Raw genomic sequence first — 67831 nt, forward strand, 5'->3', positions numbered from 1 at the left:
TGTGGTACTCCTATGGATTATTATTATTATTATTATTATTATTATTATTATTATTATTATTACAGTGGTTGTTGTTTTTGTTTTATGAAAAATGAACGACAAGTTTCAAGTGAAGAATGTGCATGAATTTTGTTGTTATTAGAAATAGCTATAAATTGCTATAAACTGAAAGTGAAAAAAATCAAAAATAGACTACATGCCCTTCAAATACTATTAAAAATCTTTGCACAACTGTGTATTAACGACAAACAGATTTATTAAAAAAACAACATTATCACAGTCCTTTGCTTATGAATCTTTCAATATCAATTACCAGTCTCTGAACTCAAGCAATAAGTGATGTCAATGGTAGGCTATTTAATGAGGCCAAATTTAATTATTAAAGATCAAGTTTATTATTTATTGCCATCCAAATGTTCCCACAGTACACTACTTTAAAAATCAAAGGAACAAGTTGCCTGTTGAGCATAAAAGAAGGCTTAAGAGTGCCAGGGCACAACTGCCGCCATGTTAAATGGGTGTCCAAAAGTAAAGCTGAGCCTGATTCCAGAGGTAATTCTGGGGTTTCACCAAAAGTAACCCCAGAAGGGACTTAAAAAAACATCTCATGCCCAAAGTCTTGAGTTGGGAATAGAGTGTGGGCCAAAATGTCAACAGAGGAGATGAAGCAGTCAGGATCAAGAGAGACAGAGTAAGGGGCAAAATGTGAGAAGGGGATGTACTTGGGATGTAGGCAAGAGAAGGACACAGGATCCTTATAAGAAAGCTCAGATTTGCTGCAAGGTTCCTTTCCCTCACTTTATTTTTTAATAAGGAGATTTTTGTTTACTGTTTTGTCTACTTTTATGTTGCACTGTATTTCCAACTACTACAACAACATTTATTTATATAGCACATTTTCAAGTAAGCAATGTAGCTCAAAGTACTTTAGAAGACATTAAAAAAAGCAATTAAAATTAAGCAAAATATTAAAAAATAAACAACAAGAATCAAAAGGTAAGGTCAGATGGCCAGGAGGACAGAAAAAAACAAAAAAAACTCCAGTTAGGCTCCAGAAAAAAAGAAAATCTGCAGGGTTTCCAAGGCCACCCAGCTCCCACTGGCCAAGGAAAGAATCTATCATATGAAAGATTAAATGTGAAAAAATTAAATGCAATCCAATGGGTTAACTAGATTGAAATGTAATGTACATGCACATGGTGCCTTTAATTTTGGGACAGTGTTCTCGTGTCATAATTAAAAACATATCAACCAAATGATTGATTGTTTTTCGCTACATCACAAAATGTTTGTGTCAGTTTAAAATGTGAAACATAAGCATATTGCATTTTCATTCATGTTCATAGATTGCGTGTCGTAACTAAAAACAAAGCAAACATATCGCAATTTGCTCAGCAGTCTATTGCATTTCTACTCAAGACCACACTTTAATTGTGCCAAAAATAATGCAATCAAATAATAACTCAGAGTCAAAAGGTGCGGCAAGGGGTGTCAGCTGTTAGGGTAAGAGATGTTCTAATCACCAGGGTGACAGTAAGAGCGTGTAATGGGTGTATGGATAGTAGAGAGCAGCATAAATTACAGAAACGACATCTGAGATTATGAAGTACAGGTAGTCATCACCTTACAATCATGTTCTTTTCGAATGGACCAGTCGTAAGTCGATCAAGATGTAAGATCCATCCATCCATCCATCATCCAACCCACTATATCCTAACTACAGGGTCACGGGGGTCTGCTGGACCCAATCCCAGCCAACACAGAGCGAAAGGCAGGAAACAAACCCCAGGCAGGGCGCCAGCCCACCGCAGTAGACGTAAGATAGACCAGTATATGTATTCAAAACTGACCAGTTAAATAGTATTGTATAATAAGTCCCTTAAGTCATATTGTTTGTTTTATATTGTTTTTTATCATCATTCCTAGCACATTGTGTAGAATTTCTATCTTTTGTCTGTGTGAATTTTGTTTTTATTTTATTCTTTTGTTTTGTTATTACAGTTGCTTGCATGGGTGCTGAACTTTAAACTGCTTCACAAATCCTTTCTTCATCTTTGTTATGTGACATCTTCAGTATTAGCCTTTGCCAGTGTTCATTGTGTTTACTATGAAAGCAGGAATTGTACTGGAAGAGTTCAAGCATTCATATTTTCTGTTGTAACATTTCAGCCTGTTAATAAATATAGCGATTTGTACAAATCACATCGCAGAAGCTTCAGAGGTTAACTGGATTCAATTCCATACCACAGCAGCACAGTATGTGCGGTGAACACCACTTAGAGTGGGATAACTTAAAGTCACAGTTGATCGCATTCACTTTCTTTCCTCCCTCATACTGCTTGATCACCTTCATTTTTGTGTCAAGATCAATTGCCTTTTTTCTTGTAATTATAAAAAAAATGTAACTATTAATAAGGAATATAGAAGAATAAAAATAATTTCAGAAATGAAGAGGCTTTAATATGTATCATTATTGAATAGACTGGCATTATATTCCAAGTCCTGGCTTAACAAGCTGCTGCAAGACTCTCTTAAGACTCTCTTAAGCTCTTATCAGCTTCTTTGTCAGTGGCCCTCTCTTTGGTAAGATAAAATGGTAAATGGCCTGTATTTGATATAGCGCCTAACTAGAGTTCAAGAACCCCCCTAGGCGCTTTACAACACAACAGTCATTCACCCATACATTCATACGCTGGTGATGATAAGCTACAATGTAGCCACAGCTGCCCTGGGGCACACTGACAGAAGTGAGGCTGCCGAACACTGGCGCCACCAATCCTTCCGACCACCACCAGCAGGCAAGGTAGGTTAAGTGTCTTGCCCAAGGACACAACAGCTGCATTCTCATGCCAGGAGCCAGGATCGAACCTGCGACCCTCCGATTGCTGGACCACCCGCTCTACCGACTGAGCTACTGCTGCCCTTACTGATGATTGATACCAGACAATGCAACATAGCAGAGACATCTCTCAGAGGCAAAAACTAGGCACCCAAGTTCGAACAATGAACCATAACTCAAAGATAAGTAACATTGATGGACAGAACTTTGCACCAATGGTCAACCAAAAGGTTGGGCTTATGTGCACCCAAGAAACAGATGGAAAGACCTCTATTCCTTCCTTAACTTCAAACATAAATTCATTGCTTTCCTCTATCAGCTCACTGCTCAACATGGTTGCAAGTTCTGCTGTATAGGAGAGAGCCCAGTGCTTATAAGGTGTGGCCATACTGTAGTTTTATCAGTCCTTAACTGGGCTACTGGGGGTGGACTGGAAAAATGGAAGAACATGGTGTATTTCATCCTCAAAGAGAGCCTGCTGTACCACCATGGGTTTGTGTCCCAGGTCCTCCTTGCATGGAGAGCTCTTTGAGTATTAAGAAAAGTGCTATTTAAATGTAAAGAATTATTATTATTATTATTAGTAGTAGTAGTAGTAGTAGTATTATTATTATCTTAAGGTGATTTCCTGAATGATTACCTACTCTATGGCACATCGTCTGTAGGATCATTGAGCTTCAGTGTTTAGTTGTGATTTAAAATAGGCTGTAGCCTGTAACAAAGCAAATACACAGCTAGTAGTAGTGAGTTACAGATATGTTGTTAGCTAAACAATAAAACTATAGTCAGTAGAAATAGTAAATCATTATCAGCAATACATACAGTCTATATAATGAAGGTGGTGCATTTTCTAAAAGCTGAAGCTCATGCTGAACAATGTGAATGACATTTTGGGAAGCACAGGCTACGTGAAACAGGTATTGCGTAAGAAGGTGGTCTACACTAATCTGAACAACTACAGCAATTTTGCTAATAATCCAGCTGTTCTGACTTTTGAAACAATAACAGCATGGTATTCCAAGCATTTGTTACTTGTGTGCGTTGAACTCAAAAATAAGAATATGCAATAATTAAATAAAAAGGAGGTGGCTTCCAAACCCCACCAAATTTAAGTTGCCTGGCCCAGTGTTTCTCTGGCTCAGTTTGGGAGGCCTAGGTTTAGCCACAGGTTTTCTTCTTCTCCAGCCTCTGCTTTTCATTCATCCCCTACCTTAATTAATAAAGCTTGTATGTCCCAGGTTCTAGTTTGGTGGTCAATCTGGAAATTGCCTAAGTTATCTTCATCCTCATTTCCATTCTACTTTTTGCCACTGGGTATGACAGTGCAGTAGTTTCAGGTTTTCGGTATTCAGCATCATTTACCTGTTTGTTTTTCCTGCTTGTTTTTCATTGTGATTAGGATACAATTAAGAGGACAAGCTCCACAGAAAAAAGTGAATTAATAATGTAATTTTAGCATTTAAAGCATTTATGAAAAAATACTCATGTTTCTACATGTAAATCTCACACTAGTACACTTTTCTCAATGCAGAATAATAGAAGAAAAAAGACCAGCAAATTAAACAATCAAGGCAGTCAGATGTAAAATGACTGAAATAAATGCCAGTATAGCAGCCTCCGACACTGAGCCTGAAAAATACCACCTTACAGGTAGCTGCTCCTCCTGGGCCCAACTATTTAATCCAGATAAAAATGATCTGGATTTTGAAATCCCTTGTTTTGCTATCCAGGATCTGGTAATTCATTTTACTTTCATGCTGGTTTTTCAAAGCAACACTAGATTGGATCGCTGTTATCAAGATATAGAATACAGTATTCAGGATTACCAAATCCGGTTTACTAGTGCTTTAAATGGAGCCCACAGTGTAGCCTACTGGTTATGTAAAGAACAACAGGCAGACCAAAAATACCAGTAGCCATATAGCCATCATGTGTGTTACTTGGAAGAAACAGAAAACACCACAATAAACAAATATTTTTCCATTTCATTTATAAACAGCCAGATTCCATTTCAATCTCACAAGAATAAATGAATAAATGACTGAAAGAATAAAATATTTCCCCACATATGCACTGTGGTTATTTTTATATCATTGTAAAACAAAAAAGTCCAATAGCCAACAAAATAAGGAACATTTACAGGTCCTCATTGGTACAGAGACCAGCTCTTTCAATTTCTGCTTTTAGGAGTTGGATTTCCATTCTGGCTTTAGTTTGTTGTAGCTGGGTAAGGAGGAGTTGTTCCTTTGCCAGAAGAATCTGCACTTCTGCTCTTTCAGTTTCTCTTGTAAGAAGCACCTCATATGCATCACCATCCAGGTTTGGAGAATGCTTACGCTTTCTTTTTAAAGGTTCTGTGACAACAGCTGGCTCTATCTGTGAGGATCCACCTTCTTCCTCAACCACTTGACTGAGATTGAGGACAAATATTTCCTCTTCATTAGGAGGACCAGGCCCACCCTCCTCTGTAACTGTGGGCTCACCATCGACTTCAACACCATTAATTCCATGCAGAGCTTCTGATTTGTCACCACCAATAATGTCAAGGACAATGTCAGTATACTCACCCCACTTGAAAGGCTTGTTACCCGTTGTGGGGTTTTAGGCCTCAGCAAGGTCTTTTGTTGCCATGGCTTTAAGGTTCTTCCACCTTAATATGAGTGGTCCTTTTCTGACCAGCCCCTATAGCATTCACATTCTTGGTGATGTCCTCCCAAATGTTCTCTTTGCATATCTTGGTCACTTCTCTCCCCTTTAATGAACTGAAGTGTCCCACTATGGAGGAATAATGGCACCTAACACCCTCCAACAGTGCATGGTTTTCTGCCAATATGAAATTAGGCCCTTTTGAGTCCATGGTTCCATCTCTTTTGTGTAGCTAACACTGATTTTATAGGCCCTGTGCTTGATTGGTGTAATTCAACACATGACAAACCAGTCAGCTCATTGTTGCTTAATTGGTGTGTGACCAAATAAAATCACCAATTTTTTACTCACCTCAGTCATACGTTTACAGAGGCATTGGCATGACAGGTGTTGTTCATCGCTACCACAGGTTGGGAAGGAGAAAATACCGTGAAAGAATGTATGCTGAGCATGACAAACCACTTGCGCAATACACTACAGAGGAACTGTATGCCCGTTTTCGCTTTGGGAGGGATGATATCAAGTACATTGCAGACCTTGTCAGGCCAAAGTTACAGCACAAAACCAATAGGAGTCATGCTCTGTCTGTGGAGAAACAGTGCCTAATTGCACTGCACTTTTATGCCTCTGGGACTTTCTACCAGGTTGTTGGTGACAATATGGGAGTGGACAACTCAACTGTAAGTAATGTGGTGAAAGCTGTCTCAGTTGAATTGGCCAGTCTGGTCAATGAATTTGTTTCATTTCCCAAGGATGACCAGATGGCGTAAACTAAGCAAAGTTTCTTTCTTTTGGGGAACATGCCTAATACTATTGGTGTTATTGATTGTACTCATGTGCACATTCAAGTGCCTCATTAAATGGAGTGACAGTATGTGAACCGAAAAGGGAGGCACAGCTTCAATGTCCAACTTGTGGCCAACGCTGACCTCATCATCGCAAACTGTGTTGTCAAGTGGCCAGGGTCTGTCCATGATGCAAATATCCTGAGGGAGAGCGCACTATACAGAAAGCTCCAGTCCAACCGAGCAAATGGCATATTGGGTGACAGTGCTTATCCACTCCTACCATGGCTGATGACCCCTTTTCCAGTTGCAAACACACCTGAGCAGGCAGGCTTCAACTCTGTATATGGCAAAACAAGAAGCACAATTGAACGCTTAAATTGCGTCCTGAAGAGTTGCTTTGCATGCCTTAACTACTTGTGGGTGGAACCCAAGGTGGCATGCAATCTAATACTAGCCTGTATTGTCCTGCATAACATTGCCACCAGGTGTAATGTTCCTGTTGATGACATATATGATGGACCTGAGCAGGATGAAGTGCAGCCAGAGGAACCTCCAATGTTCTCTCCAAATGAGGGCCAGACTGGACGTGTGATCAGGGATGCAATTGTAAGACATTACTTCTGACTTAATTGTCATTTTCATTAAAATACAATGGACAATAGAGCTTTGTGAGCTGTGAGATTTTGTTTGAGTACTGATCTTTCACAGGGATTTTTTTCCTTTGACTGTACCAAAAGGCTTCATGTCTTATTCCCTACTTTATTTACATTGTCACTGTCCTAGTTCAATAATTGTACAAAATATAAATAGATGGATACATCACCTGCAAACATAGCTTTTTTGATCAATTTTCAAGTTTTATTTTATTGTGTGCCAGAAATCCACACTGAATCCACCTCTGTGTTGGGATCAGGATTATCCTGATTTTTAGGATCAAATGTGTCCCAATTCATACACAAACTTTTGAACAACACAAAAGACTGTTTGATCCTGATTAAAACTGAGATTGGATTAGGTGATCTGATCTGATTCCAGAATCCCTCTTTTCCCTTTGAACAACCCATTTTCAAGATTCAATCCAATCTGTTATCCCAAATCCCATTGGATTGGGCCCTGGAGACCACAATAATCCTTCATAGTCCAATGTGTTTAAAATAATCCTGTAGATGGCAGCAGATCGCTTAAAGTTATCAGCACTTAATTTTTGCCTTATTACTTCAGCCACCAGCAGTTTTTTATGGCTTTATGGATATGGAATACCACTTTTGCCAAAATGAAATAAAAAAGGCAATTATGAAATAAATAATCTCGTGAAAAAGTATAATATTCCATATGTGGACTGCACAATGGACAATTCTATCTGAACAATGCCAAGAAATAATGACCAATGTTGTTAATGATGACGAGGTTTCCAGGACAAGGTAATCATCTTCTTCAATGAATTTCATTTCTTCAATTCAGAAGACAGGATTGAAGCACTAACACAGATCTGCAAAATATAAAATAGTTACATAAAAACACCTAAGCATGCAGCACTTCATGAACTTTTAATAGAAATAATGTGAATGGAAAATTCCACTGGCAGAAGGTTAGCAAATCTGGCAATGGAGTAGACAAAAGCAAAATTTTCTTTAGCAATTATTAAAGAAAATGAACCTCTGGTAGGGGGCCATCTATGACACTTTTGAATAAATGAAGATAATGTGGGTGACCACTACCAACTGGCTGCCTTTCTTCACCTTCTCCTCCTAGGCAGCATATCTGTATGGTCTGGTGCTGGGTCTGGTGCTGTGTCTTCTAGTATTGAAAGGATTCTCTGGTGCATTGCAAAGTAAGGAATCACTTCTGGATCACCCCTGAATAATTGTGAGCTGTAAGCAAAAGACAATGGGTATTGCAAGGAAGACTATTCTCCAAAACCTTGGTACACCTAAACAGTACTACATTGTTTGAAAAAAAATGTACCTTTGGTTGTCTGTGAGCTTAACGCATGGACCAAGGCCCATCTTGCATATTGTCTTCAGGGTTGAATTCAACTCCATACAACCAACACCTCATTAATAAAAATCCCCTTTACAAAATCTTCATCATCTATTAAATGATAATAGGCTACTTGATTCAACTTCCTTCCTATGATGACACCCACTCTATGTGATGACCTGCACAGAGAAGCTAACTATCCATCATAAGATTTCATTTTTAAAAACATTAACAAATGGAAGTGCTTCTGGTGGACTCACCTGACTGAAGCAGGAAGCTTGACTCCTAATAAATTTCAGCTCCTTCATATTGCTTGTATCATCCTCCATGACTAACAGTACTACATAGCTGCCTGATGTTGGAAGTCCATATCTCTATTGTAATAAACATCTTCATTTTATCATCAACAAATCATTGTTCAAGTCTAATCCATCTTAGTAGATTTGATGTTAAAGTACTTTGCAATGTTGTTACCACCACAGATTACACCTAATATAAATATGGCCGTCTGATGCTTGATCCTAATCAAACTTGTAACCAAATTACAACACAGTTTGCTCAATACACTCAATATAAATATCAGATCATTAAAATTTTACTGCTAATTTACAATGTGTTTTGTTCCCACACTCTAGAATATACATCAACATTGTTTAGGCCTCATAAACCTGTTAGAGAGTTAATGCTGGCCTTCATACTGTTCCAAAAGCCACTTAATAAAGTTTTGGTAAATTCTCAATTGGCTTCAGCCTCGTATCTTGGTGGTCAGATCCAGAGTACAAAACCTTTTCTCTTTACCTCCCTGACTTTATTAACTGTCATAATTAAAACACCATAAAAGACCAGTTTGGACATTTCGCTCTACTCAGAATTTAAGAGTTTTTTTTCTGTAGTTTTATTTGGTCTTACTTTTAAACTTGACCATTCTTTGTCCTTTTATATTGTAACTTTTTTTCTGTAACACTCCTTTTGATAGTGAATGGTGGTAATCCTGCCAGATAAATTAAGACTGATTAATTGAATAAGAGTGAGTCCATCCATCCATCCATTATCCAACCTGCTATATCCCAACTACATGGTCACAGGGGTCTCCTGGAGCCAATCCCAGCCAACACAGGGCGCAAGGCAGGAACAAATCCTGGGCAGGGCACCAGCCCACCGCAGGGTCACCCCATAAAATTATGTCAATAAAATTACAGTGAACAAATTCTATCTAGGTGGTCATACCATGTTGTTCAGCTTCCTCTTCCAATGAAGAAATCACTGATCATTATCTAAGAAACTACAAATCAAAATGATGTCCCAGTTCATTAGAGAGGAGTAGCAGAACAGCAGTCTGCAGTAATGCTTTGTAAGGCAGGGTACAATGAATATACATCATGGATCGTTACTCCTGGCATTCAGATTTTGAAAAATAAATAAATGTGCACTTAGGGGCATCTTCAACGCTCTTCTCAGGTAAGCAATTCCACCCTGGAGTGAGCGCTATTACTGAGTGCCACTTCCTTTTCCTCTGCAGTACCAAGAGGCAAGAACCAGAGGATTCCTGGCCCCATTCATTCTGGGACAAGCAACATATATTTAGTGTGCTTTCCAGAAGTGGACATTAATAAAAAGACCTGCTTGAGACAGAGATGAAGCTTCTCTACTCCACCTAAGCTAAATAAGAGAGAGAAAGGTGCCATGGCTGTTAGTTTCTGTTTAGTCCATTTTTACTGTGCCCGTATTAAATATGATTTACTGAGCTTGAGCTTACAAACCTTGAGCCCATGTCCTGGCTATTGTGTTACACTTTATTTTAGAATATAGTGTTATGCATAGCATTCACATTCACAAGACATTTAATGAAGAGCAATACCAGACCATATACTGTAGTGTTTATTTGTTAAAGTTAAAGCAGTTTGTGCCTCTACACACTATACACACTTAAAAGCCATTTCATTGAGTACCCTATAAGTAGATGGAGATCATTTAATGCCAATGTATCCCATAGCTGCTGCAGATCTAACAAACTTAGTGGATTTTTCAAGAAAAAATGGAGACTAGACAGTAGTGCTTTTTATAAACATTGTTTAACAGTATGTTTTCTTGAACTGAAGGAAAAAAGAGAACAAGTCAGTGACAAAAGAGAATGAGTTAAAAAAGTACAATGTGATATATGACATCCATTTCTAGACAGTGAAGGACATCAGGATATCAACAACATAAAGTCTTTACTGTATATAATACTAGCTGAATTTTAATTGTTTAATGAAAATATAATTAAAAAAAGAACACAACTTTAAAAATAAAAATAAATTAACAAACAATGAAGACTCACTAATGTGCTTGTCTTGTGGTCTTATATGTTTGTTATCATCCACATGACGCTCAGAACCGGCCAACTCTAATTTAATTTCAAAAGTAACAGGGGCGCAGTAGTGTGCAAACATAAAGAATGCTGGCAGTCACCTCCAGTTCACCCTCTGGTGGTCGTTCTGACTGTTAACTAGATGATAACATGCAAGACCACAAGATCACTCCCCACCCTGCCCAGAAGTGGGTGGGTTAGGGTTGATTACACCCTACAGTATTTTTAGTCGACCAATAAGAAACATGTGTATCAAGTTTCATGAAAATCACTCCAGCCATTCAGAAGTGATGCTGGAATATTCATTCATACATACACAGAAGAAATGTGTGTGTTTTGGACATTGGTGTCGTGTCTGCTATGTACAGGGGGGCTGCATTACCACAATATATAGATAGACGTTCCATTAGAATTTGCAATTAATTAATATGCATTTCAAACTAAAAATACACCACACAACTGGCGGTGGACCTCTGCTATTCTCTAGCATGGATTTGTGGCCATGCAAAACCCCCATAAAATGGATAAACAGCGGGATGGCTATCGGAACTGCATGCTCCCCCAAGCTGCCAAGTGGCAGCATCCTGGAACTGGAATACCCATGTGTATACTAGCAGAGCAACCTAGGTATTGTAGTCCAGAAGCTCAACCTGGATGAATGACATAGATGGTCGCTGCTCAGAATGAGAGATCCAATCTGGACTGGGGTCTTCCTGACCCAGAGACACATTCTCAGTGGGTGATGGCATCTCTGGAAGTACTCCCCAGTAGAAAAGTCTGATGCTAAGTGAAGTAGAAAAGATTTGCAACAAGAGGAAGAGAAAAAAACAGGCAGATTAAAGAGAAAGAAAGAGTTTTTGTTGTTTTATACAGATACAAGAAAAAGTATATTAAAGAAGAAAGAAACACTTTATTCAAATTAAACATTCATTAAAGTTTGTTTCCTTAAGTTAGATCTCCTCTCTGAAAGCAATTATACTACTTTATTTTCTATATCATCTGTGAGGAATTCTTTTTCCATCCATCCATCCATTTTCCAACCCGCTGAATACAAACACAGGGTCACGGGGGTCTGCTAGAGCCAATCCTAGCCAACAAGGCAGGAACCAATCCTGGGCAGGGTGCCAACCCACCACAGGACACACACTAGGGCCAATTTAGAATCACCAATCCACCTAACCGGCATGTCTTTGGACTGTGGAAGGAAACAGGAGCGCCCGGAGGAAACCCACGCAGACACGGGGAGAACATGCAAACTCCACGCAGGGAGGACCTGGAAAGCGACCCCGGGTCTCCTAACTGTGAGGCAGCAGCGCTACCACTGTGTCACCCAAATTCTTTTTCAATGTTGATTAAAGTCAGGTTGGTCAGACACTATTGTGACATGGAAGATCTCAAATGAGTTTTTATTAATTTCAATTTTGAAAATAATCATCCATAACTTGCGATTGAAAATGCAATGGTATACAGTAATTTGTATGCAATGGGAAAGACATCCCTTCCAAACTGTACTAACCACTGGAGAGCATCCATAGGATCAGGGGGAACTGTATTCCCCCCAGCTCGAAGGTGCATCATAAAGTCAATAATTCCATCTATTCATTATCCAACCCGTTATATCCTAAGTACAGGGTCACGGGGGTCTGTTGGAGCCAATCCCAGCCAACACAGGGCGAAAGGCAGGAAACAAACCCCAGGCAGAGCACCAGCCCACCACAGTAGACGTAAGATAGACCAGATGCAAGGCGGGAAACAAAGCCGGGGCATGGCGCCACCCCACCGCAGGGCTCGCACACACACACCAAGCACACACTAGGGACAATTTAGAATCGCCAATGCACCTAACCTGCATGTCTTTGGACTGTGGGAGGAAACCCACGCAGACACAGGGAGAACATGCAAGCTCCATGCAGGGAGGACCCGGTAAGCGAACCTGGTTCTCCTAACTGCGAGGCAGCAGTGCTACCCACTGCGCCACTGTGCCACCCACAAAGTCAATAATTTCGTCATATAATTGAATTGCTGTCACATCATTATTATAGTAATCTGCAATGGCTGAACATTCCTTTTTTAATCTCTCTCTTTCTTTTTCATCTTCAATTGTGACTGAATGCAAATCCAGAAGAAATGAAAATCAGTTTCATAGGGCTTAAAGATGAACACTACGGTCTTCAATTTCTTTTTTCAGTTGGTTCAGTGTGCTTATAAAGCTTGCATGTGAAAAGTCAAGAACCCCAACTGAACTCCTGAACATGCAAGAATTATAGCATAACTCCAATTTACTATGGCTACACAGACTTGCTGAACTAGCTAGAAAATGAACATGAGAGATGAAATAAGTGAGGTAAACTCAGTCTCAGAAAAACACTTCACTGCACCAAGGTTGGACAAATGACCCATAACACGTTCACTGTGCATACAGGACTGAGGGAGGGAGAGAGAGTGGAGCATCTCTGTCATGCTGAAGCCCCTTTTCAAGGTTGTTTGACTCGTGGGTTCAATTTCCTGTCCCATATGAAATAAACATAGTTTTCATAATGTTTTCAAGGGAACGCCTCTTTTCGCTGCGTAGGACTAGGTCAGGCCCGGTGCAAGCATTTCTAGCACTTGGAGTGCTTCACTAAGAATGAGCTATAATAATTTAAATTTGTTCATATTAAATTAAAATTATTTTTGAAACATTGCTGTCCTAGAGAGTAACACGCTTTGGATTGGATGTAACAGGATATGTATACCCAGGGCCATTGCCACCCTTGCCCCCCCCTTTGTATACCGCTGCTCACAGTAATATATTTCCTGCTCTTTAAGACCACTGATTGTATTGCTTGATTTTTAAAAACAGAAACGTTAAATTAATCAAAATATTCATTTATCCATTTTCAAAGCCAGCTCTTTCAATTACAGGGTTGCAGGAAACTGGAGCCAGTCCAAGCCACACAGATTTCAAGATTGACACCAACACTGGCTAGTATGCAATTTTTTGTTCAAATATGTGGAAATAATAAACAATGAAAATAAATATACATTATATTGTACTGGATTACACTCAATAGAGCCAACACTGAAAGAACCTTTTGAAAATTAAGAAAATAACAGTTTAAGAAGTAAATTTACTTAATAATTATTAAGTGCAATTAAGAATTCTCCTGAATTAGATCAATTATTAAGCGAATAGTTAAAAGAGAATTAACAAAATAGTCTGAGGACAATAAAGAAAAGAAAACTAGCAATTCAAAAATTTATAATTTTTGTAAAGTAGTTAGCCACCCTTCAAAAACTACTTAAATAATAATAGTTTAAAATTAGGCAACACAGTGGTGCAAAGATAGTGCTGCTGGAGCAGCAATAGGAGACGGGGGTTCAATACCCAGTTGTTCCCTGCATGGAGTTTTCCTTTTCTCCCCGTTGTCCATGTGGGTTTCCTTCAGGTGCTTTGGTTTCCTCCCACAGTCTAATAACATGCTGGGTAGGCGAATTGGCAATGCAAAATTGGTCCTAGTTTGTGTGCATATATGTTTGCCTTGTGATGAACTGGCATAATGTCCTGGAATTATTCCTGTCTTTAGCCCAATGCTTTCTGGGATAGGCTTCCTGTGACCCTGCCCTAAATAACCCCAATAGTTTAATTGAAGATCTGAAATTCAAAGCATCAGTGTTCTGAGCCTAAGAACAATACAAAATTTAAAATCCAAACATGACATAAATTTAAAGACTCAGAAAAACAAATCCAAAATGCAAATACTCAAATAGAATACCATGTCTCTAAACAGTCCCAAAAGACAACCCTGGCATAAATCCCTGGCTAAATCAAAAGGAGCAAATTACATGACAGTACACATTTACTAATGTCACAGCAACAAGGTTGTGGCAGCTGCTACCTTTTATAGCCCATTCAGGTGATAGCTGCATCTGAAATACTATTTGTAATGGTGGGATTTAAGAAAAGTACATGAAAGGGAATAGAAAGCTTGTATAGCCTGCAGTCAGTTTTGAAACTGAATTAGTGACACATTTGAAACTGCAACTGTGCCCCAAGGTTTCTCTTCATAATATAAAAAGAAACATTTCTACGGTAGAAGCATTTTAAAATGTGAAGAAGGCAAAAATATATACCCATTGTCTTAACACATACACATATTAAGAATTCTAGCCAAAAAAGACAATATGGCATTATCTTCATAACACTCCTCAGTCTTCCAGGTAAAGTCTATTCCAGGATGCTGGAGGGGAGGCTCCTTCCAACATCTGAGTCTAAGATACAGGAGGAACAATGTGAATTCCATTCCATCCTGGCCATAGAGCAGCAGTCAAGCTCTTCTTCTGGGTGAAGTTGCATTAGGGTGCATGGGAGTATGACATTTATTTTGTAAATTTGGAAAAGGCATATGACCATGTTCCTTGGCATGTGTTGTGTAATGTGCTGCTGGAATATGGGCTAACAAGGCCACTCTTGTGTGCTATTCATTCCCTATATGAACACAGTGAGGGCTCTGTCAGTATACTTGGCTTTGAATTAAATTCATTCAGTGTAAGTGTTGGACTTGGTCACGGCTGTGTCTTGTCACCGCTCCTTTTTGTGGTTTTCCTGGACATCAAGGTGAAGCCAAGGATGCGAGGATGTTTAGTTGCTGTAGCATTATTGCTTTATGCAAATTATGTTGTCCTCTTTGCTTCATTTGACTGAGACCTTTGGCACTTGACTGGCATACATTCAAATGATTCGCTGCCAAGTGTGAAGTGTCTGAAGTTATTTGTTTTGGTAAAGAGTGGATTGCTCTCTTCAGGTGATGGGTTGGGTTGGCACCTGCCCTTAGCAAAGAGTTCAAGTATCTTGGAATATTGTTCGAAAGAAAGGAAAGTGAGATCAACAAGCCGATTGCACAGATAGCAACTGTTCTGTGGGTGTTATACTGGTCTGTAGTGGTGAAACGGGAGCTGAGCCCAAGGACAAAACTCCAAGTTAACCACTTGATCTGCATCCCTGCTCTCATCTATACTCACGAGCTGTGGGTAATGACCAAAAAAATCAGGTCATGAGTACAAGCTGCAGAAATGAGTTTTCTTCACAGGGCCACTGGGCTGACACTCCATTCATTATAAGGTGAGAAGCTCAGCTATTCAGGAGAGCCTCAGAGCAGAATCACTGCTCCTTCAGATTGAGTGGAACTAGTTGAGGTGGTTTGGCCATCTCATAAGGATGCCCCACAGACAGCACCTCCTTGAGCTGCTCTAGGCATGTCCCACTGGGATTAAATCCCTTTGCAGGTTTGTGAATTCCCCAGGAGTAGCTGGAATTTGTAGTTGGGGACAGGGACGTCTGGACTGACCTGCTTGGCCTGCTGCAACTGTGAACAAAAAACAGTTTGAGATGATTACAACTAATGAATAATATGAGCATAGTAGTTAGAAAAATAAAGTACATTTATTCAGAAAACTTCAAACACAAATTGCAAATTAATGTACAAAATGGAAAATTAAATATTACAAAAACTTTAAAAAATAAACCCAGTTCTGCTCCCTTTTGTCCAGCAAAACTATACAAATACTCTCCTTGCCAAGGCTGATTCCACTTTACAAATTGCTGTTTCCTTTTTCTTTTCCAGACTCCTCCAAAGTCAGGCTTTGTTTGTAATACTGGGCAACACAGTTATGTAGTGATTAGCACTGCTGTCTCACAACACCATGGCCCAGGGTTCAATACCCAATTAGATAACTGTCTACATATTATTTGTGTCTTCTCCCTGTGTTGAAGTTCTTATTATATCACAAATATCTGAATAGTGTTAGATCAGTAGCTCTAAATGGGTTCTCACTTGAGTGTCAGTGTGGGTTTTCAGCATGTGTGAGACTGGGGTACTGTACCCTGTATTTAGTGTTGCCAAGATAGGTTCCAGCTAGGTTAAACAATGTATGAGTGTAGGAAGTGGATGGATCTCCCAAATATTTAGGGGCAGCCTAGAGGATTAGTGGTTAAAAGTACTGGGTTCAAATTCCAGACTCTGACTGGGTAGAGTCTGCACATTTTCCCTACTTCTGCATTGGCCTAATCTAGGATGATCTGCTGTCCTATCCTGAATTGCTGCCAGCCTCATGTCCAATGCAGCATGGCTTGGCTCTGGTCTTTTATGACACTGAAATAGGGAAAGAACTTCAGTAAATGGAGATTTTGATGTTTGTAAAACATCTTACCAAAACGGGGGAGTACAGTTGTTTAAAAATTGAAACACATACATGAGGCAGCTGTGTACATTGAATTAAATTTCCCAGGGATCAAATTCAAGCCAGTTATGTGGACTTGTATGCATGGTTAATAGGCTGGTCTCCAAGTAAATGTGATTTTCTTTCTGTTGGCAATTCTACTGTTAGTGAACTGTATGTACAGTTTGTAGCTGCAGAAACTCTAATGCTTTTGGTGCCCAAAGGACTGTGCACTTATATATGGATGAGCCAAATATTAAATCCAAAGCATCTGGTATAACCTATAGACACTGAAGTAGCAAGAATAAATAATGAGCAACAGTATGAGCTATGGACAGCATACTAAATAATGTTAAATCATTTTTGTTTTTTTTTCCCCCAAAACCATGCTTAACCATTAAGCTCGCACTGATGATCATTTACCTGGTTAGATGTGAGGACTCTTACAAAGTCATTTGCTGGTGTACACTTTTCTCCAAACAATACAGCTAGCATCACAAATAAGGACACAGAGAGCAGTGAGATGTAGCCATATGTAGGTTGTCTGACTCTAGTCATATCCATCACTCAAAACACATGTCATTAAGGTGCTGGAGAAGAGAGCTGCAACAATCCCAGATACCCTGTGAAAGCCATCATCTGTCTTTCAATCGCTATTGAGATTTCAACAGTTTAAGAAAAAGCACTTTGCAGGTAACTCCATGCTATACTGTCTTGATAATTATAGGCTTGAAATGGTAACAAAAGTGAAGGAGCAATTCATCATTGAAAATGCTATGAGGAGTTATTCTCTGTAGTGCTTACCTAGCAAAGAAATTACAACATTAGGGGCCAAATGTGAATGTGACACTGAATCACACAAAATCTAACAAAAAGCTGTGAAGATGGATGTCTTCTGCATATTCAGGGACAAGCCAAAATTCATCCTAACATTTGGATGTAAATTTGAAGAAAAATGTCCTCTCAGACATAAACCGCTCAGGACCCTGAACTGATTAAACCACAGGCAAGGGGACAAATCTGACCTAAAATCCAACTTCAGATAAAATAGAGAATGAGTAAGAGAGAGAGAGAGAGAGAGAGAGAGAGAGAGGGATGGTAGATGCCAATTTATCCAGACATATTTAGACTCTTGTTTTCATTATCTAACACTTCCCTACACTTTTTTTACTAGCAGTTGCCCATTACTTGTGATTTCTGATTATTTTTATGCTTATATTTGTATGGAGGAGAAAAATCTTTATGTGCTAGTTAATTCTGAAGCCATCTTGCATATTTTAGTCCTAGAAGACTTCCTAGTGAACTGGGCCTATTCTTTTTTAACTACAGTTCCAGATTTTGTGCTGGGATCTTTTATTTTCACAAAATATTTCTGCACTTGCCTTTACCACTTTATCTATGGCTATAGTTGCATTCTGTTTAAATATCTCACTGAGACAATAGCAGCGTGGGGCATCAGGAGTGGGAAATCACCTGAAACCGACCACACACCCCTGGAGATGATGAGTAAGGCTTTGATCAGAGACATCATATTGTTGGATCCATATTCTGTGAAAAAAGAGGAGTCTCATAGTATCAAATATGACATTTTATAGTGTTTCAATAATACTAATTCACTGTAAACAGAAATGCTTATAAACCAGTTCTAATGGACCCTTACTTAGCTCTTACCACTTTTCACAAGTTAACAGCTTGCTGTTAGCAATGGGCTCAGTGTCTGACTAATCATTATGAGCCATTTGGTTCTTGGTGGAATCTTTCAGAAGACTACAACATTATTATTATTATTATTATTATTATTATTATTATTATTATTATTCAAGCCAACTATGCAGACTTGTATGCATGATTCATGGGCTGGTCTCCAAGTAAATGTGAATGTCTTTCTGTTGGCAATACTACTGTTAGTGAACTGTATGTACAGTTTCAGTTCAGTTCTCCCAGTTTCAGTGTAGATTTGTCTCCATTTTCTCCAGTTGTCTTCATGCATTTCACAGATGTTTTTATATTTCAGCCAGGGTGCCTCCCAGACTTTTGCCAGGAGGGTGCCAAAACAGCCTAGTTGCCTCCAGAAGGTGCCAATGAAGTTTTGGAAGAAGCTGTTGGGTAAAGTTATGCCTGAGCTGGTACCAGCTTCAAAGCTGGAATACACCAAGAAGCTTGAGATTCTACTAGACTTAAACTGTACAAAGGTGAGTACTCTCTAAACTCACCTAACAGTTTATCTGTTTCAGACTGTCTGTCCCAGCTGGGTGATTGTTCTCTTGCTGTTCAGTTCTTGCTCCCAGGAGGTGGACCCCAGCTGCTTTGTCTTTCCAGGTGGGACCACCCTGCCTGATTTGTGAACCCCTATGGGTTCAAGAAGAACTTGATTTGCTGCCTGTGAACCCAGAAGAGGTATATCCAAGTTATAGTCAAATACTTTAGGGACACTGTGGGCAAGTATGAATAGAAAAACTTACCTCTTATCTGTTTGTTTTAGCCCAGTCATCCCTGGCAGGAGGTGCCAATGTGCCTGCTGTGCAGTTGTCCCTGTTGGGAGGTGCCAGACTGTCTGTAGCCCTGCCTGGGCCACCAGAAGCTGGAGTGTTTGTTTTACTTGCCCTGCTGGGAACACCAGGAAGTGATATGCCTGTCTAATTTGTCCTGTGGGGACCACCAGGAGAGAGTCTTCTGGTTTCAACTGTCCTGTGGAGTCCACCAGAAGGTGGCCTGTCTTTTACATCTGCAGTGCTCAAGTTTTCTTGTCTCACATGTCATACCAGGCTCAAGTCTTTCTGTCTCGTCTGCTAGTGCTAGGTTGACGTTTCTTCCTTTTCATGTTCTCATGGGGAAGTTGGAACAATTTTTGGACTTTTTGGAGGATGTTGGGGTATCTGGAAGCCCCCCCTTGAGCAGAAGCTATGTTATATTTCAGCTGGGGATTACTTCTCTGCCTGGGGTTCTTATCCTTATTTTATGTTTTCTTTGTTTACTTTTTATTCTTTTGTTTTTGAATTCATTTCTTAATTTTGTATTGAGACTTGTTGGTTGCTTGGAATGATTTGTGTTTCAGGCAACTCCTTTTTGACTTTGTGTGCTTCCTGGATCTTGCTTTTTATTCAGAACATTCTTGTGAGAAATACATATTTTTATTCTGTTAAGATCCTGTGTTTGCCCTTAATACTAGCTGGGTTTGATGCTAAGTCCCCTCCCTAGTGTGCATTACTTAAAGATTTGGGGACTTATGCACTCAAGTTTCACAACATGTTTCTAATTCATAACAGACATGTGTCTTAGATAGACAGATGACTCTAAATTGTTTGTGTGTTTGTGTGTGCGTGTCTGTGTGTGTGTGTGAATGAGTGGGCATTGCAGTGGAGAGGCAATACATTCAAGATACATTTAGAACAGTACATTAGGTTCTAGCTCTATACTCCCTAAAGCATATGAAGTGATTTTGAAAATGAATGGCTGTAACAATGAAACTAGAATTATATTAACAGTGTAAATAACATTTATTATACAATTGGAGATGCTTAAAGAAAACATTTATCACAAAGTTTTCTTTGAATATATGTTTTTTTGAAGTAATCACATTCACTGAACTGACTCATCTTGCTGCACACAAATCTAGCTAATAATACAATTGCTCTGGGGCTCTTCATTTTCACAATTATAATTTGATACCAGACACCGAGGATAAATGCCACAAATGTACTAGAAAGTACTTATAAACAAAGCATCTAAGATGAATTGCCATTTTCTATAAAACCATCCATCATTCATTCATTGTGCCATACAATATCAAACTAAAAGCTCAAAAAATATATATTATGGATATTACCTTCTTGACAAGCAAAAACAACTATATAAAGAAAGCTTTTGAAATTAAAGGAAAGCACTAACCTTGAGCAAAGCTTTTATCTTGTTTCTTGCTGTGAAATACATCCTCCAACAAGGGATGAATGATAAAATCAATCATAATAGACATTTGAGCCATCTTCTGGGATCTGAAACAAAGATGGCTAGCATGATCTTTTTGGTCTGACTAGAGTGTGTTCCTCACCTTGCAAAAACAGTCCTATAAAATTGCTGCATTATACAGTCAGATTCTAACTCTAGTCAGAGTTCCCATTATCTGTTTATTTTAATAAGGGTGCGGGAAAAAAATGCATGACACAGGCTGCAAAATCTGATAATGACTCATAATTTATTACTAAAAATATTACTGTTGGCAAACACTTTATTGCATTTACAGTGGTGGAGTTCTGTTCCTAAGGCTAAAGATTTTAAGGTTAAATGAATGCTGTTCCGTACAGGTCACATGAAAACACAAGTGATTAGCCTAATGGCACTTCTGTAACCCTTAAAACATTTGTTGATTTCTTTTCTGAAGCTTGCTTCAAAGTCACAAAAAGTCATAATTGTATAAAAATCTGACACTAGGAACACCCTAGAAGGGGAACAAGTCGACAGCATGGTGCCATAAAAAACACACACAGAGACCAAAGCAATCTAGCAGACATTTCTAAAAGGAAATGTACTCTGCAGACAGAAACAACTCGTCAGGGGGAGACTCATGAAAACATGAGGGAAAACCTTCAATCTCGACACCAAGGTTTTATGTGTAACATTAAATGTGCCAATAATGAGAGAAGGCTGATGAATGAAGCCAATGTTGATAATATACATTATTTTTATGAAAGCATAAGAATTTCTATTTTTACCAATGAACACAGCATGTGGTAGAAAAATGAAATACCAGAATAAACAATAAAAATATCGTAAGCCAAAAGCTATTACTTTTGCAATTTAAAGTAGAGTTGGGTAGAGGCTATCCCAGCAACACTTGGTGCCAGACAGGGTTCAGTCCTGGTCAATGCTAGCGCATCACAGGGTCAACTTGAAATTGAGTCATCCTAACCAGCACATCTTTGGGGATGTGGGAGGAAGACCCAATCTTATAATAAGAGAATGTACCGTCTCTTCAAGGACAAGAGCCGGGCACAGGAATCAAATTCAGGACACTGGATCTATGAGCTGGTGGTATGGTGGTAGCCCTACACAATATGCCACTATGCATTTATTTATTTTGCAATATTTTTTCCTGTTTAATTAACTCTCTATTGAATGGGGGAGAGATGGTGTTATGAACAAAATGTCACTATCACAAGAAATGAATTAATTAAGTTTTGGTCATCATTAGTACTTAGGCTATGTCTACATGTTTTTAAAAGTTTCTACTCCAACTTCTTTACATCATTTAAGATGAAGTATCTCCATCCACACTAAAATGAACGAAAACACATATGGCATGCATCTCCTACACATAGGCGTGCGCATATTGGTAGAAACGGGATTAAGAAATGTCCAGCAGGGGATTTATTGCAAAACTGCAGTGCCTGGTCAATTATTTGCCTTTTGTACATGTGTGCAGTACTCAAATAGTACAAAACTCAATTTAGATGGACACAGGTAAGAAGATAACATGCGCCTTGGAAAACAACTCCTTTATGTCTACATTGTTGGAATACAGTTGTCTTCTGTGGAGGGTGACCAATGAGGGAATGAGATGTAGTAATGAGCAGGACCTAATCAGGGAAGGGTCACATAATAAGCACAAACCAATCAGAAAGTAATTAGAGTGTGCGTTTTCAAAACTCTACATTTTCATCCATCCACACTGAAATGATGAGATGGTGTTTTCAGAAGTAAATGACTCTGGAAAGCATTTTTAAAAGTGTTTGTTTTCAGAGGTTAAAAACAGCTGGGGAGTATCAATGAAAGGGGAAAAAGAGAAACTAATGTCTGCATTTTTAAATGAACATATTGTAGTGTAGGTGTAGCAGTAGCCAGTGCCTCAATGCATTATGCAAGAGGTTTTGTTTCTGGTTTAAAGCTAGTGACACTGTGCTGTACTTTTCAATAAATTAGCCATTTTCTGTCTTGACAAACCGATCCACCATGCCCCACAAACTAAGACTCAGGTGAAAGAACCTATTTGCAACAGAAATGGTCTTGTGCAAAAAGTAATCATCACTATATGATTTTTTTTTTGTTGCTTCAGTTAAACAATTTAGAAATCAAGCAAGAGTTTGCTGAGCTGCAAGACTGAGAAATTTCTAGGTGTCAGCCTGGTCATATTAAGCAAAATCACAGGGATACGACCCTATTCTGTAGACTTTAGTTTAAGTGAATTGAGATGTGTCATGATTGGAGCTTTCTGGAAATAAATATTTAATTAAGTAATAAGGTTTGTTTAAGGTTATATGCAAATAATAAGGTTGATATACTTTTCAAAGTAAGCAAATAGTTTGAGACAGACAAGGAAATACTAATCACACAAAGAAATGCACTTTTAAAAGTTAAACTAGCTGTTCTACCCTTCTAAGATGACTTGAAATCTAAGTAATTGATGAAGACCATATGCTTATTTGATACCTGGGCTGTCTATTTGGTCTGGTATAATAATATACACCCAATCCCGTTCCCTTATGGCAGCCTTTACCTCTTTGGACAGAGCCACTTGTTTTTGCTGCTTACGCTCAGGATCACTTGTTGAACTGACCACTCTTATTGCCAAAATGTTTGTAGGGAAAATGCACTAGTGGTCACTACCACTGATTTACCATCTCTAGCCTAGTTGTCTCAGGGCTTTGGTTTCCCAACGTGCATGTTGATTTATCATTATTTTTCATCATTCCATTGCATACCATTCAAAGTTATCAGTCATTAACATCATAAGTATAAAGTTTGTTCACTTGGCCTGTGCCGGAACAAGAGAGTCACTACCATGCTGCTGTTGCATCGGACAACAGAATAGGCTGATAAGACAAATTTTCATATTTGTAGACCCTTATTGGGTACTTGATTTGTTTTACTGTTCTTCTATGTGTTTTGCTGGTTTTCAAATTTTACTTACTAGCCCTAGCAATTGGGCACATGCACACACACATATCATTTTATTAGAGTGGATTAAGGATAAGGAAAAGGGAAGTGTTTAAAATGACTACAGAATTACCCCAAAACAAAATGCACTTTTTAGGCTAAAGTTTGTTAAAAAAAAAAAAGTAATAAAAATTCTAGAAGAGTTGACCATAAGATGGCTACTTAAGGGCTGGGTGATGAAGTAAGCTAAAAATGCCCTTGTTTAAAGGAAGAAGAGAAGGGCAGAATCTCTGTGACGGTACTCTTGGATTGTAACCCTGATCTTTTTTCTTTATTACTTACATTTAAACTGCAGTGTAGAGGCTATAAATTAGCTGGGAAAAAATGTGGATTATAGGATGATATGTCACATTAATTTAGTCTTCTCTTATTGTAATTTATTTTGTTCATAAATAAGATTAAGCCTTTCAGCAGTCATGTGGTCCATATTCTTGAATGTTGCTGGTATCTGAGATTCCTAGGGGTTTAATCAAAAAAGTAAGCAGGGTTAGGGACATAATCAAAAAAATGACCAGGGCATCAGGTCTGCAACAGGTGACCAAACCCTTCACCATGTTCTAGGCCCAGAGATCTGGAACTGTGGGATGAGTCCTAATGTCACCAGTGCTTCTCACCCCCATGCCTCAGAAAGGAATAATAAGCCGGGTGTACCCCCAGACCCAGCTCTAGGCATCCAGTTCTGCCTTTCTCTTCCTACCCAGTTAAGAGCAGGGTTTTCTGCTTATTGCTGCAATGTTATGTTTTCAATTTACTTAGAATATGCTTTGTGAAATGCCATGTTATTGTACTGCAAGGCATAAGTGCCTTTATAGGACACAATATCACTCATGGTATCTGTGTTGCATATAGCATTTATGTATGACAAGCACACCAAGGTTATATCCCTGGACCATAATTCTAACACTTCCATGACATTTTCTTTGTTGTTAATAAATTGAGGCGTGCATCTTTTGAAATGTCATGGAAAAACATATTGGATTGCCAGTGACTGCTTGCCCCTCTAAACACAAGTTCTCTAGAGTCTCATCATGAGAGGAGGTAATAAGTCTTCTGAAAATATGTTGGTCCTTGTCATTCAATTTATTATACCTAATTGCTTGTTTATTGGCTTCAGTGTCAAATATTGAGTTCAGTTTTTCCCCCACATTACTATTTGTCAACCTGGGACAATTTAATTGTTGTGCTTTAGCAGGTAAATGTTTTCAGAAGTGATATCCAGCTATCATTTAGTATTGATTCTCTATTAGTTTTTTCCATGTGCTCATTGTTTAATATGTGTATGAAATGACTATTCAACAAAACTGCTAAATCATTTTGTATACTCATATTTTACCGCTTCTGAAAGTTATTCATCTTGCGTATTGTAAAAGGTGACTCAGATTTTAAACTGACAGAGTGAGAGAAAGTCATTACAAACTGGTAAGAATAAAACATGGATAGCAAACTGTCAAACTAAAAAGGGGTTGTAGTCTACAGTTTTGTTCATCATGTATGTAATTGTGTGTATTTGTACAAAATTGAATATTGTGTCATTTGATACACTTTTATTCAAATTTGAATCAGTTCTGCTGCCTCACAGCTCCAGGAGGCAGTGTTTGAACCCTGGCCAAAGGCACTGACTTTGTGGAGTTTAAATGTTCTTTCTGTGTCTATGTGAGCTCCTCAAAGTTGTGCAAGCTAGATAAATTGGCCCAGTATGAGTGAGTGTGCTCTGTGAGGGACTGGCACCTCAACTAGTGCTCGTTTCTGCCTTACAGCTACATCACAACCCTATATTGGACCAAAAAAAGTGGATGGATGGAGGGATGGATGAATGTTTTGTTTATCATTCCATTTCACTATTCTCATTTCAAACAGGTGTCTGAAAAGACCAAAGCATTCGGTTGTGTTGTGGTATGGGTTATTAGTGCCAGTACACAATTTACCTAGAACTTACCATTTATTTAGGACTCTCAAATTGATCGTAATAGTCTGTTACAATTAACAGTGAGAGTCATGCAATATGGAAGATGAGTAGTGTCATGCACGTGCGAGTAGGAGGACATTGTATGGACCAAGCCAAGGTAATTCCATGCCAGGCCAGGGGTGGCAGGTGGCAGGGTGCTCTTAACCTTCTCCTGTTATCTCTGCAGAGCAGCCGCGGGGAAATCTGTCTGACTCAACGTTGATGATGTCACTTCCTGCCCCGCCCCCTATGATGACGTCACTTTCGTTTCCAGCGCCTAGGATGGTGTCACTTCTGGTTCCGGCACCTCGACTGACATCAGAAGAAGGTCACTTCCAGTCTGACTACTTACCGCTGTCCCGGGACAACAACTAAACCCTGGATTGTCGCACAATCAGAAAACTGCTGGAGCAAAGCAGTTTGATATCGAAAATCTTTCGGGGCAACATGACCAATGCTTGTCCTTTTATTTGACCCCTCAACACATGTCCCAGCTCAGCATTAAACTACAAGCAATACCACAAATAAAGAAGAGGGAAAAAATAGACACATATATATTATACATATAGACAAAAAACAAACAAACTAGTACATAACATAGTATCATAACCACCTTTTGCAGCTTAGGGGCGAGATGTTCTTGTTTAAGAGAAACCGATTTTCCAAATAGATTTACTGTCTTTACTGTTTATGGACAAAGTGAAAGCCTCCTGGAATACGCCGGCTGCTGAGCCAATTACAAGAAAGTTCAGTACTACCGTTCCAAAGAATTGTCAGCAAAACCAAAAAAAAAATCTGTCTTCAGAGACGCATCTCCCTTCTGCCGCGTTTTTCCAGCAGGTATATTTCTCGTCGCTTCCCTTTGCTCCACCACACAATGCCTCTCTCTCTCCGATTCTTTTCCGATTTTAAAGTCTTCAGCACCAACCATCCTGTCCATGTTACCACCTCCCCCTTAAAGGTGTATTTATAGTATCTACTTTTCTTGAAATGCACCCTAAGGAGCAACAAACTGCAAACGGGACAATAACATATGCGGTACCTGCTACATACTTAAAATTACCATCTTTACAAATCCTCATCAGTTCATGTCTGGACTCCAACAGAGACACTTCTGTCTAAAACCAAGCCCATTACAGCCAGGGATAATATATGGGTGGCTGCCCCAAACGTTTTTAAGTGTGTCGACTCTGATCTTTTCACAGTAGATAATTAGGAGCATCCCTCCAGGAGTGCTAGCTGTTTTTTCTGTTTGACATTTTTGGTCCACATGGATGGCTGATACTTTATTACAATTATTTCCTCACCATTTCGAATCAAACATATCTGCTAGTTATGGGACTATAGGCTGTTTGCCTCACTAGAAACAGAGCAATTTGTCCGCACTGTCTCAGCATCAAACAACTCCCCATCATTTTCAGAATCTACTGTAGGTGAAGCGGCCACAAGTGTATCCCCTTATTGAATTTCCAGATGGACATTTAACTAGAAAACAAAACGTGCTTTTGAAAAAGCTAAAACTTCACTGACAAGTCTTTGACACAAATGCATGGTCCATGTAAAGGGGAAATGTGGTATTCTCTGAAACAATAAGAGACAACTGAACTGCAAACAAATGTCACTGGTTCAAGCGAGGCTTTGTTATGATTTCTGGAATTATTCATTTTTAATGCTTGGTTTCACAAATATTCCTTATTTTTCTTGATTTCTTATAGATTTTAACAATTCACATTTCATTTTTGTTAATTTTTGGCTCTGATTTAATTATCATATGCTTTAATGTTTTTCTCGTTAATTAAAATTTTTTTAATTAATTTTAGTGTGCTGTTATTTTGAGAGTTTCTGCTGCTATTCTTCTATTCTGGGGCACTCAAATATGGTCCTGCAGATCCGCATCGGCTGAAGGTTTTTGCTTTAACCAGTTTCCTAATTAGGACAAATCCTACTAAAGCAGGTTATTTTTTTGGGTTTAGTTTTAGTTAACTGATGTGTTACAGTGCAGAACCCTTTATTGCCAGTTTTAGTTTTAAACAGTTTCATTATGGTTTTAATTGTTGCCTGTTTTCTTAACCAGCCACCAGTTAATAATAAGGTGCAAATGACAAAGGAACCACCCGCTCTCCAGCTAACATGCTTCCATTTCAACCTGTGTATATACATCATAAAGTATCTGTGCTAATACAATGTTTCAAAATAAATAAGAGGGAAGGGAAGGACCCCAATACATAAGGATAAAATTTTCAGTAAACAAACAATATACAGTTATTGTCTTGGAAGAAGACATAATTATATAGTAAATATAATAATTAAATAACCAAATTTCATTACCTGTTAGGCCCAGCCTCTAATTAAGATACTGGTAGATACGAAAGCCTCCAGCCACTGCGGCCATCCTGGACTGTAACTGAGTACTTCTGTTCTTTTTTTTTTATTTATTTTTATTAATTTTATTACAATCCATACAAATCAATCAAGTTTTTACAAAAAGAAAAATTGAGTTAAGAACAAATCGATCCCCACACCTTAGAGAAAGAGCAAGCCAAATGGCGTGAAATTTAAGACCTGTAAACATACCTAAATTAATAAATTATCTGTGCTTATTGAGCTTATTTTAAAATATTACTGATTAGATCCTGCCATGTTTTGAAAAAAGTCTGTACGGATCCTCTAACTGAGTATTTGATTTTTTCCAATTTCAAATAATATAACACATCGGTTTCCTACTGACTTAAAAGAGGAGAGTTTGGGTTCTTCCAGTTTATCAGAATAAGTCTGCGTGCCAACAGTGTTGTGAATGCAATCACAATTTGTTTGTCCTTCTCCACTTTAAGCCCCTCTGGAAGAACCCCAAACACAGCTGTTAATGGGTTAGGAGGGATTGTGAGTCCAAGGCTGTCTGAAAGGTAATTAAAAATTTTCGTCCAGAATAATGTTAATTTGGTGCAGGCCCAGAACATGTGACCCAGTGAGGCTGGAACTAGTTTGCAGCGTTCGCAGGTTGGATCATGTCCTGGAAACATTTTGGAGAGTTTTATAATTGTATTGTTGTGTAATTGTATGCTTTGTGTATATGGAGCTTAAATGAATTCTCTGCATTGCTACTTTCCACTCGTTTTCTAATATATTAATTAAAAGATCTTTTTCCCAGTGTCCTCTTGGATCTTTGAAAGGAAGGGATTGTAAAATGATTTTATATATTGTAGAGATGGAGTCTAATTCCTTAAAATTGAGCAATATTTTTTCCAGCGTGGATGAGAGTGCAAGATGAGGAAAATTTGGAAGGTTCTGTTTAACAAAGTTCCTGATTTGAAGATAGTGAAAGAAATGTGTAGCTGGAATTTTAAATTTGGAATGTAATTGTTCATAGGATGCAAAGACGTTGTCTATCTCTAAGCTAGTTAATTCCAAATTTTTTCCAGATATTAAAAACTGCATATGTTTGTGAAGGTTGAAAGAGGTGGTTCTCTTGCAGAGGTGCCACAGATAGAAGCTTCTCCGTCTTAAAATGCTTTCTACATTGGTTCCAGATTCTAAGTGAGTGGAGCACAATTGGGTTATTAGTGTATTGCCGATAACGTGTGTTTATTGGAGCGCAGAGCAGGGAATACAAAGAAGTACTGCAGGATTTTACTTCTATTGCAGACCAAGCTTGTGTATGTTCTTCTATTTGTGTCCAGGTTCTTATCGCCTGTATATTTGCTGCCCAGTAATAAAACTAGAAGTTAGGTAGAGCCATGCCGCCTTCTGCCTTTTGTCTTTGTAGGGTCGCTCTTTGGATGTGTAGATGTTTTGAATTCCAAATAAATGAGGTTATTGTTGAATCTAATTGAGGTATTGTCCTCACAGGTGGCGCAGTGGTAGTGCTGCTGCTTTGCAGTAAGGAGACTGTGGAAGATTGTGGGTTCGCTTCCTGGTTCCTCCCTGTGTGGATAGCGCTTTGAGTACTGAGAAAAGCGCTATATAAATGTAATGAATTATTATTATTATTATTAAAGAATGATTTATTAATGTATATTGGAATGTTCTGAAATAAAAAAGGAGCTTAGGAAGAATATTCATCTTAACAGTGTTAATTCTTCCAGCTAGTGTGAGATGAAGGGTTGACCATCTATGCAAGTCTTGTTTAATTTTTTCCATGCAGACTGCAAAATTTTGTTGATAAAGAGCTTTATGTTTACTTGTGATGTTTACCCCGAGGTATTTAAACTGTTCTGCAATGATAAAAGGTAGGGTGTCTAATCTAATATTATATGCTTGAGAATTCACTGGAAAGAGTACACTTTTATTCAGATTAATTCTGAGACCAGAGATCTTTTGAAATTCTGTGAGTGCTGCTAAGACAGCAGGCACAGAATTTTCTGGGTCCGATATATACAGTACCATGTCATCTGCATATAAGGAGATTTTCTGTTCCAGTCCTTCTCTGCTAATCCCCTTTATCTGATCAGTATTTCAACAATGTATTGCCAGTAGTTCAATGGCAATTGCAAACAGCAGCGGTGACAAGGGGCATCCTTGTCCATTGCCACGTTCTAGTTTAAAGTAGTCTGAGCAAATGTTGTTGATGCAAACTGAAGCTTCTGGGTTAGTATACAGTAATTTAATCCATGCACAAATGTTTGGGCCAAACCCAAACGAATACTTCTGTTCTAGTCTGCAGAAAAGATAGTGACATGCAGTAGTAAGTATTGTACCTAAGTTTGTGGATGAATCCTCTTTAATAAAACCCCTGTGTGCGTCCAGGTGTCCGTGTGTGTGTCTTCTGGTGAATTGCGCATGTGTGGGGACGCACGTGTGCAGTCTCTCCCTGTGCATTCCCTGTGCAGAGAGAGATAGAGAGAGAGAGAGAGAGAGAGAGACACACACAGGCGCGTGCGCGAGAGAGACCCTGTGTGTATCCAGGTGTCCATGTGTGTGTCTTCTGGTGAAGAGGGCATGCGCGGGGATGCACGTGTTCAGTCTCTCCCTGTGCATTCCCTGTGCAGAGAGAGAGAGAAAGAGACAGACACACACACACAGGCGCGCGAGAGACACACACACACACACACACACACAGGCGTGCAAGAGAGACACACACACACAGGCGCGCGAGAGAAAGACACACAGACAGGCGCACGAGAGAGACACACACACACACAGGCGCAGGAGAGACACACACACACACAGGCGCGCGAGAGACACAAACACGTGCGCGAGATAGAGACACACACACAGGCGCCTGCATTGTTGCAATGTTACTTTTCTTGGTTGTTTATTAAATTCCGGATTTTTCAAATGTCCATTTTTTTCCCTGTGCTTAAAACTCATTAAAAAAAAGTGTTTTTAGCGAGTGGTTCTTAGCACTATAGTACAAACTCTTGCAGTGTTAGTTTTCTCTGTTGTTCAAGGTTTTATCAGTGTTATTCAATGTTTTTACATTTAGTTTACTATTACGCTTGGCATTCTATGGTGTAATTAACTATATTTGTGCTTAAAAACTTAAAAAAAAATATATTTACATATTGTTTGTACGGTCTGGAACGGATTAATTGTATTTACATACAATCCTATGGGGGAAATTACTTCGGTTCACTACCAAATTGGGTTTCAACCAGAGTTTTGGAATGAATTATGATCCTGAACCGAGGTTCCACTGTATTACTGTCAGAGAAAATTACAGGCATTTTACGGAAATACAAACCAGTATTACTGTGAGAGAAAATTAAAGGCACATAATACAGTGACACATATTATAGCCACATACAAAGTTCCTTGCCATTTAATATAGACTGTTCCTACTAATGTTTATGCACTACTGTTCTAGCGCCCGTTATTATAACGGGCTTAATGTCTAGTTGTAAATAACAGGGCTCTCAGTAGCTAGTCAACAGATCTTTAGTACTCAGGAATCATTGCTTCCTTCTTGACTTAAATGTCTAGGTTTCATTTCAGGCCTTGTTACTTTTGGTGTGTTCATATTTCCTGGTTTTAACATTTAGATAATAGCTTCATGTACTTCTTTCATCTCCTGATCCATCTCCATGCATTTATTTTAAACCTGTCAATTTCCATATTTTGCATTGCAATGGCCATTACCTCTCCCAGCAGAATCAGCGTCTCGGTGTACTAATGCAATAGATAATAGCAGCTAGCCTCGTCAGATGCATCAAGTGCTATTCAGGCAGCACAGGAATCACAGAGTACAAAGTGTACTTGTTACTCTGACACATGCTTCAGTGTAGCTACTGAAGACCCAGACAGAATAGTCACAACAATGTGGCTGCAAACTGAGCTCTGCCAGGTAGGATTTCACATGCTACAAGCCACCCCATTCATGGACAAGCCTATATGTGGCATCCTAAAGCAAATCATTGTATTAGATAATGCAGGTTGCCACTAGTAGAACTACCACCAAGCCTCAGTCCAGCTTAGTCCACAGTCAGTTTTACTCCAGCTGGATTTTATTTCTGTTCTCTGCACTTAGATGACGTTTTACTCTTTAACATGGCAACCTATGAACAATTCATCTCATTTAAGAGGTTGAAGAGATTTAGCATCCAATCCTAACTTAGTACAAATGTATAAAATACAAAAATTTAGATAATTTGTCTTACATGTTCCATTGTGACATACATTATGGCACAAAGATTTTTTCCAATTTTTCCTTTTGATCATCTGTGAACAAAGTGTTAAATAAGCTGCAATGTAAAGGTATAACTGAGTGAGTGAATACTGTATGTGTCCACAAGTGGTGAATGAATATATGAAAGTATATATAGGAGATCGGAGGTGCTTATGCAAGGATTTCAGAGCTGTCCACAATGTCATTCCTGATCTTTAACTATTATGAAAATGATATAAGTAACCTCTCAATTTCATGGCTCAGAACTCCATCTTTGCAAAGTTTTCTGCCATTTCCTCTGCACAATGATACCAGATATTACTATGGGAGCCGATGGAACAATATTGGTAAAACTTCCTTTAACACAAGATATAACGTCTCAAACACAGCATAGTCTTAGTTGCGCTATTAGTTGTACTTTGGTATTTCTGTGAAGTGTTTTTTTCTATGATTTCCTGTTAATTAAGTCAAGTCATAGAAAGCAATATGATAAGAAGTGGAGAAACCTTGAGGTATTGTTTTATAATGACAATATAATAATGTTACAATAAAAATGAAGTTTCAAGTATTCATTAAATTACCAAATGTGGACTTCTGTGATTATGGATGTTAATATAGTTAGGTCCATAAGAATGTGGACAGTGATGTAATTTTCATAATTTTGGCTCTGTGTGCCACCTCAATGGATTTGAAATGAAGCAAGATGCGATTGAAGTGTAGACTTGCCGTTTTAATTTAAGGCATTTAACAAAAACATTTAGAAAAGACAATTATTTTATATATGGTCATTTTCAGGGGCTCAAAAGTATTTGGACAACTTACAATAATCATAAATATAACCAACATGTTCAATACTTGTTTGAAAATCCTTTGCAGTTAATGACTGTCTGAGGTCTGAAACCCATTCCACCGTACTGACATCTTGCCAGGCCTTTACTGCAGAGGTCTTCCCAGTGTTGCTTATTCGTTGGACTTTCTCCATCAGGTTTGTCTTCAGCAAGTGAAGTGCATCTCCAGTTGTGCTGATGTCCTTAAAAAGCACTTGGTTTGCTGTCACAGTATGTTATGGCTCATTGTCCATCTGTACTGTCATCCTATCAGTTTTGTAGCATGTGTCTGAATCTGAGCAGACAGTATAGCCCTATACAGTTCAGAAATCACTCTGTAACTTTTGTCAGCAGTCATATCATCAAAAACATTAGTGACCAACTTCCATTGGCACTCACACATGCCCATGCCATAATACTGCCTCCACCATGTTTCACAAATGATAGTATGCCAAAGTCTTCTCTTGATTTTTTTTTTATTAACAAGCACAAATAAGCACAATAAAGCGGCACCCAGCAACTCTTTTCTCTTTTTCTCTCTTCTTCCTTCTGCCTCCACTCCTCCTCCAGCAAGTGTTGTCCTCCATCTCCTAACTCTAGCTGTTGGAACACTGACAGCTGACTCATTTTATGTAATACCCATCACATGTAGGCTTGGTCCAGAAGTACTTCCAGGTAATGTGGGAGCCTGATGCAGCAGGACTCTGCCGTTCCTGCAGTACCCCCTGGTGGCACACCCAGAACCCAACAGGGCTGAGCCACCAAACTCCAAGTCCCAGAGTGCCCTGTGGGAATCCAGTGATCCAGGGGAGATAATGCCCTGGGGATGCTCTCTTCCCCAGTTCTTCCATTAAGATGGCATTCTGGCTGGGCAAGGGCACCAGCTATCCACTACACTATAAAACCCAATAATGTGGTTGCCTAAATCAGAGCTGAGTTCTATATTTAGTTCTCCTTGCTAGCAAGTTCCTTTTTTTTTTTTTTTTGTTCTTTTTCTTAATTAAAGATCTTTGCAACAAAGCAAAGAGTCACATCTCTTAGCCATGCAGGGCATCATCTACTATGCATGAATGCCTTTTGTACTTAGGTCAGCACATAACTCTGGTCATAATACTGTTTCCTCCAGAGCTGCTTACTTGGTGTCTATAGTTCAGACATTCTAAAACATGGTAAAAGCCTATAGAAAACATTAATACTGTAATGTCCTTTTGCAGGTGGGAAAAGTAAACCACAGAGGCAAGTGGTTGAAGCAGTCCAAAAACAAAGATTTTATTGATCTTTCACTTTAATAGGATAATACAAACTCAGAGAAAAAAAACAATGGTGGCCAACAAAAACAGACAAAGAACAACCATGGGTCAACATCCAACTCTTTGGCTTTTAACTTTTCAAAAAGCCGCAATGTCCCTATGTTGATTTCAGTGAAGCTGCAGACTTGTACTGGGACTCAATGGGAAGCTTCTCCTTATACAGAGAAGACACAAACTTAAGAACAAAGTTCACTGATAAGAATGCCAGTTTTCTTAGGTTTTCTCTGTTTCTAATAATTATAGAGCTGATGGAGAGTGTGGAGGACAGCCTGATTAAGATCTTCATGAACATGTGGACCAGATGGTTCTCAACTCCTCCAAACGTTGCCTCTGAGATAATATAGGTGTATTGCATGTACATGGACTGAGTGGAGTCTGCTCCTTACACTCTCATTAATACATTTCTGAGATTTTTGGACAGTCAGTTTGTTCTCATGAAGGATTCTTTTACATAGGTGTTCAGATTAGTTTTTTATCAAGGTATCTCAACTTTTAAACCACAGCACAGTAAAGAGGTGGTTTCTGTTATTAATGCAGCTTGTTTGGCCAGGCTGTAAGCATTCTTGTTGTACCATGATAAGCTGAAAATAAGCCAGAGATCTCACCATTCTACTGTACTTTCAAAGCATTGAAGACAATGGACAATTCCCGTTGTGAAACTATTATTTTTTGGCATTTAATATGGTTTGCTTTGCAGTGACCTCACTGAGCCTCTGTTAAGCAATCCAATCCATCAATTTAATTTTGCTCTCTTTCCTTGCTAAGAAAACCAATATGTTATTGCTGTAGGGGAGCTGCTCTCAGTCATTGACTTGTTATCCTTTATAAATTTTTGTATACTTTTGTGTGCATTTTTATTAGAGTGGTCTCTGGAAATATATTTATCCAGCTAGTAGAGTCAGAAGGAATCAGCAAGAGCTGATTTTGATTTAAGCCTAGTTGGTTCCTTTCAATGAATTAATCCCCCGGTAAAGTCATATTTGAAAACATACAAATGTAAATGTTCCTTCATTTAACTTAAGGAAAGCGAACTTTATGGGGATGAGAAAGTATCTACCAAACATCAAATGGGAAAGCAAAAACTCAGCAACCATAAATGATAGGTGGTGTTGCTTCAGAGATCTTCTGAGCCAGGCTCAAAATAAGCTTATTCCAAAAACCAATAAAACAAAAATACTAAAATATTGGCAGAAATAGATAAATATGAGTTTTATTAAAATAAATAAAACTGAATAGATCACTATAGAAAAACTTTTTAAAAAGCCATATAATTCTGACACAGAGGAATACCACACGCTACTCCAAGAGAGCAAAAAAAGGAAATTTAAAAAGAAACCAAAATAAAAATCGCTAGAGAAGCCAAAACAAACAGCAAGCAATTTTTACAGTACTACCACAATAAATAGACAATAAAAGAGAATTTAACAAACCTTAGGAACACAAATGGAGAAATCACTGAAAATGAGAAGAACATAGCAAATGAATTGAACACATATTTCACCCAAGTATTTATAAAGGAAGAAACAAGTGGAATGACTCATGAAGAAGTAAAAACAAAGTCTGAGTTCATAGATTTTAAAATGGAAAACTCAGATGTGCTTCAAGCCCTCAATATGAAGGCTAATAAAACCACTGGACCTGACGGGATTTTAACCAATTGTATTGAAAGAAATTAAAAACGCTATCTATAAACCCTTAATAGGCATATTTGAGCTTCAGAAAGGAGAAAGTTGCAAATGTGACTCCAATTTTCAGGAAGGGAGACAATACATTCTGGTAATTACAGAAAATATGTCTTATTTCTAAGTCTTGCTAAATTATGGAAACTATAATGAGGAATAAATTAGAAAATTTCCTAAACGAAAATAATAGAATAATTAACAGCCAGCAAGGGTTTATGAGTGGAAGGTCCTGTCAAAATTATATTTTTGATTTTTTGAAGAAGCAGCCAGAAGAGTTGACAAAAGCAAACCATATGACATACTGAAATACTTTACCTAGACTTTTAAAAAGCATTTGCTACAGTCCCAAACCAAAGATGTATTCTGAAACTAGAAGCTGTAGACATCAGAGGTAATCTACAAACTTGGATCTCTAGTTGGTTAACCAGCAGGAAACAGAGAGTACAGATAAGAGGAGACTGCTCTACGTGGAACAAAGTCATCAGTGGAGTCCCACAGGGGTCTGTCCTTGGACAATCATTTTTTCTGATTTATATTAATGACATTGAATTTGGTGTAGTTAGTAAACTTGTCAAATTGGCATAGGGCAGTAAAATTGGTGGGATGGCAGACACTGAGGAGGCAACAAAAAGAATTCAAAAAGATCTGAACCACCTTCAGAACTGGGCAAACACCTGGAAAATACAGTTTAATGTAAAAAAAGTGTAAAGTGCTACACGGTGGCAAAAGGAACATCAATTATAAATACAAGATGGGAGACACTGCCATACAGGAAGCAACTTCTGAAAAGGATTCAGGGGGTTTATGTTAACACAACATTTTCTTCAACTGAGCAAAGCAGAGAAGCAAATAAAAAGGCTTAAAAAAATGGTTAAACGGTTATATCATATAAACTGTTGAATTTAAGCCAAGGGACATTATGCGCAAACTGTAAGCACTAGTAAGACCACATATGGAGTATCATGTGCAGTTCTGGTCACCATGATACAAGAAAAACATAGCAGCACATGAAGATGAGAAGAGGAGAGCAACCAAGTGCATCCCAGGACTTAAGGACATGCCCTTCTCTGGCAGACTTAGAGAATTACTCCTGTTTATTCTCGAGCAGAGGAGAATGCATGGAGGAACTAATCCAGGTATTTAAAATCTTCAAAGGCATTGATAAGGTAGATCCAGCAAAACTCTTTCAGCTTAAAGGTGAATCACATACTCGAGGACATCACTGGAAATTAAGGAAAAGAGCTTTTAAAACACTTCTTTACATATAAAGAGTTGTGGGACTCTGGAATAAACTAACAAGACATGTCATTGAAGCAGAAACCTTGACAACCTTTGAGAAGAATGTGGATGAGATATTGGGACAGCTCAGCCAAACAAACTTAAAGGACTGAATGGTTTCCTCTTGTTTGTCAAATTTCTTATGTTCTTGAGTTCTTATTTGTTTGATTTCCCCCACCACCTTTCCCAGTCTCTTATATTCAAACACTAAAATAATCTCTAACCCTCATAGTGACCATTAATGTATTTTCTCAACACTACATTTACAGCTCCTGCCATTCCAGGCTACCTGCTGGTGTTTCAGTTCTTCCCTACTACAAAATGGCAACTTTGGTTATCACCCAGCTTCTAAACTACACAAATGTTTTACTTTACATCAAAGTTAGGTGTACGGCCCTGATTTTGTTTGATTAGCCATTAAGGGGGTTATCTTTGACTGTGCAGTATCTTATGCAAGCAGTCTAGCTACTTCAAAATATCAGAAAATTGCTGAACTGGAACCTTGGCTCCCAATCACAGAGAAAGCAGACCCACACATGGAGTAGCTACTGGTGAGATAGGCAGGATCAAGCATGAGCCAAACGCGTACCAAAAGAAATCTCTCAGTCCAAAAAAGTTTGTTTCAAAAATGTTTAGTGAGGATAGAGAAGAGTTGTTACACACGTAGAATAAAAGGCACAAAAAGAGAAAAATGTTTCTTCATGTTAAACTTCTGTTATTTTTCTATGCTTTACTTCATACTACAGTACATTCTAAACGTATGGCTCTGCACATACAACTGAGCATGTTAAGGCACGGTTTGAAACCGTGTGCCTTCTATGCCTTACACACAGCAAGGCAGGTCACTAACTGAGACTAATCTATGGTCAGAGGGGCAAGAAATAGAATACTGTATATCAATTCAATTCAGCTTGTGGGGGTTATAAAAACCTTCCATATACTACCATATGCTCTATTTTATAGGCAAACATTTAATATAACTTAAATATCTAGCAAATGGCTCTTACACATGTTGAACCTTGATTATAAATTGCTAATAAATCATACTATACATGGTCTAAGTGCCCTGCTTTTACAAAAGACAGAAATCAAAATCCATTGTGTAAGAGCTCACTAATATACAGTATCTCTGGGAACAAGCCTAGTAAACTATTAGCATTTAGACTTCTGAAAAGGGGGCAGCACGGTGGCTTGCTGGTAGAGCTGCGGTCTCGCTGTAACTTTTGTGTGGAGTTTGCATGTTCTCCCCGTGTCTGTGTGGGTTTCCTCTCCTCCTCCAGTTTCCTCCCACTGTCCAAAGACATGCAGGTGGGATGAATTGTTAACTCTGATTTAACCCCATTGTGATTGGTGGGCACTGTGTCCAGGATTTGTTCTTGCCTTGCTCCCTGTGCTAGCCGAGATAGGCTCCATCACTTCCAACCGAGGCCTGTCTGGATTAAGTGGGGTAGAAAATGACATGACTTCTGAAATGTAAATGATTTGCCTCTGTATATATGGGCTTACCAAGCACTCAACAATAGAACTGTAGTACAGCTGCACAAACCAATAGACCACAAGGCCACCCCTCAGAAAAACAATACAACATGAAACTGTATATGATAATATTCAATGCAATATGAGAGGTATTCAATAATTGATCTACCCGAGTATTACATATTCTTGTTACAAATCTGATCTTGTCACTGGAAATCAATACATCTTTTTGCATGCCACAAATCAAGGTCTTTTCATATCAGGAGAGGATGGCAAAGACATAAACTTGCAATGTTTATTGCTGAAAGAGTGGGAGCATTGTTCTGTCATAAAATTAACTACAAAGAAAGAGACGAAGCCAAAGGAAATTCATGACAGGTTGAAAGCTGTGTATGGTGATGGTGCACCTTCATATTATTAGGTGAAACTTTGGGTCAAGCAATTTAAATAGAGTTGAAGATGACTACCATTCTTTGCCTCTTATGGTAGCATTTTCACAGCAAATGTGGCAAAAAATGTAGCCCATGACTAACAAATATTGTCATGTTAAGGTTAATGTTATAGCCCATGAACTAGGCATTTCAGTTTCCACAATCATCCATATTCATTTTATAATGTCAAAGGTCAGTTCCTGATTGGTTCTGGGAATCTCATTTTATGAGGACAGACGTGATTCTCAAATGAGAATACACTTCTGGGGACAATCCATTAGTGAATAAACAGCCAAATCTTGCACTACGAAGGCTACATCCACATGGCTTCTTAATCAGTCTGTACATTTTTAACCACTGCCAGAGTTTTGAGGGAGAGAGCAAAACATACTGAACAAAAGACTAAATAACTTGCATGTTGTAATGAGTGCTGTGACAGTAGAGACAGACACAGAACACATGTAGACCACTGCAGCTACTGGGATCCACACGTTTGAAAAAAGCCTCTGTCTGCTGCAATATCTTTCTGTCATTTTAACAATTGCATTCTCATCTGTGTATGTGCTGGTGACGTTAGGCAGATTTGTTGATTTGAGTACTGAAATCCATTTACCATTTGTCAATTGAATGCCAATGTATAATCTGATGTTAAAGAATTTTCCCTGGCAGTTTTTAAGACATGCAATATGTTCTCTGCACACTCGACACACATTTACAGTGGCATGGAAAACTTTGGACACCCTTGCTTAAAATGTTTGTTACTGTGAATACTAAAGTGAGAAGAAGATGAACTGATCACCAAAGGGCATAGTTAAACATGACACATTTACTTTAACATTTTAAGCAAGATTACATTTTTATTTTCTTCATTCACAAGTACAAAATATCAAAAAATTGAAAAGGCCCTGAAGTAAATGTTTGGGCACCCAACATGGTCAGTACTTAGTAAGACCCCCTTTGGTAGGTATCACAGTTTATAAATGCTTTTTGTAACCCATTCATCATTGCAAAAGGCTTCGAATTCTGCAAGATTGTTGGGGATCTTGCATGCGCTGCTCTTTTGAGATCTATCCACAGATTTTCAATGAGGTTTAAGTCAGGAGAGTGCGAGTGCCATGGCATACCCGTCAGCTTGCACCTTGTGAGGTATTCAAGTGTAGAGTTTGAGGTGTGTTTAAGATCATTACCATGTTGTAGGACCCATCATCTTTTTAACTTCACCTTTTTTATAGATGGTTTGATATTCGCTTCCAGAATTTGCTGGTATTAATTTGAATCCATTCTTCCCTCTTCCAATGACATGCTCCCAGTGCCATTGGCTGCAACACAAGCACAAAGCATAATCGATCCAGCAACAAGCTTAATAGCTGGAGAGATGTTCTTTTCCTGGAATTCAGCACCCTCTTTTCTCCAAACACACCTTTGCACATCGTGGCCAAAAAGTTCTATTTAAAAGCTTTTTAGATGCTCATTTACAAACTACCAGCACTGAATTTTGTGGTTTGGAAGAAGGAAAGGTTTTCTTCTGCTGACTCTAACATGAAGGTTTCATTTGTCCAGGTGTCTGTGCACAGTCCTGCTAAATCTTCCTGAAGGTCTTTTGCATTCAGAGGTTTTTTATTTGACTTTCTAGCAATCCATTGAGCGGGTCTTTCAGATTTCAAATTGACCTTCAGCATTCCTGTTAACTGACATTTCTTATAACATTATGAACAGAGGAAACAGCTACCTGAAAACAGTTTGCAGTCTTCTTGTAGCCGTCTACTGCTTTGTGAGCTTTAATTATTTTATTTATCAGAGTGCCAGGCAGCAAATATTAAAGTGTGCTTTCAGGGAATATGGCTTCATACAGCTTAACCATTCACCTTACTGCCTAGATGTGACCACCAGTGATTATTTACTCTTTCAAAACCTTAAACTTCAACTAAGACAGCAATTTTCCAATGATAACAATCTCAAGGAAATGTTAACAGGGTGGCTGGAGGACCAAGATGAATCACTGGAGACAAAATGTATTAAGTGTATTGAAGTCAAGGGGGATTATATTTAAAATTAATGATGTGAATGTAACCATCAGATTTTATTTTTACAGTCAGGTAGATCTTTGAACACCCCTCATACTCTTTTTTGTTAAATTGTTCTTCTGTTTTTTTTTTTTTTTTCCTCAGTATGGCCTCAGGGTAGTGACTTCAAGTCTAATCACAGAAGATCCATCACCCAGGGAATCAAAAGCAACCAATAATCACCAAACATGCCAAGTGAACTGACTAGAGTTCAATTATTTCCAAATTCATAGCAATGTTCAGAGTTACGTAATTGTTGTGAATAAACAGTACTTGCAGAGGTCTCTCATATTAGGAGTCTAAAGAATACTTACAATAAATACATGTTTTTTCCCTAATTAATGTCAGGAGGATGCGACATAAATCCAGCTGAATAAATCACAGTATGTGGAAAGTTCAGTCTGTGATACAGAGGGGCCAGTACTTATAAAACAGCAGGCCAGCCATCTGGCTTCACAAAAAGAAAAAAAATAAGCTGCAATAACCATAACATTGGATAATGCAAATGTGCCGAACCTGCTTTCTGAGCAAATACATTAAAATCATCAGAAGTCACACTAACACATGGATTTACCATCAATTTAGTGTCTCCACTTAACTTAATCTGTTCACCTTTGGAGGTCACAGTGGAAACTAGAGTAACAACAAGTGGAATGTATAAACTTCATTCAGACACTGGGGAAGCTAGGAATCAGGCCTGGGTGTCTGAAACTGAAAATTTTACATCTGAGCATAATTCCTTCTTCAAGATATAATAACTATCAATACGAGGCATTTGTACAGTAATATTTAAATACTTTTTCAGCTAGAAATTGTGACATAATGACACATTTCCCTCAATCTGGTGACAAGAAAGGTTAGGACAGCTCTTTAAGACTTCTAAACATTGCGAGAAGTAAGGCGATAAGATGCTAGGAATTATACAATTTGAAATAATGAAGAATTCAGTGAAATAATATGCATGATATCTTAAAGTTTCAGTCCCAAATGTGCCCCAGTACAGCAAGATACAGGTTCCAACCTGGGGTAGTTTTACAGTCTAGCGCCCGAGTCACTGAATACAAAAAGTTAGTCAGCAGAGAAACAACTATAAATGTGCTGTTTATGCAACCTTTTAACATATGAAAAATTTTGCCAATTGTACTTAAATAACAAAAGTAAATTTATTGATTTTTTAGAACCCCATTAGGTCTATCGAATGTAAAATGTACATTTAATTCACTGCATAGTAGAATTAATTCTTCTTCTTGCTCTTCGCTGATGCTTTGGTTTGAGTCATTACAGGGACTGAAGCCTGGTAGAGAGCAGCAGACACTTTGTTGATGTAGAACAGAGCAAAGAGAGAGAAAATCAGACTGCCCAAAAAGAATAAAAACATAATCAATAATATAATCAGAGAATGTGCAATTTAATAAATCACTGCACTTAATCTTTGAATGATGTAAATTAATGTTAGATTAATACCGTAAATTTATCACAGAATTTTTACTTACATTAATATACAGATCCTGATAAGCTTAATAAGACCAAACACTTTAACATTTGTATCTAGGGAAGTCAAAATACCAGAATGTTTGCATTCAATACCAGCACCAGTGAAATTTTACAATACTCGATACCAAGCCAAAGAGAGAAATCCCATTCAATGGATGTTTTATTAACTCTTTCAGGGCAGGTGTTGACTTATGTGGACAAATAGCGTTGAGGCAGATGTTGACGTTAGAGGTGTAGACAGCAGTAATCAGCTGTAAATGTTGAGAAAACCTGTTATGTTACAGTTTGGCTCTATTTGCTAGCAGTACGTGTTATACTGGTGCCGCTGTTTCAAGCATCTTTTGCTGCATACTGTCACAGATGTCGTCACCGGACATACAAGGACAGCTGATCAAATAAGGCTGCCACTGGCTACATGAAGACAGCTGCTGCCAGATGCCTTCAAACAGCTGCCAAAGCGGTCACAGAATGCAGCAACAGATGCCTGAAACAGCAGCACATACTGCAGGCAGTGTACTGTGGCAATACACGTTACTGGCTGCATCTAACGTTACCATACCTTGCAGGACTGTGCTGTGTAATAGGTAGGGCTGGGCGATTAATTGAAAAGTAATCGAAATCGACATTCAGAACCTATAATCGATGAAATTTTTCCAGGTCGATTATTTCGATTACTTTCCCTTTAAAAACACTACCACGTGTGGAGTCACATTACGAGCTCCCCATCAGAGCAGGTTTTCAGTTCGGGCGGAAACATTGTTACATGCCTCAGGTCCTGCCTGAAACCTGAAAAGGTTAACATGCTTGTGTTTCTTAGTAAGAACTTAAGAGTAAATTCATCTTCATATAGTGACATGACAAGATCGCTAAGATCACCTCATGTAACAGTGTTTAGAGAGTTCTATTTTCATTGCAACAATCTGTTGTTTACATTGATACATTGCACATTAAAATATTTGTTTACAGAAGATGCAAGAAATGCACTGTTTAAAATATTATTTACAGGATATACACTGTGTGCACAATTATTAGGCAAGTGAGTATTTTGACCATATCATCATTTTTAATGCGTATATTCCAACTCCAAGCTGTATTAACTTGAATGCTTATTGGATTTAAGCACGTCAGGTGATGTGTATTTGTGTAATGAGGGAGGGTGTGGCCTAAGGAGATCAACACCCTATATCAAGGTGTGCAGAATTATTAGGCAGCTAGTTTTCCTCAGGCAAAATGGGCCAAAAAAGAGATTTAACTGACTCTGAAAAGTCAAAAATTGTAAAAAGTCTTTCAGAGGGATGCAGCACTTTTGGAATTGCTAAGATATTGGTGTGTGATCACAGAACCATCAAACATTTTGTTGCAAATAGTCAACAGGGTCGCAAGAAACGTGTTGAGAACAAAAGACGCAAATTAGCTGCCAAAGATTTGAGAAGAATCAAACGTGAAGCTACCAGGAACCCATTATCCTCCAGTACTTTCATATTCCAGAGCTGCAACCTACCTGGAGTGCCCAGAAGTACAAGGTGTTCAGTGCTCAAAGACATGGCCAAGGTAAGGAGGGCTGAAACCCAACCACCACTGAACAAGAAACATAAGTTGAAACGTCAAAACTGGGCCAAGAAATATCTGAAGACAGATTTTTTCAAAGGTTTTATGGACCGATGAGATGAGAGTGACTCTTGATGGACCAGATGGATGGACCTGTGGATCAGTAATGGGCACAGAGCTCCACTCCAACGTGGAGGTGGGGTACTGGTATGAGCTGGTATTTTTAAAGATGAGCTAGTTGGACCTTTTGCATTGAAGATGAACTCAAAATCAACTCCCAAACCTACTGCCAGTTTTTCAAGACACTTTCTTCAAACAGTGATACAGGAAAAGACCATGATTTTTATGCAGGCCAATGCTCCATCACTTGCATCGAAGTTCTCACTGCGTGGCCAGCCAGTAAAGGCCTTAAAGATGAAGGAATAATGACATGGCCCCTTCCTCATCTGACCTAAACCCTATCGAGAACTTGTGGGCACTTCTTAAACGCTAGATTTACGGGGGAGAAAAACAATACACCTCTCTGAAGAGTGTCTGGGAGGCTGTAGTCACTGCTCCACAAAAAGCTGATCGTCAAAAGATCAAGAAACTGACAGACTCCATGAATGGAAAGGCTTATGACTGTTATTGGAAAGAAGGGTGGCTATATTGGTCATTGATTGATTGATTTATTTTTTGTGAAATGTCAGAGATGTTTATTTGTAAATTTTGAGGTGTTTGTTTATTATTCTCACTATAACAGATGAAAATAAACAAGTGAGATGGGAAAATTTTCATTTTTCCTTTAGTTGCATAATAAATCTGCACACTAATAGTTGCCTAATAATTGTGCGCATATATGTATTCCCCTGATGATGTTCACACTCACATTTCCGTTGTGAAACATTCAGGTTTCAGGTTTATTAACATTTTGGATTGACTGATAGCACTGTGTTTGTTCCATATTAAAATTAATCCTCAAAAATACAACTTGCCTAATAATTGTGCACACAGTGTATAAGAGTTATTTTATTTAGAAGAGATACTGCTTATTTTCTACTTTTAATAAGAAAAACATTGAAAATAATTTATTTTGTTTCCAAAAGTGCAAGTTATTTATTTTTACTTTTTTTATAAGAACAAAGTGACTGTTCGGTTTAGGCAACTACTTTAATTTCAGTTGTTCAACATTGATGTTCAATAAATAATCACAGATAGTAGTGTGTTTACTTCAATTATTTTAAACTCAAGTAATGCACCCTTCATTCAAAAATCTCTCACTTGTAATATTTGAGCATATTTACTGTACAAAACTTGTCAGTGAACTATGAGGGCAAAAAAATAAAAATAAATAAATAAAATAATCTTTCATTAATCGTAATCGAGTTAAAATGTTCAATTAATCGAGATTTTGATTTTAGGCCAAATCGCCCAGCCCTAGTAATAGGTATGTGACTTTATTTAGAGTAGGGGCTCATGGAACATAAAACACTGACATTTTTCATAAATAATTTTACTTTGATTTATGTGTGAAACCATTGCTTTGTGTGCTTTTCAGAAAACTTGATTTTTTTGGAAATAAAAAAATACTCAGCCTTGGGCCAACAAAAATAATTAGCCCTCAAAGACTTAAAATTCTTCCATTACTGAAGTGTACAATATTGTGCCCGTAATACAATATAAAATATATCAATATTAACAATAACAATAGTTACCCAACTATCATTTAATTAAACAAGTATTGACATTCAGAAGTATTAAAATACAGCACACGGCTTGAACTTTAAAGCGTGGCAGAGATTAACAACAACTAGGGGGATTATAAATCTTGTGGGGATTTCAGCATAGGGTTCATAAAGAATTGTACAATCATGAATTACTTGATTTAATTTAGCATGTGCACTTTCTAAATTTATTCTGATATTTTCTGTTTAGTAACTGAACAAAATGCTGTTTTTAATCCATACTAAATATAAAAATTCAAAACATCCAAACGTTTCAAACTGAACTACCTCCATACAATAGATTCATGGGTGCCCTTTGTTCCAACCAGTTTCACATTGAGCAAGTCATTTTTACCTTTAATTGATCTCCATGTTTAATTAGATGTTCTTTTACTCATCTTATTTTACATTTGGAATTGTGCATTTGTGTTAGATTTGTATTAACATAAAATACACAGCCCTTTTTTCTGTGTAAGTTACTCTCTTAATTATATCTAAATACTGACAATTATTGACAAGCATATCAGTTATGGAAAAAGATGATCCAATGTGGCAACCTCTACCAGGAGCAGTCAAAAGAAGAAGAAGAAGACTGACAAGCATATCAGTCACCATAGCAAGTGGTTGCTAAAGGGAAGCTATTTTAGTATAACCAAATTGTGTGCTTATTAGTCAATACTGTCATAAATAAATAGAACACTTAAAAAAGAACAGAATACTAAAACTCTGAAAAGAATTTGTAGGATCTAAAATCTTGGCTTTGTTCAATATCAATAATTAGCAGTTTGTAATTACTGAATTGATGTAAAAAAAAAAAACCACAAACTGGAAAGTAACATCTTGTTCAATTAATGCAGGTATCCAATTAAAAGATGAACTTGGAATTAAAACCTACAGTGCTGAGGGCCATCAAAGTCTGAAGTTGAGAACTATTGTAGTAGTATTACTGTAGTTAAATTGCATTGCCTCTATTAAATTTTTCTTGCCCCACCTAAGGAAATGTACAAAACTCAACTACTTACCAAGTAGTAACACACACTCTGAACCAGGCCTGAGGCAAAGAGTGCTAGAAACAAGCAGATTACAACTGGCAAAAGAATAGACAAAAATTAATATTAGTGAATAACTATAAAACCACCCATTTCCTTATTAGACTAATAATAATGCAATGTATCCCTGGTATGGTCTAATAACAAGATTTACTTAAATCACATTTACTGTACATACTGATATCAAAAAACAGTGAAACTGCCAAAAAAAAAAATAAAAGCACATCAATGACTTAATACAAGTTCAAGATTTGCACAAAATGACTTAATGGCTTAAAGACCTGGAGCTGTACTAAATCACAGCATACAAAGTTCTTTCTCATTAGCAGCTGAACCTATAAATCAGTTTCTACTGAACCAAACATACTGGGTACACCTATCCCACACTGCTAGATTATTCCTAGCTAGGATTAATGTTTCTCTTAATTTATTCTAACCAGTTAGGAGGACACAAATATATTACATATAATTTAACATTGCTTATTGTTATTTTTTCTACTTCAGTGAAACCCAGTATGAAAATTATATTTAAGGTGTATGCTCACCATTTAATATACTCCAGCTCCTCCAGGATGCTATCACAAGAAGGTTTGCTGTGTGTCCTAACACATTCTCAAGAGCATGGAGGAGATACAGTACTAGGAGAAGGGCCATTGCATGAGGAGAGCAGGATAGGGCTGTAGGAGGGAATCTACCCAGCAGCAGGACCGTTACCTGCTCCTTTGTGTGAGAAGGAACAGGAGGAGCACTGCTAGAGCCCTACAAAATGTACTACAGCTAGCAAATGGTGTAATTGTTTTTGACCAAACTGTCAGAAAAAGATTCCATGAAGATCCACACTCCAGACTCCTTTCCCTTAACTTATTTGAGCAGTGTATATTTCCTTGATTTTTTTCTTGAAAAACTGAATTCTGAAGATAACTTAAACACCTAAAAATCTAAAAATTCTTCAAGCAGTAAAGTATTCAGCGTTTACTGTATTTTAGAAAGTGAATGATTCTGAAATAAGCACAGACTCATTTTTAACCAACACTGGTCTACGACACCTTGCTTATTCATTTTCTTTCATGATTAAATGAAAGAGGACAAAGCTATCTCTTTTATGATTTAACAAGAAATAAGAAGCTGATTGCCAGGGTGCTACCCAAAATATGTCACTTCAATTAAACACAGCAAAATTAGAAATCACATAATGATAGTTCATTATTTGCTATACTGAAAAAAGAACAAAAGAAATTGGCCTTATTTTTTAACCACTGAAACTATTAATGATATAATAATAATGAAAACATTCTGACCGTTTACAAGGACTACAGCATCAACAGGAGAGCGTGTCCGTTTATAAGATATATAAGATTGACATTGACTGGAGGAGTTAAAAATTGCTAGACAATCTTTTTTGAAAAATGAGTAAATCTAAAAGTATTTATTGCCCTAAATGATTTTGTATGTCAGAAAGGTAACTTATCCGTTAAAGCATAAACTGTTATTATAAAACTGCAATGATTACAATGTGATTACAGTATTAATGTAGTTTAAATTAATATTAAGTAATCAAAAAGTGAAACATAATTCTGGGAATTCAATTTTATGTGTAAAGGTCAGTTGGAGAGTTTACAGAAAAATTACATTTTTTAAGATGCTTTAACATCTGAAATGTAATACAGTATATAGTATAAACAGTGAAATTTATATAGACATCCTGTTTAAAATACTGTACAATGGAGAAAATCAATCTGCTATTCTTAATGCTGCATTACAATTTAAACCCTAGTAAATTCAAAGCGTTGTCAAGGTCCAAAGGCATGAACTGCCTACTAATTTATCTTTGAAATCAACTCATGAGCACAAAATAATTGTTCTATCTGAAATCTGAACTATTCCAACTAAAACCATTATTAACAGAATAGTTTTCACATGTAGGCCAATTTACAGTTGCCAATTAACATATACATCTTTGGGGTGTAGCAGGTAAATTGGGATATGCATAGAACAATGCACTTGGACATGAGTAGTTACAAACAGTGACCAAATTAATTATATTTAGAAAATGTGATCTAGTGATTTTTCAATTAAGTGCCATTAAACACATCAACTGTTCACTAAAGCCTGTAATGCCTTTTTTTTTTTTTACAGCACTTAGTAAAACTGTATTGGCAAAAGGGAAGAAAACACAAAGCAAAGAGCCACGACACTAGTGTATATTTACTGTAAATGTCTAAGTCATATTCTAGAAGCTTTCATAATCAAACAAAAAACACATTGGTACAATACTAAATCAAACAATTCACCTAACTACATTAATAATCTGGCAAGAAGCAGGTAGTTACAATTCAGTTTGCCTATTGCAGTGAATGAAACTATTAAAAATGTATCAGTACAAGTGGATCCTGTCCACTTTACAAATTGAGAATTGAATGTAATGCATATAAATAATGCAACTTGCTCTGCATTATGCAGAACAAGTTAAAATTAGCAAATTAATGGTTGGGGCATGGAAATTATTTAGGTGGATAATGGGGAAACAAATGAAAAAGTTATACTCACTTTCTGGGAAGATTTTTGCTTGGAATCCTTTTCCAAAGACAAGATTTTCTAAATTATTGAAGGCCTGTAAATAACATTTCAGGAAAAGTAATGATAACACCAATTTAGTCAGCCATATTACACAACTCAAACTTTGTTATGGGATGACACACAGCAAGGGCCAATATTCTGTTGCTATACTTTTCTTCCACCAATTATAGTATGTTTAAAGCACTCAGATATGCTGAGCTATGCCAGCCAGAATTATGTTATGCAAGGTCTGTCACGTAAATGAAAGAAATAAATTAAAGAAAGACAGCCTGTAAAGTGACACAGTTATCACTGTAGGTTATTGCATTACAACTTTTCAGTATAAAGAAGATCTAACCAGGGGTGGGCAGATACAGTCCTGGAGGGCTGCAGTGGCTGCAGGTTTTTGTTCCAACCCAATTGCTTAATAAGAAGCACTTATTGCTCAAGTAACAACTCTACTTCACTTAAGTTGTCTCGCTCGTTAAGATCTTGAACCCTTATTGCTTATTTTAGTCTTAAACAGCTGTAGTCTTGTTTTTTAATTGCTCTTTATTAGCAATAACATGCAAATGACAAAAGAAACCAGCATTTCTCCATTTAGCTTGTTCCCATTTACACCTGTGTGTATTTAGCATGCACTATTGGTGTTAATTAAATACTTGGAAGGAAAGTGAAGAGAAAAAAATCGAAGCACTGAAAATAACTCATCTGTTTTAGACTTCAAATCATTTGGATGATATCCTTAGAAAGGAAAAAAAAAATTAGGATATGAGAATGACTTGACATGGCAGAGTTAAAGCACTAACAAGCCATGAAATTAAATAATTAACAAGGATTGTTTTTTTTAATTAAGCAACTGGGTTGGAACAAAAACCTGCAACCACTGCGGCCCTCCAGGACTGAATCTGCCCACCTCATTCTAGATCATTCTGCACTATGCAATTTATATGTGCCTGTTATGTAGTGGGTGTTATGAAATTGCTATTTAAGATAATGGTTCAGTGAAACACTCTGCAGAGCAAGGTGATACAAGTAATGCAAACTGTTCAGTGAATGGAAAGACAATCCATTCATTCTTTCCCCCTCAGACATGAACATTATTCAAACCCACAACCACTTTTTATCTGCTTTGTGCTTTTTCTGTATATACACACACATCCACAGGCTATATATATATATATATATATATATATATATATATATATATATATATATATATATATATATATACCAATGCCATTTTTATTAAAATGTTAACCATACTATGCACACAATGAACCCCAAGAATATCTCACAGCTGCAATGAAGAATGGGTAAAATAATTCCAAAACAAGACTTCAAAAAGTCATAACTAATAGTTATCACTAATACTGACTTAGTAGTGTGCCCAAACTTTTGCATTTGCCTCGTTTAGTTTTCTTACATTTTTCTTAGTTCTATATCAGTTCTTATTTGTATATTAAGATTTTCATAAAAATAGCATTGTTTTAATTTGTTACATTTAATATTTTTTTTACTTCGAATACCCAAAAAATATGTAAATTGGCAAGAGGTGTCCAAATACACACACAATACTGGGAGAGGGTTACATTTTCAACTTAGTTTTCAACATATTTAAATATTTTAGACATCTATGAAAAAGATTTGACTACTTTCAAAGTGAAATATGCCTGGATGGGAATCTGTAGACACAAATACAAAATGAATAACTCAATCTGAATGAAACTTGGAACTCCTATTGGCAGTGAAAAGTGCTAGATGCATACTGGTTGAGATCAAAATCGCTCTAGTAGATATGGTTCGATAAAGATAACCACATATACTGTTAGAACTAATTCTTAAATATTAAATGCAGTTGCAATTCAGTGCTTTCAGGGAAAATTATTTATTGAATACAGCATGTTTCTGTATCTCATGCTGTATTTTGACTTGTAACTTACAGTTGGTATATTTGTATTTGTGTGATGGTTCCAAAAATATATCTCTTGCATCTATGTTCAAAAAACTTTCCTTTAATTCATGTCAGGCACTTATCTGAAAACTATTGTTCTGAAAAAAAATCCATGACTAAGATGCACCATCTGTAAGGAGCATTACAAAATGGCAAACTGGGTTAGAACATTGTGTTATTAGCTCTTTCTAAGATGAGTTGTCATTATTCAATCGTACTTATATATATATATATATATATATATATATATATATATATATATATATATATATATATATATATATATATATATATATACATATATACATATACATATACAGTGTGGGCCATTTATATGGATACACCTTAATAAAATGGGAATGGTTGGTGATATTAACTTCCTGTTTGTGGCACATTAGTATATGTGAAGGGGGAAAACTTTTCAAGATGGGTGGACACCATGGTGGCCATTTTGAAGTCGGCCATTTTGGATCCAACTTTTGTTTTTCAATAGGAAGAGGGTCATGTGACACATCAAACTTATTGGGAATTTCACAAGAAAAACAATGGTGTGCTTGGTTTTAACGTAACTTTATTCTTTCATGAGTTATTTACAAGTTTCTGACCACTTATAAAATGTGTTCAATGTGCTGCCCATTGTGTTGGATTGTCAATGCAACCCTCTTCTCCCACACTGATAGCAACCCCGCAGGAGAAATGCTAGCACAGGCTTCCAGTATCCGTAGTTTCAGGTGCTGCACATCTCGTATCTTCACAGCATAGACAATTGCCTTCAGATGACCCCAAAGATAAAAGTCTAAGGGGTCAGATCGGAGACCTTGGGGCCATTCAACTGGCCCACGATACCAATCCACTTTCCAGGAAACTGTTCATCTAGGAATGCTCGGACCTGACACCCATAATGTGGTGGTGCACCATCTTGCAGGAAAAACTCAGGGAACGTGCCAGCTTCAGTGCATAAAGAAGGAAACACATCATCATGTAGCAATTTCGCATATCCAGTGGCCTTGAGGTTTCCATTGATGAAGAATGGCCCCACTATCTTTGTACCCCATATACCACACCATACCATCAATTTTTTGTTCCAACAGTCTTGGAGGATCTATCCAATGTGGGTTAGTGTCAGACCAATAGCGGTGGTTTTGTTTGTTAACTTCACCATTCACATAAAAGTTTGCCTCATCACTGAACAAAATCTTCTGTAAACTGAGGGTCCTGTTCCAATTTTGTTTTGCCCATTCTGCAAATTCAGTGCACTGATCTGGGTCATCCTCGTTCAGATACTGCAGTAGCTGGAGTTTGTAAGGGTTCCATTTGTGAGTAGCTAATATCCGCCGAAGGGATGTACGACTAATGCCACTCTCCAGTGACATGCGGCGAGTGCTACGCTGTGGGCTCTTGCTGAATGAAGCTAGGACAGCCACTGATGTTTCTTCATTAGTGACAGTTTTCATGCGTCCACATTTTGGCAAATCCAACACTGAACCAGTTTCACGAAACTTAGCAAGCAGTTTGCTAACTGTAGCATGGGAGATGGGAGGTCTCGTAGGGTGTCTTGCATTGAAATCTGCTGCAATGACCTGGTTACTGCGTTCACCAGACATCAACACAATTTCTACCCGCTCCTCACGTGTTAACCTCTGTGACATGTCAATGGCTGTAAACAACGAGAAACTTGTAAATAACTCATGAAAGAGTAGTTACGTTAAAACCATTGTTTTTCTTGTGAAATTCCCAATAAGTTTGATGCGTCACATGACCCTCTTCCTATTGAAAAAACAAAAGTTGGATCCAAAATGGCCGACTTCAAAATGGCCACCATGGTCACCACCCATCTTTAAAAGATTTCCCCCTCACATACACTAATGTGCCACAAACAGGAAGTTAATATCACCAACCATTCCCATTTTATTAAGGTGTATCCATATAAATGGCCCACCCTGTATATATATATAAAAAAAAAAACACTAGCATGTGCTACAGTTTTCCTGGCAAAAGGTTTCATTGTAGTGTTGCAACAAAAATTGTGGAATAAAGTATATTATGTGTTAGACAAAATACACATTTTAAAAGAAATGCAACTAAAAACAAGCCATTTTATGACGGTTAATCTACAAAATTAGCACATGCTCCTAAGTCATCCCTCGTTCAAATCTGATCTTTGTTTAAACTTTCAATTTCTATATAGTATGTCACTCAATTTCCAATATTGTTTTGGATTATCATGCTTTTTAAAAGAACCGTATTATGACACAAGTGTGCAATTCTGTATAATTATATCATTATTAATCATGACCCATTAAATGAAAATTCTTAAAAGAAAGTGTATTGGTGTTCCCTACAGCAATCATAAAAGAACAGAATACATTCAGTACCCTCTAAACATATCAAGGAGTTGTTGCAATGGTCAAGATTTTAAAGCATACCACTCACAAATTTGCTTAATCCATTTCAGGACCAGAAACTTATTCTGGCTGCACTAGGCATTAGTTCATCCCAGGACACATTCACATGTGGATCTATGCTTGCATTTACATTGGACTAATTTGAGTCAGCATAACCAGCACATCATTAAGGAGATGGAAGGAAAACTATAGCATGGGATTTGAATCCAGCAACAGTGTTAACCACTGCTTTACTGGGCCCTCTGTTCAACATTATAAGAAAACAAATAACTCATTTTTTTATTCTGTATTTTGTAATCTTGTGAGTTGCACTGTTACTATTAACAGTTACTTGCAATATTTTAATATTGATTCATTTTAAACTTTTATGACTTTACATTACTGTTATGACCACCATGCTACTTCACATAATCTCAGTCACTCTGAAAAGGTAACAACTACTAATATTGTGGATGAACTGACCGCCATCAGGACTGTAAAGTAAAGAAATTGTAATAAAAATATAAACATAAATAAAAATGTATAAAATTAAATAAGCTTAATGTGTGCTATACTATCCATATCCATGAAAACCTCTTTCGGTGGAAGGATACAGTGAGGGAAAAGATAAGTCCGGAGCCAAGAAATCCACCCAAAATGGTGAACCACTCAGATGAAGCCAGCTGTTGACTGTACATCTGCATTCCAGCAAATAGCAGCAGTGAAAGTAAGGAGGACAATACAAGAGAGGTACCTGTGTTCACTGCTAGAAAAAAACAAAGAACATTATGATTAATTTATCTTTTTCTAATCTAAAGCAACAGTTTATCTTTAGAAACAAATTGACCTGTAATCTATTAAAACACAAAAGAACAATTTTGTAAAGTCTGTGAATTCACTTTCTCTCCCTCTTGGTGGCTTCCACTTCATTTCATGTCACTGAAAATGTCCATTCCACTGCAAACCACCCTGTTTTTTTTAGGCACTCCAAAAGAAGGCTGAGTGGAAACATTAACATGCTTTGTTACTTTACAACGCTATTATTCTGCCTTTATAAAACACTATACAAAATTATTTGCTTGAATATTTGCCTAGATATCAGATTAAACAACCTGCAAAAAGCAATATAATGGGAGGGAGCACGAAGATGTTTTTCTACATTATCAAATTCACTTTATATAGACTAAGGGGCCAACTCCCATTGGCTGAGACACTCAAGCACCCCTTGCCTGTACCATATCAACAACTGAGTTGTACACCTACAGTACATCCAGTGATAGTGATGGGTCTGTGTATGCACGAAGGTCTCAAAATGCATGAACTTTTAAAACATTTAATGCTTAATAACAATTCTGTAACAAAGCAAGGTATGCTTCTGAAGCAGGGATTGAAATGTATCAATGCGGATCATGCAAACCACAACACAAATGGTAGAAACTGAGTTTTAGAGTTAAATTGGCTAATACACTTCAATGTTATTTATATTGTTAATAAATATCACAGCTTAGTAAGTCTTGCTGTGGGCACTTGAAGCAGTTCCACTGAGTGCAAAAAAGTGTCATTATCCATGTAAAGCTGTAGAAATAGTGAATCTGGCTGCAGTCAAGTAGTGTCCCAACCCATACCCCATCAGTTCTCCCATTCAGAATCTACAGTGCAGCTCTTTAGAGAGGCCGCAGGAGAAGTCTAACAATGCTACAGCTTGTAAAGTAACAAACAGGGAGTCCACCCATTAACTGGCTCTTTTGGGGTTACACTAAATAGAACTCCAACCACCATGTCTACTAACACATTACCACTCCCTGATGACATGATAAACAAGCAAAATAAAAAAACACTGTTCCACTTAAAACAGTTTTAAGTCATGGCCTGTTAAGATAAGGAAATAAATAGAAGAGGCACTAAATATTTGGTGAAATAAATAAAACTTGCTGTAACATTCTTAAATCCTGCAGAACCAGTCCAAGAACATTATAAACAGGTCATTTAATAATTATATCACTTCACAGAAAAGACTATGAAACCAGTTGTGTCACCTTGTTGTATGTCCAATTGTTACTATTCACCATTCATTATTTGTCTTTAATCAGTGTGTTTATAGTAGGTTGCATATTAATTACTTGGGGGAACATTAACTCTAGACAAAATTTACGCTTAAGCTTTAACATGATTTACAGCCAAAACTTTATGAATGCGGTGTTCTGCAGTTATATATCATAGTATACAATGAGCTACAGTAGCAAAGAAATGCCAAATAATCGATAACTTTGCTAGCCAGTAAGTACTACTCAAGAATGATTATATTATGATTGGTATAAAAAAGGCCCTGCTTGAAAATGAGCGTGTGCCTAATACTACCGTTCTGTCCAGAACTGGATCTTGGCTTGTAGCTAATGCTACAACTAATGCTTCAACTCCCACGAACTTCACCTGGTTTAGGAAAGGTTGATAAATGATGGACAAACACACTGTACAATAATAGGATGTGATAACTGGCGGTTCAAGTTGAACAGCATAGTGTGAAGTAAGATTCAATAATGAGTTAGAAACTCAACATTAAAGCTTGGCTATTCAATGGTGCCTGGCTCAACTGTAAGTTAATAAACGATTGCGTTCAAAACCGCGACATTATCTGTAATTGCAATGCGTTGAAATCTACTCCGACACAGCAAAAAGCCCCAAATCCTTAGACTGTCATACAGATTTCTACCGCACAACGCTCCACTCTCAATACTGACACAGACGATCTTGTCACCGTGGCATTTTGGAAAAAACGAGCCGTTTCCTTGCATAAATATAATTACGACGACGTCTGTTTTAATCTGATATGCCTCAAGAAATGACAAAGTAGTTTGAAAGCCAAGGAAATTCCAACCTAATGCGACAACCATCCGTAGAAAATATACTGTATATCCGAAATACACCCCTGCAACTTTAGGACACGTCAGTGTGCCCCATCGGCTCGCGCACAGCAGAAAACAAAGTCGCTCAGTCTCGTTCAGTTTACGTTTGTATTTATCAACAAAACTACTTTCATTTGAAAATAGTTCGTTTTAAAAAATGAAAGAAGAAAAAACGTACCCATTTCGCTGCCTGTAGACAATGTCGCTACCCTAACTCCTGTCACTGAACTAAGCTCGTACGCTGCACAAACTCATCGACCGTCACTTGAAATTCAACTGAATACAAAGAACGCCCCGCCTGGCCAGGAAGACTCAGGACATCGCGAGTCTGGAATCCGAAATCAAGAAACCTGCTCAGTCAGGCTTTAAGGGCAAAAACACTAAGAGTAAGACTTGTTAAATATTCTTGCAACATTTTCAAACTTCGTGACGAAACTACACGCAGCCGCTTATATTTTACCATTTACTGCGGCAACGATACATCTCATGTGTTACCGCAGTTACTTAAAAAGTTGTAACCCTTTAACTTTTTTTGTATAAGTTTTAAATGTGACCGTGTTATTTTATATATAGGGTGATCCAGATTTAATTATGCAATTTTCATTGCGCTATAACTTATAACTCGAAAAATCCCGAGCCATCGAGAAGTGTGCGAAATGACGACATGAACTGGAATCGTCTCCGCATAAATCTAATTCAAAGGGAATTTCAATGTCATTACCAGTTAGGACATCATGATCGTGTCCATTCTGCTCATGTGAATGCAACATGGGTGCGTAATATCGAAGAAACGGGTTCAGCCTTAAAAAAGAAGTCCCCAAGTGGAACCACTTCGCATGCAGCCTGAAAATCTCGACGATTGTTTGGAAGGCGCGGCTTTTCTTGCAACGGTGACATTCCATGATCCAGATCTCGCTGGTTGTTGTTTTCTTTCTGTGGGGATATCGTAAAAGCCAAGTGTACCGCATACGTCGTACAACCATTGCTGGCATTCCTCTTGACATGTTACGTCGAGCGATGCTGAATTTCCACAACAGGCTGCCAGAATGTGTACAGAGAAATGGACAACACATTCATGATGTTTTCTTCAAAACATAAAATGAATATTGAATGAAAATTCATTACCATCATTAATTGCAAATCCTGTACAATATATTTCATCATTAAATGTATTTTGTAATGTGTTAATTCGTGCATTGAACATCAATTGAAAATTTCCCCTTTCCCTGTGCCACCCATAGGTATTAGAATTTACAGATACTGTACACCCAACTTAAAGAAAAGGATTGGTGCCTGGGTATCTGTCTGTGCGTCCGTCCGGGTGCAATGACTCTGTCATTCCAGAAGGTGACGCATCACATTTTAGTATTAAAATGCATTGCATTTATCATTCCATTAAATGACGCATTTCAAACATTAACACTGTTTTTACGAAACCCAAACCAAGTGACATATAACAGAGATACACACATTGCATGATGCCCTGCAACCGTTAACGCTGAGGTCTACGTTCATTATAGATTTCAACTTGTCATAGACGGGTAGCACAGCTAGTATTGTATAAAAAGGCACTCAACAACAATATCTGACAGAATACAATTACATCATTGCTGCAGAGATACTTGTATTTTTTGTTTCAAATTTGACACATTTTTTAAAGTGTATAGCTAAAGTTCAAGAGAAAAATTCCAATAGAAAAAGTGTAAAGAGTAAATAAAATAAGTCCAGAATGTGTGATACATCGAGGAGAGTGGTGTCGCTACTTTAAGGACCAAGCTGAAGTTAGCTACTTATTTGCTTGCAGCCAGGTATTTATTTGTACATCTTATATAAACCACTTACTTATTCAATGTTAATAACAAAACACAATTTTATAGAGGGTGTCCATTAATGTGTGCTATTAAAATTGATCATTTACTGTATTTGATAAAACAAATATTCCATATTTTGGCTCTTCACGAGTAAAAATGGGTTATGTTTTGTTGAGTCACTTTCATTTTCACAGTTTTTTGACAAGGCAGATTCCTTGGCTACAATGCACTTGAGCTTTAATAGTAATAATAATAATAATTCTTAACATTTATATAGCACTTTTCTCAGTAGTCAAAGCACTTTCCACACAGGGAGGAGCCATGAAGCGAACCCACCATGTCCTTACTACAAAATGGCAGCACTATCACTGTGCCACCTGTGTGGCTGGCTGGCCTGCGTCATATTCATAGACAAACTTGGTATACTCCTATGTATAGTGACTAGGGCTAACTACAGTATGTTATTTAATAGGCTCTGGAAAGGAGGAGGAGGAGGTTAGGAGGATGCACTGATAGCATGTTGCTGCACCCACCACACAACAATCAACCTGGATTGGAACCCGAGTGCAGTGGGTGACACCTCAGCACTACACTGCAACAATGTGAGTTTTTGTTTACAGTGGCTGGCGTGCCAATCCTGCTACCACCCCCAATTTTTCCCAGTAAGTGTGAGGCCCTGGAAAGGTTGAAATGAAATTATATCACCTTAATTTTTACACTTTTGTAACAAGATTGACACCTTTGCTAAACTGCACTTGAGTTTTGCTCAGCCCAATACAGGTACATGGGTCAAATTCCACTGCAAACATGGCACACTCCCACTGATGTACTGTATAGCACTAATAGAAATACATGAAATTTAATGGTAAAAAATAAGGTGCCCTGATCCGATTTCAACTTTTACAGTGCCAACTGAATACCTTGCATTACTCATGGGATTGTGTGAAGTTTGCTAGTGAATGTGACTCCTGTACCAACATTAGGCCAGGGAAAATGTACAAAGTATATGTAGTTCAACAAAAGAATCTGTCTAGTCACAAAAACGTGTAAATTTAGGTAACCAGCACAGTTTAAGCCTTTACAGTGTCCACTAAATATTATAGCTCGTTTCATTTATTAGATATGAGAGTATGCTAAGGCAATTGAATTTGACCCATGTTCTTGCATTAGGCAAGGCAAACGCAACTGAAATTTAACAAAGTAATACTGTATGTCTTGTTTCAAAATGGTGAACGTTAAGGTGGTCCAACCTGATTTATCTCTTTATTGAGTTCACTAAACAGTAAAAGTAATCCCGTTTATTTGATATGGGAGTGTTCCAAGTTTTCCAGTGAATTTAACTGTTGTATCCATGCTGTGCCAGACAAAATCCAAGTGCAGTGTAGCAAATGAATTAGTCTTTTCTCAAAACTGTAGTACTAGGTTGTTGTACCGTGTTAGCCATTATGAATGTAGAGAAAAGCCAAGCAAAATGACACCTTTTATTGGCTAACTAAAAAGATTACAATATGCAAGCTTTCGAGGCAACTCAGGCCCCTTCTTCAGGCAAGATGTAAAAATTAAGATGGCCCAACTTGATCTAATCCACTTGCATTTGTGTAGAGCCAAAATGTGGAATATTTGTTTTTTTAAATAATCAGTCCAATTCAATAACACAAATTAATGTATAACTTGTAGAATATTGTGTTCTTGTATAGTGGAAATAACGTATTTTTACTAGTAAGTAAGGGAAGGACGGAAACCATGCACATTTAATGTCACACCTTCCTTATGTTCTATCTTGCAACACCATCCTGTGTCCTGCAGCAAGGGCTGCTTGGCATTAAGGGTAAGATGGTAACTGACCCAATCCATCTTATGGCACTCACACACATACACACGTACATACACACACACACACACACACACACACACACATCCTCTGCATGCTGGGCTTCATTGACTCGATGATGCCTTTGGCCATTAGCACCGTCCATGCCCCCATATACATGTACATGGAGAAAGAGAGAGGTAAATGCATTAAATGAAGTATACTATACACTAATAAAATTAATAAAACAGTATTAAAGGCAAATAAACTTACAAAAGACAAACCACTGGGCCCTGTATGCATTTTCTCAAATTCCAAATGAATCCCTATAGTAGGGAGGTGCTATTATAATCTGTGCAATTAATCATAATTGTTAATCATTTGTAAATCACAATTTTTATTCTTTCTACTTCTTCTTCTTCTTTCGGCTTCTTTCTGTCCTCTGTATCTTGTTCAGTTACACCCTTCACCTGCATATACTCTCTCACCACATCCATAAACCTTTTCTTAGGTCTCCCTTTTTTTCTCTTGCCTGGCAGCTCTATCTTTAACATCATTCTCCCAGTATAGCATCTCTCCTATGCACATGTCCAAACCAGAGCAATCTTGCCTCTCTGACTTTGTCTCCCAACCGTCCAACTTGAGCTGACCCTCTAATGTCCTCATTTCTAATCCTATCCATCCTCATCACACCCAATGCAAATCTTAGTATCTTTAACTCTGTCACCTCCAGCTCTGTCTACTGCTTTCTGGTCAGTGCCACTGTCTCCAACCCATATAACATAGCTGGTCTCACTACCGTCCTGTAGACCTTTTCTTTTCACTCTTTCTGATATTCGTCTGTCACAAATTACTCCTGTCACTCTTCTCCACCCATTCCACCCTGCCTGCACTCTCTTTTTCACCTCTCTTCCACAATCCCCATTACTCTGTACTGTTGATCCCAAGTATTTAAATTTATCCACCTTCGCCAACTCTACTCCTTGCATCCTCACCATATTACTGACCTCCATCTTTTTTACACATTTGTATTCTGTCTTGTTCCTACTGATCTTCATTCCTCTCCTCTCTAGAGCATATCTCCACCTCTTCAGGGTCTCCTCAACCTGCTCCCTACTAACGCTACAGATCACAATGTCATCAGCAAACATCATAGTCCACGGTGACTCCTGTCTAATCTCGTCTGTCAACCTGTCCATCTCCATTTCAAATAAGAAAAGGCTCAGAGCTGATCCCTGATGTAATCCCACCTCCACCTTGAATGCATATGTTACTCCTGCCGCAGACCTCACCACGGTCACACTTCCCTCGTACATGTCCTGTACAACTCTTACGTAATTCTCTGACAATCCCAACTTCCTCATACAATACCATAGCTCCTCTCGAGGCACCCTGTCATATACTTTGTCCAGGTCCACAAAGACACAGTGCAACTCCTTCTGGCCTTCTCTAAACTTCTCCATCAACACCCTCAGAGCAAACATCGCATCTGTGGTGCTCTTTCTTGGCATTAAACCATACTGCTGCTCACTAATCATCACCTCACTTCTTAACCTAGCTTCCACTACTCTTTCACATAAGTTCATGCTGTGGCTCATCAATTTTATCCCCCTGTAGTTACTACAGTCCTGCACGTCCCCCTTATTCTTAAAATTTTAAAACTATACCATAATTTTACTGTCTTTCAAATTTTATTTTAGCTTTTTAAAAATATTATTGTAATAGCTCTATCCAGTTCTTCTGCTCAGAAATAGAAGCAAAAATAGGAGGTCTGGGCATATCACTTGTAATTTTAAAGCAAGGTAATAAAATGTTTAACAAAATGCACAACAAGAAATAGGGGCATTAAAGGAAGAAAAAGTATAATTACTGGAGTTTTCATGCTTTGTATTCTAAAAGATAGTAAGTTTTCTGATGCTGATCTTCAGGCATTGTCAATACTCCAGTACTGGCATCCTCAAACTCAGTACACATTACTTCTTGCTTCTGCATAGTTGTCTTACCCCCACTGGAGACTGCCATAATGTTTGTCTCGCCAAACTAACATTAGCTTTTTCCCTGCTAATGCTAAATTTTGAAGGTTGTGAGGATTCATTTTTTTAGGCATTGTGTGTAATGTGGATGCAATTCAAGACTTCTCTTTTTCTTTTAGAACACCCACTAAACCAGAAATTTTCATCTTTTATTTTCTTACTGAAGGTTGCACCTTTAGTTGTCAAGTGGGCTGCATAATGAGACGTCAACATGCATCCTTGAAAAAATGTTAGCATTACACATAAAATATCTACCTAGTAATGACACCAATATTTGTTTAATATTTTTTAAATCATGTCTTTTTACAAACTACCAATAAATAATAGCCCTGAAAAGAAACTAAAACACATTTTTATAAAAATGAACTTTCCTCAACCCTGTCTGTTTAATTAATAATAAAAAATAGCCTTTGTGATTTTTTTGAACAGCATTCTAAATAAAACTGTTAACATATCTTAAATAACAAATGCTTAAATTAATGAGGTTTCTCATGCTGTTTAGAGGAGACAGGTTAGTACAATGCAACAAAATTGTGATTGCAGATTGAGAAGCAAATGTCCAATAATGTGATTTAAATCGTCACATCCCTGTTTCCTAATTAATAAACCCTGAATGGTTCAGTCAATGTTTAATGTACTTACCAAATAGACTGAAGAAAGACTTCATTTTTTGTTTACTTGTATTTTTTTAAAAGCTGTAGACTTGGGTGGAATTTGACAAAAAACATATAAAGAAGACTTTCCATTTCCAGTTTCTTTGGAATCATTTTCACCAGATTTTAAACCAAAGAAAGCAAATGTTGATAAACAAGACAAACACATATTATGAGAGGATGGCAAGCATTCCCATATAATGCACTGTTAAACATCTACTAAACATAAACGTACAGAAGAATAACCAATGCAAATGACTTCTAATAGTGTCGGTATCTGTCACACAGGTTCAAGAGAGATGGACCAGAAGTTGAGGACATCCGCATTAAGGTGATGTGTGTCAATTTAATTTTATTAATTGGCATCACCATAGGTTATACAGAAATTCAGGACCCATGTGGAAACTTAATAGTTAAATTATTTTGGTCTTATGCTGTAAGCGCCATATGGGATGGATGGGCATCCTGACTACGAGAGGGGACGGTTGCTTTCCCAGACAGGAAGGCCCTGGTGGATGAATGGCCAAGAGAATAAAGTTCCTTGCCTGGATGGGAAGTTCAAGGTGGATGGACTGGCATCCCAACCAGATGTACTTACAATACCTTCTCTGGCTGGGAAAAGGGAAGGACAGGGAAAGACTGTCTCTGAGGACTGTTTATTCCCCCAGGAAGCTAGATGGCAGCAGCCCTGGAAATTGATGCCCATTTGGACACCAGCAGGGAATGCTGGGAATTGTAGTCCAATTGTAGCTGGGGTCTGTGTGTGCTGCAAGAGGGAACTGCAAGGAATTACGCTCCCTACTATTTGGGACTTCCATACGACCCAGAGGTGCCTCAACAATCCCCAACACCAGAAGTACTTCTGGGTCCTCAGTGTGACCTGCAAATAAGGAGAACAGAACAAAATAAAGGTTTGGGTTCGGCCACACTTCGCTTAATTGTGGCAATAATGAAAGTTCAGCTTTCAAAAGTACAGAAAACAATGACCTGCACCCTTTAACAAGTAAGCCTCTTATGCAATAATTTTACAGCAGCTGCAATGACTCTAGCAGGATCGACATTGATTGATGCCTTCTGATTTATATACCAAGACAGCCGGAAGGCACAGGGCTTCTCTGACATGCCGTCAGTGGCGTCAGTTTGCATTTCTGTTTTTTTTCTTCCATTTGGGAACTGCAATAAAGGGAGACTTTAGTATGTGTGCTGCCGCATATCCCACCACCATTTTAATGTCAATCTCAAGGCTCTCAGCTTGCTCCCTTCTCATGCGTGGATCACACCAAAGATCTTAAGAATTTCTCCTAACATGTTTAAGATTATGGAGATGACTGTAGAGATAATTGTGGGTCTAATGTATAAAGCATCATATTGTCTGCATATAATGATATTTTCTTTTTGAGTTCTTTTATGATAATCCCCTTTATCTCTAGTTTCTTTCAGAGATAAAAATCCAATTGTTCAATGGCTAACAGAAAAAAATATTGCTGATAGTGGACAATAATCTAAGTTTGTGTTATTAATATGGACTGAGGCTTCTAGACTAGTGTAAAGAAGTTTAATCCATGTTACTATATTGGGGGCAAACCTGTATTTGAGCAGCGTAGTAGATAGTTAATCCCAATTGACTCTATCAAAAGATTTTTCTACATCCAAAGACAGTAAGACTTATGGATGAGTATATTACATTAAACAGGCGCGAAAGGTTTGAAGCTGAGTGTCTGCCTTTAATAAATTCAGTTTGTTTGTTTGATATTATTGAGGTACTTTCTCAATTACTCTAGCTAAAACTTTCACCAGTGTTCTAACATCATTGTTTAGGATTGAAGTTAGTCTATATGATGTACATTAAGGTAAGTCTTTCTTTTTATTTTCAAAAACAGCTATTAATGCTTGACAGAATGTTTGAGGTATATTTTTACCTTAGCTTCTATAAATAATACAATTTTGGAAGTACTATGGATAAAGTCAAACAAGACGTTAAAAGATGGTCCACCCTCCATCTCACCTTAGCAGGGAAAATTAATACTGTCAAAATGAACATCCTCCCAAAGCTGCTGTATCTATTCCTGAGTATCCTTAGATAGATAGATAGATAGATAGATAGATAGATAGATAGATAGATAGGTAGATAGATAGATAGATAGATAGATAGATAGATAGATAGATAGATAGATAGATAGATAGATAGATAGATAGATAGATAGATAGATACTTTATTAATCACAAGGGGAAATTCACATAATCCAGCAGCAGTATACTGATACAAAGAAAAAATATTAAATTAAATAATAATAAAATGAAAAAATGAAAAAAATTAAAATAAAATTAATGTTAGCATTTACTCCCCCGGGTGGAATTGAAGAGTCGCATAGTGTGGGGGAGGAATGATCTCCTCAGTCTGTCAGTGGAGCAGGACAGTGACAAAAGTCTGTCACTGAAGCTACTCCTCTGTCTGGAGATGACACTGTTAAGTGGATGCAGTGGATTATTCATGATTGACAGGAGTTTGCTTAGTGCCCGTCGCTCTGCCACAGATGTTAAACTGTCCAACTTTAATCCTACAATAGAGCCTGCCTTCTTAACAAGTTTGTCCAGGCGTGAGGCGTCTTTCATCTTTATGCTGCCATCCCAGCACATCACCGCGTAGAAGAGGGCACTCACCACAACCGTCTGGTAGAACATCTGCAGCATCTTACTGCAGATGTTGAAGGATGCCAACCTTCTCAGAAAGTATAGTCTGCTCTGACCTTTCTTATATAGAGCATCAGTATTGGCAGTCCAGTCCAATTTGTCATCCAGCTGCACTCCCAGATATTTATAGGTCTGCACCCACTGTACACAGTCACCTCTGATGATCACAGGGTTCATGAGGGGCCTAGGCCTCCTAAAATCCACCACCAGCTCCTTGGTCTTGCTGGTGTTAAGGTGTAAGTAGTTTGAGTCGCACCATTTAACAAAGTCCTTGATTAACTTTCTGTACTCCTCCTCCTGCCCACTCCTGATGCAGCCCACAATAGCAGTGTCATCAGCGAACTTTTGCACGTGGCAGGACTCCGAGTCATATTGAAAGTCTGATGTATATAGATTGAACAGGCCCGGAGAAAGTACAGTCCCCTGCGGCGCCCCTGTATTGCTGAACACAATGTCAGACCTGCAGTTCCCAAGACGCACATATATTATACATTAACAAATCATTCTTTTTGAAATTATGCTCAATTATAATATCATTCATCTGGAATTCAAAACGGCCATGCATTCAAAAGGTGACTCTACAAAGATCTAAAGCAGAATGTGGCATGACACTAACTGACTTTCAATTTTATTACTGGGCAGCAAAGGTATAAGCAATAAAATCTTTGAAATTGGTGGAAATTCATGAATTCACCCTGGCCTGGCTTGCAATGGAAAACAAATTCTGTTCTAAATCTTCTTGTATGTCCTGTTCTGTCCTACTGTCAATACTATTATCAATTTACCTGCAATCAAGTCGTCCACCAATGACTTAAAATATGGGACCAATGTAGGGCACATTTCAATGAAGAGAAGCTCTTATCTGTCTTATACACGATAATTACCTTTTGACGCCTTCTCAATCCTACTTACTACTTAACTTCTGAGAAACTGTAGGGATTAAGACAATTAGAAACTTTTTATATAGACAACATGCATATTGTGCAAATTAGAAATTTTGCTAAAAGAGGTCTACCTAACTTCCCAAATCTTGCAGCCATATCAATCTCAGAAGCCATACTGGTTAGTCTTATAAAAATATTTTTAAAAATCCCAGTGAAGGACTGGCCCCATGTCCATGGGTTGTTCCTGCCTTGTGACTTATGTTTGCTGGGATAGGCTCCAACTCCCAACGACCCTGCTAAGGATTATGCTGGTTTAGAAAATGGTATGGTATTTCAATTAATCAACCCATCAAAAATCCTTAATAATGGTGGGAAAGGGACCTTTCAAATTGGCACCTCAGAAAAGGATTGCAAGTGAGCGATGCATAGAATGCACTCTATTTCTGTATGTGTCAGCCATTTCATTCTTTAACTAAAGGTCTTTCACCAATTACATTTATGTTGTTGAAAATTGTCTAGAGTGTACCCAGAGAAAAATCTAACCCATGAGCAGTGCTATCTAGCTTTAGCATCATTAGGAAATATGTTTTTTAAATGTACTAAATTAGCATAATTTTGGACAAAAAGCCTACATACTTCTCAAATAGCCTTGGCGTTACAATAAGTCCTACTTCATTAACAGCAATATTTAGTGTACTTCCAGATGGCATTAAATTGCATAAGCAGACACTCATTGTAACAGCCTACACCACACTACCAGCATGCAGACTGATCTTGTTCAACTGGAAGAATCCCAAGCCATCTTCTATAAGTCAGTGGATAGGCAACATTCTATATTATCTCAAATTAGAAAAAATACATTTCACTCTTAAAGGAAATGTCCAGAACTTTCTAAAAAATGTTCATTAATTCATTAATATTATTTTAAAATGACCAAGCTGGGCCTGTGATTGATTCTGTTATGCTGCTAATTGTTCTATTGAAAAAGTTAAATTTTTTTTGCTTGTGTCCCTT

General features: G+C 37.8%; 1 protein-coding gene across 1 annotated transcript; it reads right to left on the reverse strand.

Moving 5' to 3' along the window:
- Positions 1–41416: 41416 nt before the first annotated feature.
- krtcap2 (keratinocyte associated protein 2) lies at positions 41417–57255 on the reverse strand. Its single transcript, XM_039763459.1, is given in 6 exon segments — positions 41417–42699; positions 47112–47132; positions 47134–47176; positions 49686–49749; positions 54647–54798; positions 57114–57255. Coding segments are annotated over 6 exon segments (405 nt in total). The 5' UTR covers positions 57118–57255; the 3' UTR covers positions 41417–42578.
- Positions 57256–67831: the final 10576 nt, after the last annotated feature.

This window comes from Polypterus senegalus, chromosome 1 (assembly GCF_016835505.1).
Source record: "Polypterus senegalus isolate Bchr_013 chromosome 1, ASM1683550v1, whole genome shotgun sequence".
NCBI lineage: Eukaryota > Metazoa > Chordata > Cladistia > Polypteriformes > Polypteridae > Polypterus > Polypterus senegalus.